The sequence below is a fragment of the Phyllostomus discolor genome, chromosome 7, assembly GCF_004126475.2.
Source record: "Phyllostomus discolor isolate MPI-MPIP mPhyDis1 chromosome 7, mPhyDis1.pri.v3, whole genome shotgun sequence".
Classification (NCBI taxonomy): domain Eukaryota; kingdom Metazoa; phylum Chordata; class Mammalia; order Chiroptera; family Phyllostomidae; genus Phyllostomus; species Phyllostomus discolor.
The window spans coordinates 120243953-120316041 of record NC_040909.2 but is presented as its reverse complement, the minus strand read 5'-3'; the positions used below and the strand labels follow the sequence as shown (position 1 = coordinate 120316041).

Here is a 72089-nt window from a genome sequence, read left to right as displayed (position 1 = left end):
TGCCCATTGTGGGGGAACAAAATATGTTCCAGCACAGAACAGCCCAGCTTTTTCAAAACTGTGTTCTATAAAATTATTTGAAATGTTAAGAAAGTGGTTCTGAGACAAATTAGGCAAACATTCTAGTGGTCTCTCAGAGAGCTACAATGTGAATTGTTATATATCACTCTTTGAAATTTTGTTATAAATATTATATGTTTAAATGTATTTAGCCTGACATATCCCAAACTAATAATAATCATTTTTATACATAATGTTTATTATCATTTGTCTTAAAATGTTTTGGAAAATGCAATAGAAGAATCTGATCATCAGTCATTCATGCATCAAATATTTATTGAGTATCTTCTGCAACCCAGGCACTCCTTAGGTGCTGAGTTTATATAAATGAAGGGTGCATAGAAATATAGTTCTCACAGTATAAAGGGGAGGAAGATATTATAACACTTCATCATGCACTGTCCTTGGATAGAGGCAAGTAAAAGAGGGCCATTAGTATTTATCTTTCTCTTTCTGGCTTAGTTGATTTAGCTCAATGACCATAGACTCAACCATGTTGCAAATGAAATGGTTTCCTTCTTTCTTGTGGCTGAATAAAATTCCAGGGTGTGCGTGTATCACATTGTCTTTGTCCATTGATATATTGACAGACATTTAAGTTGTTTCTATATCTTAGCTATTGTAAATAATAGTACAGTAAATATGGTATGCATATATCTTTCAAAGAGATTGATTTGAATTGCATCAGATATATACCCAGGGTTGGGTTGTTGGATCCTGTGATAGTTCTATGTGTAATATTTTGAGGAACCACCATGTTGCCTTTCCACAGTGGTTGTACCATTTTACATTCACACCAGCAGTGCATAAGGGTTCCTTTTTCTCTACATTCTCACCAGCATTTCTTATCTCTTTGATGATAGCCATCTGAACAGGTGTGAGGTGATATTCTATTGTGTTGATTTGCATTTTCTAGATGATTAGTGGTGGTGAACACCTTCTCATGTAGCTGTTGGCCATGTGTATGTCTTTTATGGAAAATCATCTATTTAGGTTTTTGTCCATTTTTAAGTTGAATTATTTATTTTCCTAGTGAGTTGTATGATGAGTTCTTTGTATAATTTAGATATTAACCCCTTGTCTGATAACATGGCTTGAAAATATTGTCTCTCATTCTCTCGGTTGCCTTTTTCAATCGATTTTCTTTGTTGTGTAGAAGCTCTTTAGTTTAATGTAGTCCCACTTGTTTTAGTTTTTGTGCCCTATGCTTTTGTGGTCTTATTCACAAAATCATTGTCAAGACCAATGTCAAGGATATTTTTCCCTAACTTTTCTCATAGGATTTTTATAATTTCAGGACTAACATTTAAGTCTTTCATTCATTTTGAGTTAATTTTTGTGAGTGATGTCAGATAGGGGTCCAGTTTCATTATTTTGGATATGGAAATCCAGTTTTCCTTATACCATTTATTTAAGAGACTGTCATTACCCCATTGTGTGTTCTTGGCATTATTGTCAAGAAATAGTTAATTAAAGATTTAATTTTTTAGACAGGGAAGGGAGGGAGGGAGAGAGAGAGAGAGAGAGAGAGAGAGAGAGAGACATCAATGTGCAGTTGCTGGGGGTCATGGTCTGCAACCCAGGTATGTGGCCTGACTGGGAATCGAACCCGTGACACTTTGGTTCGCAGCCCGCGTTCAATCCACTGATCTACGTCAGCCAGGGACACTTTGTAATATCTTTTGAAATCAGGAGATGTGTTGCTTTCAGCTTTGTTCTTCTTTCTCAGATTTATTTGGCTATCCAGGGTGTTTTGTAGTTACAAACAAAATTTAGAATAGCTTTCTTCTTTTCTGCAAAGAAAGACATTCAAATTTTGATTAGGAATTGCATTGATCTATAGATCTCTTTGGGTAATATGGGCATTTTCACAACATTGATTCTTCCAATGAAAAACCTCAGTTTATCTGTTCACTTACTATTGACCCCTTTAATCTCTTTTATCAGTGTCTTGCACTTATCAATGTACAAGTCTTTTACCTCCTTGTTTCAGCATTTTAATGATGAAATGCTATTATATGTGGATTGCTTTAATTTTTCCATTAGACAGTTTATTTTTAATGTATACAAATGCAACTGATTCTGTATATAGATATTGTATCATACAACTTTATTAAATTTATCAGCTCTAAATTTTTTGGTGAAGTCTTTAGAATTTCTACAGCATAGAACAAAAGTAGGTGTATAGTTGAGAGTACACAAACCAGAGTTTATTGTATTATTATCATTGCATTACTTTTTCATGCACACTATAAAATTACTTTTGCCCCACACAGTATATAAAGTTTATATCATCTGCAGACAAACATAGCTTTCTTCCTTTCAAATATAGATCTATTTTTATTTATTTATTTATTGCCTAATTTCAATGGCAGGACTTGAATACTATGTTAAATAAAAATGAAAAGAGTGGGTATCCTTATATTGTTTCTGATCTTAGCGGAATGTCGTTTAACATTCTACCGCTGAGTATGATGTTAGCTATGAATTTGTCTTAGGTAGTCTTTATTATGCTTGTCCTTCTATACCCAATTTGGTGAGTATTTTTATCATGAAAGGATTTTGTATTTTGTCAAATGCTTTCTCTCCATCTACTGATATGATCATGTAATTTTTATCTTTTATTTTACTAATGTGATGTATCACAGGTACTGATTTGCATAGGTTGAACCATGCTTTATTCCAAGATAAACACAACTTGATCCTTTTAGTGTGCTGATGAGTTCAGCTAATATTTTGTTGAGGGTCTTTGCATTTATATTTTCCAGATATACGGGTCTGTAATTTTCTTTCCATACAGTGCTTTTATCTCGCTCTGGTGTCATGGCAACAATGGCCTCATAAAATACCTTTGGAAATGTATTTCCCATTCATTTTTTTTTGAGTTTTAAAATATTGGTATTACTTATTTTCTAAGTGTTTGGTAAAATTCACCAGTAAAACCATCTGTTCTTGGGCTTTTCTGTTTTAGGAAGTTATTACTTACTGATTCTATCTTTTTATTCATTATTGGTCTAGTCACAATTTCTGTTACTTCATGATTAAGTTTGTATTGTGTGTTTTTAGGAATTCATCCTTTTTGTAGGTATTCTAGTTTATTGATTTATCATTATATATAGTAGTTTTTCACAATCCTTTATATTTCTGTAATAACAGTTGTAAGTCTCTTCTCTCACTTCTGATTTTGGATCTTCTCAAAAAAGCAACTCTTAATTTCACTTACTTTTTTTTATGGTTTTACCAGAATCTTATTTATTGTCTGATAGTTATTTTCTTTATTCTATTAACACTGGACTTAATTTGTTCTTATTTTTTAGTTCCTTAATGTATAAAATAGAGCTTTTTAATTTGAATCTCTCACTTTTAATGCAGGTAGTTAATGCTGTATTTTTTCTTAGATATGCTTTTATGGTATTTCATAGATTTTTATATTTTTTACTCCCATTTTTGTTTCAAGATATTTCTTGATTTTTCTCCCCCCCCACTGGTTTTTTAGGAACATCTTGTTTTATCTTCACATATTTGTAATTTTTCCAGCTTTCCTCTTTTTATTGATTTCTACTTTTGTAGTTGTAAGAGAGTTGGTATGATTTCAATCTTCCTAAATATGCTAAGCTTTGTTTTGTGATCTATTATGTAATCAATCCTGGAGAATGTTTTGTCTACTTGAGGAGAAAATTTATTTTGCCATTCTTGAATGGAATATTCTATATATGCCTATTAAGTACATTTGGCCCAAATGCCATTCAACTCCATTATTTCCCTGATGATTTTTTAAATCAATTATTTACTTTGAATTGCAGTTGACATACATTATTATTTTAGTTTCAAGTGTATATCCCAATGATTGATTAGACATTACATAACTTACTAAGTTATCATTCTGATGGATCCTGTACCTATCTGCCACCACCCATAGTTTTTAGAATATTATTGACTATATTCCCTGCGTTCTACTTTACATCCCCATGATTATTCTGTGACAACCAATTTGCACTTCTTAATTCCTTCACCTTTTTCATTTATCCTCCTAACCCCTCTCCCATCTGGCAATTGTGAAAATGTTCTCTGTATCTATGAGTCAGTTGCTATTCTGCTTGTTCATTTATTTTGCTTTTCAGATTCAGTTGTTGATAGATATGGACTTATTACCATTTTTATAGTTAATACTTTTATCTTTAAGAAGGACAAAAGATAAAGACCTTTTATCATTTCATATATAGTAATACTGGTTTGATGGTGATGAACTCCTTTAGTTTGTTTTTTTTTTTCTTGTCTGGGAATCTATATGTCCTTTAATTCTAAATGATAGCTTTGCTGGGTATGTCCTTGCTTTTCATCACTTTGAATATTCCTTGCTAATCTCTTCTGGCCTGCAAAGTTTCTGTTGAGAAATATGTTGGCATTCTTATGGGAGCTCCCTTTTAAGAAACTAACTACTTTTCTCTTGCTGCTTTTAAGATCCTCTTTTTGTCTTTAACCTTTTTCAGTTTACTTATAATTTGTCTTGGGATGAGCCTCTTTGGGTTTATCTTATTTGAGACATCTTGTATTTTTTGGACTTATGCACCTATACTCTTAACCAAGGTAGAGAAGTTTCTTGTCATTTTACTTTCAAATAGGTTTTTAATTTCTTGCTCTTTCTTCTCCTTCTTGCATCCCCATGAAGCAAATGTTGGTGTGCTTGAAGTTGTCCCAGAGGCTCCTTATACTATCCACATTTTTGGATTCTTTTTCTCCTTTTGCTGCCCTGATAGAATGTTTTTTGCTTCCTTATATTCTTTGATTTGATGTTTGCCTTCATCTGCTCCATCTTTGAAAGTTTGTTTTTTCTTTTACTGAAGTAAACACATATCAGAGAAAGAATTTTTTTGAAAGTATAGCTATCTTAATAACTATCTTTCAAAATTCTAACAATGGTTTTCCCTACATCTTATAATTACATGGTTTGCTGTTGGTTTTTTGTTTTAAATCTTATTCATTTCCACTTTTCTGTTTTCTTGTATATTTTTTCAAGCAATGTAGGTTACTTTTACAATTAAGGAAAATAGTAAAGCTCTTTATTTTGAGAAACAAAACAAGAATCCTTATACAATAGCTAAAAGCTATTACATCTGATTCAAATACTGACACATTTGAGAATATTTAAGCCATTTCATCACAGCATTGATTCCTGAGAGGCAAAAAAAGACAGCAAAATAAAAAAAGTAAAATTAAGACCTGATCATACTGCAAACAACATATATTGGATCCTTGTGGTAAACACACAATTCATGTAAACAATGAACTGAAAGGGGCAAAAATGGAGGAAACACTTATATTTGTTATCAAAAAAATTTTGTCTTTAGGGACGACTGTGTAGGTGTGTGTGTGTGTACACACACATATAATTGTTTTGAGATTTAGCTGCCAAAACCTAAACACAATTTCATCTATAATGACACAGGAAATGGGTAAAATCAATGAAATATAATACCAAAAAAATTGTTAGATTTATAGAACAAGGGAGAGATAATTGCTCTATAGATAAGCAAAACTATAAATGTTGTTTTGTTCAATTGAATTGCAGGTTTTGGAGTATTTTCTTTTTGTTTTTCTGTGTTTCATAGAAGAAAACCCTAACAATTTGACATTAGAGACTCACTGACTTAAAACCATATTTTGCTGTTATACCATCTATACACTTTTGGGAAATGTACTACATCATAAAAATCAACTTCCTCTAAGGTGATATTATCATCATAAGACCTGCCTTACAAGGTTGAAGTGAAAATTAGAATATATATATACTAAAATTCTTAGAATTATTTTTGTTATAATAAGTTCTCTATTGACTTTATCTTTAGATACTCTCATGTTCATGCTAATAAAATTATACATTTTAAAATGTAATGCTTGTGAATTCAGAAAACATCTTTAAAAATTTTCAATAATCACAGAAATTGAGCTTATGGATAACAGAGAATTTGGTATTTGTAATTTTTCACAACCACCTCAGAAATGCTTGAGAAAGTCTCACATATTAAGTAAACACATATTTTAAAAACACAATTCAATTCAAACTGTAATAAGATATCTTCTGCTTTTCAATTAAAGACAAACACTGTACAAATACAAAAAAAAATATTATGGGCAGACACACCAACAGTTAAGGAAAAAAATCCCACATATTTGCATTGTGATGTATTATCTATCTAATCTATTTCTAACATGAACTTCTATGCTAATATTCTTTTTTGACTGCCATTATAAATATATAATAGTTTTTAAGAGCAAATTTTAATGAGCTTTTCTTATTTCAGATATATCTTCCATTGCTACTTGAAGAGTTGAATCCAAATAATATCAGACAAAAATTCAAGACACGTTTTATATAAAATATAATTTTATGCAGTTGAGCTTAGTTATTTCATTGGGTGCTAAAGCGAGACTGTCTGCTTTGCACTTTGGCTCTAACATGTATTAGTTGTGTTACCTTGCTTAAATCTCTAGGATTCTGTTCTTTCATTTATTTAAATATGAATCATTTCCATTGGTCTAATGTGTTATTTAAAGCCACAGTTTCCTTACTGACATTCTGTCTGGATGATCTATCCATGACTGTCAATGGGGCATTCTGGTCCTCCATTATGATTCTATTACTGTCAGTTCATCCCTGTAGGTCTGCTGGTAATTGCTTTATATATTTTGGTGCTACCAGGTAGAGTGCATATATGTTAATGAGAGTTATGACTTCTTGATGAGTTACCTCTTTTATCATTATAAGATGCCCACTTTGTCTCTCTTTAGCTTTTTTATTTCAAACTCTATTTTGTCTTATATAAGTATAGCTATACCTGCTTTTCTCTGGATGCCATTTGTCAGAGCATCATCTTTCACTCTTTCACTTAGAGAATTATGTTTGTCTTTTACCTGAGTTGAATCTCCAGAATGCAACATATAGTTGGGTCATGTTTTTTAATCCATCCCACTGCTCTGCCTTTTGATTGGTGAGTTTAGTCCATTTACCTTCAGATGATTAGTGATGTATGAAGTGATACCACAACTATTTTATATTTTGTTTTCTGGTTATTCTGTATTTCAGTTGTTTCTTTTTCCTTGTGTTTATGTCTTTTGTTTTAGTGTGGTGGTTTTCTATGATTTTTTACCATTTCTATTTTTTTTAATTATGTCTCTCAGGTCAGATTTTTGTTTTATGGTTACCATTAAGTTTATATAAAAAAATAATTCATTCAATAGTCTTTTTTTTTCTAATTGCATCTTATTTTCCTTCACCTGTGCAAGTTCAGTCCTTCCCCCACCCTTTTGTCATAAAAAGGGATAAAAAGTTCCCTTTTCATTTGTTTCTAAATTACAGAAGCTACAGTCTTTTTAAATGCCCTTTCCCCTTTAAACTTTGTTATAATTAAGTGTGTAATAACCTATTCTGAAATACAGTTGCAATTCCCTGCTTCCATTCATGTGTCATCAAACAGTTTTTATCCACTTATCTTTTTCTTTCAGGTAAAGTGTTCCTTTCAGTATTTCTTATAATGCAGGCCTTGTGGCAGTACATTCCCTCAGGTTTTATTTGTCAGGAAAAGCCTTTCACATCTTTCCTTCACATCTAGTGTATAACTTTGCTGGACATATTATTTCTGGTCAGAGACTTCTTTAAATATCTGGAATATTTGATTCTCCTCTCTCCTACCTTGTAAGGTTTATGCTGAAAAAGCTGATGATAATATAATGGGGTTTTCTTTATAAGTTATAGTCTCCTTATTCTTTTCTGGTTACCTTGAGAATTCTTTATCATTATTTTTTGACAGTTTTAATATACAATTAAAATCTGGAAAAGATCTGGAAGATTTTGTTTCTATGAATTTATCTATTTGGTCCAAGTTGTCCAGTTTGTTGGCATATAATTGTTCATAATATTTTTTTACAATCCTTTGTATTTCTTTCATGTTAGTTGTTATTTCTCCTCTTTCATTTCTGACTTTATTTATTTGAGTCCTCTGTCTTTTTTTTTTCTTGAAGAGTTTGGTTAAAGGTTTATCAATCTTGTTTATCTTTTGAAAGAACCAACTATTGGATGCATTGATCTTTTAAATCATTTTTAGATGCTATTTTGGTTATTTCTGCTCTGATCCTTATTATTTCCTTTTTTCTACTTGGGGATTTGTTTGTTGTTCTTTTTCAAGTTGCTTTAAGTGTAATGTTAAACTGAGATTTTTCTTTTTTGAGGTAGATCTGCAATGCTATGAATTTCCCTGATAGGATGGCTTTCCCTATGTCCCACGGATTTTGGTTATTGTGTTCTCATTTTCATTTGTTTCAAGGTGTCTTGATTTCTTTCCTGATCTTGCTGTTGACACATTCACTGTCTAATAACATTTAGCTTCCAAGTCTTTGTGGGTTCTCAGTGCTTGTCTTGTGATTTCTAGTTTCATAGCATTGTGGTCAGAGAAGGTGCTTGATGTGTTGCCAATCTTCTTAAATTATTGAGACTTGTTTTGTGTCCCAACATGTGGTCTGTCCTTGAAAATGTTCCATGTGCACTTGAAAAGTATGTACATTCTGCTGCTTTGGATTGAATTGTTCTGAAGATATCAGTTAAATCCATATGATCTGGTGTGTCATTTGAGGCCTCTGCTCCTGTTGATTTCCTGTCTGAAAGATCTATGCATTGAAGTCAATCAGTGTTAAAATCACCACTGTTTGTGTCAGTCTCTCCCTTTATGTCCATCAAGTTTCGCTTTACATATTTAGGTACTCTTATTTTGGGTGAATAATTGTTTACTAGGGTTATATTGTTTTCTTGGATTGTCTTCTTTATCACTATGTAGTGTCCTTCTTTGTCTCTTGCTATAGACTTGTTTTTAAAATCTATTTTGTCAGATATAAATATTGCTACCCCAGCTTTTTTTCTCTTTCATTTGCATGAAATATATTTCTCTATCCCTATACTTTCAATTTGTGTGTATCTTTAAATCTTAGGTGGTTCTCTTGGATGCAGCATATATAAGGGTCTTGCTTTTTTATCCATTCAGCTACCCTATGTCTTTTGGTTGGAGCATTTAAGCCATTTACATGTAAGATGATTATTTTTTTAAAGATTCAATTTATTTATTTTCAGAGAGATTGGGAGTGAGGGAGAAAAAGAGGGAGAAAAACATCAATGTGTTATTGCCTCTTGCACACCCCCTACTGGGCACCTGGCCCCACAACCCAGGTATGTGCCCTGACTCAGAATCAAACTGGCAACCCTTTGGTTCACAGGCTGGCATTCAATCCACTGAGCCCCAGTAACCAGAGCTTTTTGTGTAAGATGATTATTGGTGGATACATATTTAGTGTCATTTTTTGTTAGACTATTTTATTCTTTTTTTTCTATTTTTCTTCTTCTTAAGCAAGCACTTTAACATTTGATGCAGTAATGGTCTGGTGTTAATAAACTCCTTTAGATTTTTTTTTGTCTGGAAAGCTCCTTATTTCTCCAGTTTTAAATGATAGCCTTGCTGGGTAAAGTAGCCTTGGTTATAGGTCCTTATTTTTCATCATCTTAAACATTTCATGCCATTCCTTTCTGGCTGGAATTGTTTCTGTTGACAAATCAGAGGACAGTCTAATTGGTACTCCCTTGTATGTAACCACCTGCTTTTATGTTTTAGCTTTTAGGATTCTCTCCCTGTTTTTAAGCCTTGCCATCTTAATTATATGTCTCAGTGTAGGCTTCTTTAGATCCAGCTTATTTGGGACTCTCTGAGCTTCCTGGACTTGTGTGTCTTTTTCATTCACCAGATTGTGGACATTTTCAGTAATTATTCAGATATGTTCTAGATTGCTTGCTTGCTCTCTTCTCCTTCTCTTATTCCCATCATGTGCATGTTGTTATGCTTGATGTTGCCCAAAATGTTTAAATTCTCCTCATTTTTTTAATTCTTTTTTCTTTTTGCTGCTCTAGCTGGGTGGGTGTTGTTTTTTTTTTCTACCTTGTCATCCAAATCATGGATGTGATCCTCTGCTTCATCTTACCTACTGTTTATTCCTTCCAGTGTATTATTCACTTTAGATATTACATTTTTATTTCTGATTGGTCCTTTTTAATGGTTGCTATGTCTTTTTTCATGCTGTTGAGTATCCTTATAATTATCTCTCTAAAATCTCTATCTGATAAATTGCGTGCCTCTATTTCATCTAGTTCTTCTTCTAGGAAATCCTCTTGTTCTTTCATTTGGGGTCTGTTCATTTGTCTTCCCCTTTTGCCTGCTTCTGTGTATTTGTTTCTGTGTATTAGGTAGATCTGCAAATACTCTGGTTCAGACCTTGGTCAGGCACTGCTTGTGACTGGCCCTGGGCAGCCTGTTTGGAGTTATGAGTGATCCACAGCATGTGGCTCCCTCTATTGGACCTGTTTGTAGAAAGAACCAGGCTGTACACTAAGGCTGGCTTTTACCAGCACCAGGCTGGTAGACTGTCAGCTAAAGTCTCAGAGTTCCCAGGGTTCTGCCTCTTCCTCCAGGCTTTCTGTTAGGCTTAAAGAGTGAAAGTTTCCAGCTGTACTCCCCGGGAGTAAGTCTTAAGCACCCCAGGGGTGGGCCAAGAGTTATTCATGTGGGCAGAGCTATCACTTCACCTCAGGCAGATGTTGCTTGGAGGGAAGTGTTCAGGCTGAGAAAGATGGCCTCTGCAGTAGGGGGGATGACTCAGCATAGGGTCTGGTGGCTCTTCCTTCTACCCAGAGCTACCAAACCCAGATACTCCTCCAGCATCTCTAGTCCACTCTGCCACCCCTCTACTGGAGCCCAGGGTAAGTGGCTACAAACAGATTTTTGTGTTTTCCCTTTATGAGGCTCTCTGTGTCTCCAGCCATCTCACCCTGGAAGGCAGAAACCCTGCTGCTTTTCATAGCTGGATGTCTTCTGTGTTCCTTCCCTGGCTCCGGTGCTGTAAGCTGGGGAAGACTGCTTGGGGTTTAGAACCCCACACTTCTCAGGAGGAACACCTGCCTGCTGAAGTATTGCTCTAGCACTTCTGTGGCCACCTGTGGGAGCCCAGCCAGCCCTTTCTGGCCTCCTCTGCACTCTCTACCAGCCATGTTTTCGGGGGAGTGGTTCCTTCTGTCTTTGGTTATCAGGCTTCTCTGCAGCTAGTGTTCAATTGGTTATTCAGGATGATTTCTCTACCACTTAATTCCAGATTGGTCCTGGGAGGAGGTTAGTGTAGCTTCCATTTACTCCTCCGCCATCTTGGGTCTTCTCTGTAATCTAAGTCACAATCTTCCATGTCTTTGAGTTTGGTTTCTGGATACTTTTAATTCTCTTTCTGAGCTACCTTGTTACCTCAATCATAGTACCTGATGGATTTTTCTTCTTCCACTTAGGCATTTGAGGTATTGAACTTTTCTTCCCTTCTTTCTTTCTTCCCTCTCGCCCTCCCTACCCCTACCATTCTCTCCTACACTTTCTCTCCTTCCCATTCTCTCCTTCCCCTGTTTCATATTGTTTTCCTTGTAGTAATTCAGCAGGTTGATAAGTAGTCTTTGTTTTCCAGTAGATGGTGCTATAGAGCAAGTTTTCATTTCTCTCACTGGCTCACTGGAAAGTCCTACTCAGTGACTCTGAGTTCCCAGAGCTCCACAGGGATCTCAGTGGGCTGGAATTGTCCCAGCCCCCTAAAATTTCTCATATTCCTAAAGGAAGTAGGCATCCCCTCTGTGACTAGGTTGCCTCTGTCTCAGTGTACCATCTCATGGTGGGATCAGGAGTTCTTGGCCCAGCCTCCTTGTAATCAGAGCTGCACTGTACTATCTGAGGTATACTAGCTGTTTCTACTGGATTCTGCCATGATAGGTGGGAATAGGGTGAGTGGGTGGGGCTGATTTGAAGCATCTGCAGGGACTAGACACATAATTGTACATTTCTATAATACTTCTCTACCCTACACTGGGTTTAGTCACAATGGGTGCTGGCTATTTAGACCAGATTGCTGCTTGTGTACCTCTGGCCTTTCAGGATGCTGAGCATGGCTGCAGCCTGACACCTTCGTTGCTAGCTCATCAACTGAGGCCGAAGTGAGTCCCGGCTGAGTCTGCAACTCTGGTCTCTGTCACCCCCAGTGCTGCCTCCCCTGCTTGCTCACATATGCCACCTTTAGATGTCCTATGTGTGGGTCTCTCAGACATGTTTGTATTTTGAACAGGGGATTCTTTGATGAATTTTAATGACTGACTTATTGTAACTTTAAGGGGTAAAAACAAGAGGTCTCCTTGTCCTGTCATCATGCTGAAAACTTTTAATATTTATGTATGTGTGTGTGTCTACTTAATGCTCTAATAGAAATAGCATTTGGGGACAAAGGGCTTGGTTATAGGATTTTTTTCTGTATGTAATTTTATTTAACTTTTCTATAATTGTTTTTCAGTTTTTATACCATGGGGGATATTAATCCTAATGTTTTCTATTACATCATTAGGCAATATGTTGCTTGTATTTCAGTGTGTGTATTCATATTTGTGAATGTAATTGCTGAAATTCATTAATCTACAAAGGTTATAAAATTCACTCTATGAATGCTTTGTAAAAATGTTACACTTTCAATTTATCACTCAGTATAAAAGGGAAATTTACAAAAAAAATTAACATCTGATCCTAACTTAAATTAATATCTGGCTTACATATATACAATTTTTTAAATAAGAGCAATTATTATACTACTTCCATTTTATATTAAATAAGAACTTTGTGTTCCCAGAATTTGTTCTAGTTCTTAGATATATAATTTCCAATAAACTCCTGCATAATAATAACCAGCGTAGCAACCCAAAATTCACAGTATCTATTGGCAAGGATATATTAATAGAGAAAGATCCTATCTTGAGGTATGTGAAAAACTAGGAGTACATAGTATTATACATAACAGGTATCTTAATGTGGGGAAGAAAAAAATATATATAAACACTATTTCCTTACCACATACTACCAGTTAACATGGGAGTATGTGGTAAGGAAATAGACTAAAGAAGGATATATCAGGGCAATGGAGTCTGAATTCTTTTTGTTTCTTGATTATCCTTTTAATGACTATTTCTAGAATAGATTCAACAGGATACTTTCACTGATATTCTAGTGGTATGTTGTATTAGATTAATTTCTCTGTATTCATATTAACATACCTACCTGTTTTCCTTTCAGTCAGATAATTTTGATTTTTTTTAAAAAAACTATTTTTTCTTTTTCTCCTTTTTAAGTGATTATGGTGTTCTACTCCAGAACCTTCCATTCAACTCTGTTTGTGGGCAAAACAAACAGTAATATAGTATTATAGTAGTTAATTCCATCCCACTATGATTCAGGAAGCAGTTTATATGCTCAGTGCCTGCACTGCATTCAACTATAAGCAATGTTATTTCCTCCTTAGGCATTACAGGGTACATTTTAGGAATGTCATCCTATAAATAGGCACTGTTATCTTTTTTTCTGACAGCATTTTTTAACCCATACCTTACTGTCTATATATAGCCAAAAGTTTTTTCCATATGAGCTTGCATCACTGTACTGTAATTAACATAACAGCATGTTTTCACTTTATAGTCACTTTCCTTTACTCCCACTTTTATTTTGAATGTACCTCAAAGGACAAATATATTTTATAATTTTAAGGGTGTGTGATGTCTAACTTTGACTCCTGGGATCACATACTAACTGACCATAAAGAAATTTAAGGAGTTATTTCTTTTAGTTTTAGTTTTTCTAAATTAATAAAATGAGCAACACAAAAGAAGGATTAGAAAGAAAAATCACTCTCTTGTATAAGCCGCAGAAGAAAATTGCATTCAGCCAGTTTCAAAGTACTTTTCATATAAATCATGTTCACATATCTTCGAAACGCCTACTCTTATTTTTCTCCCACATTGTTCTGTAGTTATTAATATTAGTTATGAACGGTGGTAAAAAGTTGTATTTCAAAATCTTACTGAATAATGTATTGGAAGAAATTGGGTATTTCGTCAGGAATAAAAGCTACTTGTTTTTATAGCATACTGACTAAAGAAGAGAAGTTTTGTCTTGTCAGTTCAAGACCACAGAGATATAAGATTTATCAGAGTTGGGAATCTACCAAATGTGTTTTTTAATGAGATGCAGTGCAGCAAGACAAAGTAAGATACATCTGTTCCAGATCCTAAGTGAGGACTGTGTGTGAGACTAGTTTCCAAAAGGTGTTGAGGATTTATCAATCAAAATCCACTGAGACTATCATTAAGTTAGCAAAACCATTGTATTCCCTGGGCCCGTTGTGAAGCAGAGATTGAGCTGGGGCTAGGTATGTGAGAAGTTTATGTGCTAATACAGATGAAAGGGAGATGATTAGAAAGATATGGAAGGCAAAGTCTTTGGACTTGGCTGCAGACCTGACACCTGTCAAAGGAAAAGAGATGTAGGATTGGGAATGTAGAGGCTCGGATCATTATGCAAATAGGACAAATTCTCAGCAACCTAGTGGGAGCTCCAGAGCAAAGACTGCCCGTTAGAGGAGTTCTGCATCAGGCAAGAGTGTCCAAGCTCTAATGTGTCTCACAGGCTCAATAACTGATCTACTGGCCCACCTCACTGGTGATTTTTTCCTTGACTGAAGGTCTGAGCACCATACCTCCATGTGTAGCAAAGTCCATTCTTTGTCCCCTAAACATTTTGGCAGCAGCTCTTCCAAGGTTCCAATAGGTGGCTCTTTCTGAAGGAAAACAGTGAGATGAGGATTATTGTTTATCAATGCAGTGAGACCTGGTTTGTTACTAGTACTCACCACCTCTCTTCTCCACTAACCATTTTAAGTGCTCTTTGCCCTTAGTTATTGCTTCCATTGGTCTTGGTGACTTACCTGGTGGTGCTACTCAAATCCTCATTTCTAAGGGGACCAAGTTCCTGAAAAATCATTCTTTCCTCAGATTGTGGTTACTGCATTTGCCCCTTGTTATTCATAGTTGAGAAGGGAACACTAGTAAGTCCCCAAGGGCATCACCTGAGTTCTACACATAGCCTTTCTTTCGTGAATTGTTTAACAGTTGTCCTACCTCCTCATGCTGATCAGGATCCATTTTTCCTGCTTACTTGGTGATTCCTATTCTGGTATAGATCCCTTGGGGGGAAAAAAAATCAAAAGTGTGCGCCTAGGTGACACCCATGGCTTATAACTCAATGGAGGCCTTTTATGTTGCTTGGTAAGAGAAGGACCACTAACCTTGCAGGTCCCAGAGACAAAAGGATGGGAAACATGTCTCCCTTTGAGTCATGGAGGATAATTGGTAAGTGAGGCAGTCATTCTTCCATCTCCGGGTCTCAGACCCGTGCATTGTTCCTACTAGGGACACAGGCCATATAGTTTTCAGGTTCAGTAGGACACCTCATCTTGGACGCTACTGCCACCAAGAAGGCATTGCAGCTGGCCATTCAAATGTTGTCTCAGGTTACTTGCTTCTGGGTGGTACAATATATAATAAATCCAGTGGATTCCATGATCTTAAGCCTATCCCTATGGTTCATTTGCTATAAAGTGGGCTCCATATTGTGTTTTTGTAGAATTCTATGCCTTTGGATCAGGTAACTGTGAGTTCCAGAATAGAGGTACTGGCTAGGATCTGCCAGTCAAGTCTCTTTGGTTTCCACTTTCACTCGAAAGCCCTTGGCTTCTGGTGTTTATGTGTTGCCAACTGCCATCTATTGCTTTGGCACAGTCCCCAGGGCTAGCAATGAGTCAAACTCATTAACAGCCTCTCTGATCACCAGCACTGGCCTGCAGGGCAGAGCCACCATGGAACTTCTTGTAACATTTTTCCTCTCATCGACATGTGCACGACAGATTCAGCGAGCAGCGGTGCCTGCATCTTCCTGTGCAGCATGATCTTCTGGTGAGTGTTTTGGCCTCACACAGCACAACCATTCTAGAATGCCCCCTTTACTGAGCCTTTTAATCCCTTCTTTTACAATTTGTGATGGCAATTCTGGCATTTCAATGTCATTCAGGGTTGGCTACACTTTCTCCCACTTTCTAGAAACCACTACTAGTAAATAGTTTGTACTATAGGCCCTGGAGTCCTTGTCAGAATACTAAATTCTGTCTCAGGTGTGTGAGCCCAGGCCCAAATGTTGCTGGTTAGGTTACATTAGTAGTTAACTGTAATTACCCACCTGGCAGCCAGGAGAAAAAAAGGCAAATTCTGATGGGGCTCCCATTGAATTTGGGGGAAGAGGCCTCTGGAGTGTTCTTGGAGAGTGGTTTTCTTAGGCTCGAGAGGGTGCCATCTTCCAATAGAGGGGTCTCCTCTTTAAGCCGAGAGAGTTCAGAGGAGTCTAGAGAGCCAGAATTCTTGGGGACATGCACCTTGGTGTCCCCATCCCATGTTTTAGAGCCCGTGTTCTCCAAAGTATCCGATAAAACAGACTTGCCTAAGTTGAGTGGTTGTCTTTGAAGCTCTGTGCTTCTGATTATTAAGTGCTGATACTGGCTAAACTTTTATCTGCACTCCTACTGTTATCGATGACAGCCACTTGGGAAGCTACTAAACAGGCTCTAGTAAGTCTAAAGCCACTACTGTTAATTTTCCACTTTTTAAAAATTAACAAAATTAACAAAATTTCTTTTTAGAGCACAGTAAAATTTAACAGAAGGTACAGAGTATTCTGCTGTACTTCCTGTTCCCCAAATGCACAGCCTCCCCCACATCCTGCCCCCATGTGGTACATTTGTTATTATTGATGAACCTACATGACCCAAAGCCCATAGTCTGTATTAGGGTTAACCTTTGGTATTGTACATTACATGGACTTTGGCAAATGTATAACAACATGTATCAAACATAGTCTCATTCAGCGTAGTTGAGCTGCCCTAAAAGGCCTCTGTGCTCTGACTATTCACCCCTCCTTCCTGTCTAACCCTTGGTAAACACTGATTTTGTTACTGTCTCCATAGTTGTGTCTTTTAAAATTGTCCTATAGTTGCAATCATATAGTATATAGCATTTTCAGATTGGCTTCTTTCACATAGTAACATTCATGTAAGATTCCTCCATATATTTTCATTGCTTGAATAATATTCCAATATCTGGATATACCACAGTTTATCCATGCACCTGCTGAAGGATATCTTGATTGTTTTCAATGAGCAACTCTAACTAAATTGCTATGAACAGCTGAGTGCAGGTTTTTATGTGGACACAAGTTTTCAATTCATTTTGGAATGTAAACAAAGCACAGTTGTAGTCCATGATAAGATACATGTTTCAGATGCACAACCTTATAATTTGACACCTGTATACACTAAACAAGGTCAACCTTCCAAAATCTAGTTACCATTCATTACCATGCAATTGGTCCCCTTTATGTCTTCTGGTAATCACCAACCTGTTTTGTGTATCAGTAAGTTTGGGGTTTTTTTCTGTTCACTTTTTAAATTAGATCTCACATATGATTGAAATCATACAGTATTTGTCTTTGTCTTTCTGACTTATTTCACTTACCATTATACCCTCAAGGTCCATCCATGTTGATGCAAATGGCAAAATTTAATTATTTTTATGGCTGAGTGATGAGTAATGTTGCATATTTTGTGTGCATACATATAGAATATATAAAAATACATAGCATATACAATATGTACATAATGTATATATACATATATACGTTACTTTTTTTATCCATTCATCAGTACTCTGAGGTTGTTACTATAATTTGGCTATTGTAAACAATATTGAAATATAGGGGTGCATATATCACTTTGAATGGGCATTTTTTCATTCTCCAGATAAATATCCAGAATTGGAATACATGGACCACATGATAATTCTATTCTTAATTGTTGGAGGAATTACCATAGTGTTTTACACTGTGGCCACACTAATCTACAATCCTAATAGTGCACGAGAGTTCCTCTTCTCCATATCCTCTCCAGCACTATTTTTTTTTTTCAGAATAACCATTCTAACAGGGGTGGGTATGAGGTGATATCTCATTGTGGTTTTTATTTGCATTTTCCTGATCCTTAGTGATGTGGGACATCTTTTCATGAGCCTGTTGCCCATCTGTATTTCCTCTTTGGAAAAACATCTATTCAGATCCTCTGTTCCCTTTTCAGTGGGGTTGTTTTGTTGTTGGATTATATGAATCTTTTATATCGTTTGAATATTAACCCCTTATTGGATGTATGGTATGTGCATACCTTCTTCCATTCTGTATGCTGCCTTTTCATTTCAATGATGGTTTCCTTTGCTGTGCAGAAGCTTTTTAGTTTTTCTGTAGTACCATTTCTTTATTTTTGGTTTTGCTTTTCTTGCATTTGGAGTGAGTTCCACAAAAGCATCATTAAGACCAATGTCAAGGAGCTACCTCCTATGGTTTCTTCCAGGAATTTTATAGTCTCGTGTATTACATTTAAGTCTTTAATCCATTTTGAGTTAATTTTTATATGTGATGTAACAACAGTCTAGTTTCATTCTTTTGCATGTGGATATTTAATTTTTCCAGCATCATTTATTGAAAAGTCTGTCCTTTCTCCACTGTGTGTTTTTGGCTCATAAATTAATTGTCTAGTCACATGAGGATCTATTTTAGGGCTCTCAATTCTCTTCCATTGGTCTGGGTGTCTACTTTTGTTCCAATATCACATGGTTTGGTAACTATAGATTTGTAGTGGAATTTCAAGTCAAGGTGCATGATATCTCCAGATTTGTTCATTCTCTGATTTGTGTTTTCCATTTTAAAGAGCCTTCTCTGAGCTCCTCATTACCCCCTCCATCAGACATCAGCACTACTAAAAAACAACCAGTAAATTCTGTTTGCCTAGTATACGTGATTCTTTCTATTTTTAAAAATGCTAAATCACTGAAATGATCAGGGTAGTCTCTACATCAAAACATGTTCTCAAGTCCCTAAATCACTACCACTGAGAATTATAGCAACTGAGGCATCACTTTGTGCTATGGATTATCAATGCCTCATTAACCTCTGCATTGTCGTCCTTATTGGCAGTAAAGCAGTGAGTGATACAGTCCTTAAATCCTACTGGGACTGCTTTGTTAGACCTTCCAAAGAGTAAATGCTGCTAACAGAATTATGCACAAAAGATGTCTATTGTGGGTTATGCCTGTGAAAGCTAAAGGAGGGGATGAAGCAGAAATGGTCAAGGAGAACCTCAGATTATGATACAAAGATGTCTTGGCCAACCCCATAGAGATCTCCAAAGCCAAGATTAACTGATGAAGGTCTGTGGTAGGCAGAAATGGTCAAGTCCTAGAACTCCTGATGTGTTTAACTATTGGCTGAGGGTGTCAGGAAAGAGCACAGCTTTAAATGGAAAACCACACAAGCAAGGGGGTACATGCCATAAACCTTTTAAGGTGTTGGGAGTGCTAAATTTCCTGGCTTTGTCACTGAGTGAACTCAGATGGGAGGCCAATAGGCATGTGATGTGGTGGCTGTTGACCTCACTAGTAGCTGGAGGTGGTCAGCAGTTGCACTCCTTAAAGCTAACCAGCAAGTATTTTCTGATGGGATGTCTGAGCAGAGTGTACCTCCTTGGCTGGGACATCCAAGGTCATGAATAAAATAGTTGAAACAAATTAATTGCATCATATACACAACAATGAAATTGTTTGGTATATATTTTACATTTTTGTTAATTACTACAGAATTTGCAATTAAGGTTAGGAAAATCCATTAAAAGTATAATTTTATTATTGTGACTGTTTTGTACTTATTTAGCTACATAAATAAATCACTAAGCACAAGAATAATTACCATTTTTAATGTATTTAAGGAAATACCTGTGGTAGTTGATTACATATGGCAGAAACAGCAAAATCGGCCCTGGACATTTCAATGCACTCTTCTGATTCCCTAGAATCATTTTATATGTGTTTAGAGCAATCATGCTATATTTAAAAAAAAATTCTATATTCTGTACTAGCTTGAAACTGATTATAAACTGAACTAGAGAGCTTATAGCTTTAAATGATACTAAATATAACTGAAGGTCAACATTGACTTTAATGATTTTTTTAGTTCATTTTAGCAAGCAATCTTCCAGCATTTTATAGAATAGGCAGAGTGCTACAACTGAAGAGTTAGAATGCAATCATAGTAAAGAGAGTGGTTTCATTTATGTCCAGCAAGAAAAGTACTTACTGCTATAGGACATCAGCCGGAGACCAAAGGTATCCAGAGGACATAGGCTTAACAAAGGAGGTGAGGTTTGAGAAGAGACAGGATAAACATATCATATTTCACTGACAGAAATAAAGATAGAAAACAGGTTTTGAGGAGATGACAAGGACGAGATAGCAAATAAATTACAAATGGAAAATTTGTAGTAAATACAAAAAAATCCCAGTTGTCTTGGTTTCTAAAAGATTTGATGTATAAAATAAAGCTTACAGGGTAGAGCATTGAGTGACTTGCTAATCTTTCTAACAGGGCATGTTTGAAGTCATGTCCTCGTCACAAAAAGACAATACAAATATTTTTAAATATTTTAAAAGATAAAGAATTGCATGCTCTTAAGTTTTAGCACTTACAGGGTGAACGGTTCAGCCCTATGCAGCCGTAATAGATAAGTTTTGGACACATAAAAATACCACTGTGTCCCTTCCCCTGGCCAGTCTAGAGTCATTCGACCAGAACACATGCTGGATGTTGGAACTAAATCAGAGTATAAACCTGGGGGTAGGTAACAAAGCTAAGAGTATTCATGTAAAGTTGGAATGCGATAGAACAGGGAAAGAAACTTATGTTTTCACTAGGAAAAAACCCCAATTAACACACAACTAAGAACCACTAGAAAGTATTAAATTGAGAGAGTACAGGAAGATTACTAATAAAATATTTAGCAGTTTTACTACATATATTGTCTATTATCACTTATTGGATTTAAAATGTTTCCATAAAAACTTAATTTCTGCTACATTGAAATTAATTAGAAATAATGAAAGGGCTAGAGTTTTTGAACGTGGGAGGTTGGTAGTACAAAATTGAGAGATGTGTTCATAAGTTCAAACATGTGTTACTGGTAAGGTCAGTCTTCAAATTGTAGAATTTTGAAATTCTTTAACACTGCTCCAAAGAAACTATCTTACTTCTTTATAAAGAGAGTTAGTATTACTTCATTTATTTCATGATTGAGTAGTAGGGGCAAATTAAAAGGCTTATTTCAAACAAGTCACCACTGACCACGTCCTTACATTGTAAAGGAATTATTTTAAAAATTTTATGTTTAATTGCTCTGAAATTTCAACTATTTTAAGATGAATAGAAAGTCCCAACAGGTTCATCAATTTTAGTTCAACATAGGAAATAGATTAAAGCAAATACAATGACATGATGACATTTTACCTACAGCATTCTTTTTAAAGATTTTATTTATTTTTTTAGAGGGAAGAGGGGAGAGAGAGAGAGAGAAACATCAGTGTGCAGTTGCTGGGGGTCATGGCCTGCAACCTAGGCATGTGCCCTGACTGGGAATCAAACCTGCGATGCTTTGAATAAAGAAGTCACGTACAGTAAAACTGAGCTGGGCCATGAGAGTCATACAATTATAAACAGTAAGACAAGGGAAGACACCACTGAGCCTTGACCCTGTGTCCTGACTTCAGCGGTGACCCACTATGACTGGGCTGTCCTGTAACAGCTCTGTGACCCCACCATCTGAGACCATGCTGCTGTTGAGCATGACCCACTGGGCCCAGGCTACCTCTGCACCATCATTCTTGGCCCATGGCACAGTGGCATCCTGCCCCCTGCATATCTCCAGGGCCCAAGTCATAGCAATAAAGGCCAGAGACACAGAACCTAGTTCCATGGGCTATCTGCACATACCTACAACCTGAGACACTGGTGCCACTGCTGAAGCTACTTTGTGTCCCAGATGCCTTGGTTGTTTTGCATTGTCTTGATCTCAGGACTTGAATTCCATGGCTGCTCTGACAGCCGTGCAGCAGACCTGACATCAAGAAGAATCTCCTCAACAAGAAATTTCCTCCATACATGAAAAGGAGGACCCCAGCAACTCAAGCCAACAGCCCTAGCCATAACTGCCACCTTAGACACTTGTAGCTTTCCTTGGTCACGATAAATCCCCTTAGTCCTCAGCAACAACTTCAAATAAAGGATCTGAGAGACTATGCCACTTCACCCTTCTCAGAAGCAGAGGCAATAGACCCTTGCAGTCACCTGCAGTAAAAACCCACCTGCACTGAAGCCAGTCTGAAAAGGTAAGAAGATTGGGCTATTTCCTCAGTAAGGCAGACATCAGCAAAAGCCACTAGAAATGGGAAAAGGCAAGAGCACGACATCAGAAAAGAAACACAATAATTTTTTCAGTGACCTGACCCCAGAGAATGGAGAGCTACACATTACCTGAAAGGGGAGTCGGTGGAATTTCAAGGAACCTCAATTAGATTCAAGAAACACAACAAATTCAGGAAAACAACACATGAAAATGTAAGGATTTCAACAAAGAGATAGGAATCATAAAATAGAACCAAACTGAAATATCTTGCTCTTTGTTCTTCTTGAAACCTGACAAGATTTCAAAAAATCAAATATGTTTATATGGAGAAATTTGGCAAAATTAGCATTCTAATGGAATTTTCTAAGCCTCAGTAGCTTTCCAGGCCTTCCTAATTATAATCAGAAACATAAACAAAACCCATAGCTGTGAGACTAAACAAACCAGAGGAAAATGAAACAATAGGGGAAGAAAAACTTAAATCACAAGCAGCTGAAAGGGTTTCCTTGCCTAGGCAACCACCCCTACTCCAATTTCCTTAAAGATGCTTTATCGAGGACAAAGATCTTAAAGTCTTAGCCATCTGAATGAAGAAACTTAACTTATTCCAAATATTATAAATTAATATTTTTGATTGTACCTGCCTCATAGCTAAAAAAGAAAAGAATGGAAGAAAAGAAATTAATGAAATTATCAGAAAGAAGGGGAAAGGTCAAGTGAAGGAACACGTATATAAAGGACCCGTGGACAAGGACAACGAGAGAAGGATGGTGGGCAGGGCTGGGGAGAGGGACAGAGGAAAAGTTTCTAAAAAATTGTCAGGTGTCTCATGTCTGTCTGTCTATTTGTATGTAGGTCTACCTCTGGAGGAAATTAATACAATAGTTTATATAAAAAGAACACTAGCTTTAAAAATTTGGAGCTTATATAAGTTAAAAAGCTAATAAACCATCCAAATGCTTTGTGGTATCACATGATCAGTAAAATATTTAATATTAAAACCAATGTTTAATTGAAACAGCCATGTCTTTAAAAGTTATCATTTAATATATTTTTACTTTATCTGGGTTTACAAAAAATAAGTTTGTCTTTGTTTCAGGGTTTATCAACAGAAAAAGAACTTGATAATTGACCCTAATGGCTCATAAAACTTTTTATAGTAATCTAAATAGTATTGAGAATTAAATGTAAATAAATATTGTATGTTGAATTAAAAATAGTTTCTAAAAATCTTTTGATACGTTGAAACTCTGGAGTTTTCCAAGTTACATTAAAGGATGAAAAAGGATTTAGTATCTATTAAAGGAAACCAAAGTTTTGCTATCTTGAAGTGGCTTTTGAGGATATTGATTTTAAGTTATTAAGGAACAGACTCAGAAAGAAACTTTGACCCTCCCCACTTTTCTGCCCAAGAGATGAATACAGAAAAAGCTGATTCATGAAGAGATCTTACGATAGTAGCCTTAGTCTAATTTGAATGAAGTATGGTAAAACTTCATTCAAAGCTTTGAGGCATTGGGGTAGGTGCCTGTTCTCTAGACACCCCCACCCCCAGCAGTGTCCTACCATTTATAAATTGCCTAGCAAGAATGTTCGTGCCAGGTATGTCCCCCACTTTTCTCATCTGCCTGTATATCCCCACACTCACTTCTGATATTGAATACTGCCCTCCTGGATTCTATCATTGTCCCAGAACATCTAATATGCCCAAGTTGCCTCACTCTTTGAAATTTGTAGGCTTATGTGAATTCCCCATGAAGATGTATTAAAAATTTGACTTTCTCCTAGTAATCTGTCTGTGTTAATTTGGTTATTATTCTAGCTAGAAGAACTTAGAATGTAGAAGGAAAAGTATTAATTATTGTTTTTAGCTCTCCCGCTATATTTCTCCAAATAATCTAAAATCCTAAAATGTTAATTGCCAAATAAATGTAAGTATATCTACATTTGACTTAATACAGAAAAAACTAAAGATAAATTTGGATCTGTTAATGAATGTATTGTACTTTTGTGGACAAAAAAGTGGCAACACACTAAACCTGACAAGTTCAGGGGAGATGGTAGCCTTACAAACTAGAGTAAAGTAATCCCATAGGATGGTCTGAAATTAAAACTTTCAATCTAAAAGCAGTTCATGGCAGATAGTCAAGTCCTAGGCAGGTATTTTTCCTATCAAAGGTCAATCTTTACCTTAACTGAGCTGTTTATTATCTTTTCATATCTATGATAACGTACCTTTGGAATGTCAGGATAATTTCCTTTTTGAGACCACAAATCCTTTCATTGTTATTGTGTTCAGTGTTGACTGTTAATTATCCTATACCAACCTATGTAAAAAATATGTGTATATTCATTTTACTTTTTGTCCAATCCCAGAGATTTGAGCTTTGCTTTTCCCCCCCACCTCTGTAATGTATTACCAATGAATTTCATGTAATGCCCTTCTGCCTCCTTCTTTGACTGTAATATATAAAATAAGGTGAAAAATTAGAGCATTATCTTAATCTGTTGAGATTTTGCTTCTCAGTAACTGATTTCCTGATTTTGAACTATATTACAAAGTCATAGTAATCAAAACTGTAAGACACTGGCATAAAAACAGGTACATAGACCAATGGTACAGAAGCAAGAGCCCAAAAATAAATCCAGACATAACTAATCTTCAACAGATGCAATGAACACATTTTTTTTTTTAGAAAAACATAGTTTCTCTAATAACCATCAAGGAAAAATATAGAGGTACCTCAAAAATTAAAATAGAACTACTACATGTCCCAGTAGTACTAATTCTGAGAATTCAAAGAAAGTGAAATCGTTACCTCTAAGAGATATTTGTGCTCCAATGTTCATTGAAATATTATTTACAATGGAGAAGATACGGAAACAACCTAAGTGACCATCAGCAGATGAATGCATTAAAAAATATGGTAAATATATACAACAACATATTTTTCAGCCATAATAAAAAAAGTCTCTAACATGGATGGACATGGAACACACTATACTAAGTGAAATAACTCAGACAGACAAAGACAAATACTGCATGATTTCACTATGTAGAATAAAAAAAAAGAACTAATGGAAGCAAAAAGAGTAGATTGGTGGTTGCCAGGGACTGGTGGAAATGAGACATTATTAAAAAAGTACAAACTTTCAATTATAAGGCTCCCTCATAGAAAAATCTGGGAATCTAACTTATAGCACGATGACTACAGTTAACAATATCGTATTGTATACTTGTGAGTTGCTATGTGAGTAGAGCTCACATGTTTTCACCATACCAACAGCAGCAACAACAACAAAGTGGTAATTAGGTGAGGTGAAGAAAATGTTAACTAACCTCATTCCCTATATGCCTACACTAACTTATCTTTGTATACTTTGCTTAAACAATGTTGTATGTCAACTATATCTCTAGTAACAAACTATAGAAATGATCCCTGAAAATATAGTCTTAACTATATCTTAATAAAGTGAAATGCAAAGGCTAAATCCCATGAAACATGAGTAATTATTTATAACTCTCTTCGAAGTTCCAAAATGCTCTTCCAATGGTTTCTCTATTATGGTGGCTGTTTTCAGAACACCCAATGAAATGATTTTCACGCTTATGCTGAGACATGAGTGGGGAGGAGAACTCAGAGGACAATCATTCACTAAGTGCCTACTCTAATAATATTACTAACAGTTAACAGTTATCATGTGCCAGTTACATTACTAGAATACTTTTGTTTAATATTCACAATATGCTTACCCTTTTGCCATTGGTAAAACTGACATTTTGGAAATTAGAAACTCTTCAAGGTGAATTCAGAGTCCCATTCTAATGCTCATTTTTTTTTTAAAGCTTATATACACTATATCATCACTATGGACCAAATACAATGTTAGGCTGTTAGGCACCTTCATGAACATTAATTTGATCCTTACAATAAGTACTTCTGAAAAATTGTTTTTTGCAGAAGAGTAAGTGGGTATTAGGGTAGGCTATGCATCCAGAGATGTATGGGGCTGAGGTTCACAGCTGTATTGTATTAATTACTAAGACTCAAATTCTTGTTCAAAAAATAGAGGAAGAAAACCTAATCTTACAAAATATGTCATTGGTTTGCATTTGATTAGGTACTTATTTCCCTTTCCTAATTTTGTCTGTGCTATTGAGTTATTTATTACAGACCAAAAGTGGCAAATAAATTCATTTATTCAGCCATAATACTCAGACTAAGAGTGGTAGTCAAGGAAAAATTTGCAAAGAAACCAGAGTTCATTTTTGAAGGATAGAGAGAAATATGCCAGATGAGACCATTTCAGGCAGATGCAGGAACACGGACAAGGAAAGGCATCTGTCAAACAATGAGGCTGAGAACTAAGCGATGGCGAGATGGTTCTAGAACCTTCTATTTCAAGCTAAGAATGTTAGGCTGCATAATAAGTATTCAGCTATAAAAGGTTTTTGAGCAGAATGTTACCCAATTGAATGCAGGTTTCAAGTAGAGGACATTCATGGCAATGTAGAGAAGAAATGGAAACAAACACTTGGGAACAATAATTCAAGCAAGAAGTGAGATGTCAGGCCATATGACTGCAGTGAAGTTGAAGTAAATGGGATGGATTAAAGGACAACTTTGTGATGGAGATTTGGCATATGTAAAGTCAGGGAAGAGAAGTCAAAATGATTTTTTAATTTTCTGGCTTGAGCAACTGGGATGACTGCGATATAATTCATTCCTTATGGAAAAAGAGGAAGATTTCACTAACAAGTATAGTATACAAATGTATCCCTTCTCATAAATGTGATTCATTACAGAATCACAAAAACACGTAAAAAAAGTGAAGCATGATTCTTTCAACTACTGTCTAAAAATCATTATATAATGTTTCTCTGAATAAACTGATAAAAAATCTTGTATTTGTGGAGGTATTGCCATCAGGTATAAAAAATGGCCTGACCTTACTTAACCTTTATGCTATGAAATTGTCTTAAAATTTGATCTCTAGCTACTTGATAACCTCAATTCATACTTAAAAAGTCTATACCAGACAATAGACTATCATTTCTATATTCTCAACTCCATTAGTTCTTAGTTGCATAACCTGTTTTAAATGTATCTGTGATGTTTAATGAATATCGTCAAGGATCATTAGGCCATATTTGCATTAAAATTCACTTGAGGATTCATCGAGAGTATTCTTGCTCAGATATACTCTAAATGTTCGTGAAATGCTTTAACTTAGAACACAGGCTTACACTTAAATGTAAAAGGGCCAGAACAGTTAACATAAATGAATAGAGAAGATAGAATGATAGGAATTGGACAACTGTCATTAAGGCTCAAAAGTCAGTGTTTGTATGTGAGAGAAACCCTCATGCAGTTCCAAACAAAACTGGTCTGTTGGCAGAGTTAAGCCAGAGGTATTCTAGAAGATCTTACATGCAGGCTTTGGAATCCCAGGATTACAGATTTCCAGAGTTTTAGAAGTGATTTTTTTCTCTTTGAAGATATTTTAACTACAATTTTCCTGAAGCCTTTTAGAAAGAGTAAATTATCTCATTAGTACCAAAGAAGAAATGAAAGTTATTGGAATAAGTTATCTATCCATAAAACTCTTCAGAAACTTATTTTCTACATTTACCAAAGTGGCTTTTAAAACACAGTAAAAAGCCATACAAATTATACTATGATGGTTGTGTACCACACACAAAAAAAATAATACAAGTGGAAAACTAGGAGGGTTATTTTAGAGATGGAAAGGCGATAGAATTATTGTATAATCAAATCATACTCCTCATGCCCTTTTAATATAATGTCTATTTTCCTTTTCTACTTGAGTTTGAGTAAGTCTGTTGAACTCCCAGGTAAAAATGTAAGCAATGTGATAAGGCTTTATAAACTCCAAGAAATTGTTCTATTGTATCAATAAAAGAGATAAGCTCTAGATATTTTGCAGCCTGGAAATCCAGTTTCAGGGGTGTCACTGAATATGTCTTCTAACAGGAGACACTACATAACAGTTAACATAGACACGTATATTAAGGCTGAGATTCTTAGGGTAAAAGCACATTTGTTATTAATTGAAAGGTGAATTCACCCTGGAAAAAAAAGGAATCACATAAGGGCATTGCAAGACACAAGAAGAACTGATCACCCAGGCTTTATAGCCTCTACAACAACATTGAAATGGGTTCTTTTTTTTTTTTTTTTTTTTTTAGGGTTGCAGTAAGTTAAATGCTTATAGAACACAGAAGTAGAAATTATTGTTAGGATTTTTCTAAAATTAAAAACAAATTGACTACCAAATTTTAACTAGTTGAGCTGATTAAATTATGTGTGACTAAGAAGGTTATATTTTAATATTAATTGAAAACACAAAAACAATAGATTGGGAGAGCGTATTCTCCTGTGTGTTGTCTTAGAGATCTGCAAATGGTTTCTGACCTTAGCAGAGTAAGTCAGTGAAAAAAGCCAAAGGAAGAATTGCGACTGGAGGTAAGTGGTCAAATAATAATAACCTGGAGAAAAATCAGGGTCTGATAGAATTGCAACCTAAAATTGTTTCCTTCCTGAGAAGTGTGCATTAACATTTATTCATTAAGTATTGATTGAATAAGTGTCATAATCAAGCACTATACAAGGCACTGAAGAAATGATGCAAACAAAACATGCAATTTCTAGATTCAAGATTATAATTCCAAAGTGAAAATGCATATTCAATAAGTGAGAGAATGAAGAAGGTTTCATTAATTGTGTAAAAGTCTTTAATTTTCTCTCAGTTTAACTCTAGGTGATGTGAATCAGGTCAGTGATAAAAAATAAATTATTTTTAAGAAAAAAGCCCTGGCTGGTATAGCTCAGTGGACTGAGTGCCACCTGTGAACCAGAGTCCCTGATTCAGTTCCCAGTAAGGGCACATGTCTGGGTTGTGGGCTAGGTTCGCAATAGGGGTGCAACCACATATTGATGTTTCTCTCCCTCTTTTTCTCCCTCCCTTCCTCTCTCTCTAATAAATAAATAAATACAATATTTTTTAAAAAACACAAAATTTTAGTAAAAGGAAATCAAGGAAGAAAACATCTATTGTCTATGAATCAAAATACTTTTTGCTGACTAAAGAGTATAATTTTTCATATACATTTATTTTAGGATGAATCAGGACTATAGTAGCATTTACATGTGACAACTAGAATACTGGTTACTGTTTTATTAAATATTAATAATGTACATATTATATCCTATAATGCACCTTGTTTATGAATAAATAAAATTTAACTTATATCCCTGGAATTATCGCCCCATATATGTTAAGATATGTAAGTATTTTATAATTAAAAGCTTAGAAAGCAGAGGTTATCTAGAGAGCTTAAAATGTTCTCATGCTATATCTATGAAGTTAACGTAGATTGCTTTTCATTTTTGTATTATACACTAGGCAAATATTAATGAAGTTAATCAAAGTGAAATTACAGCTTTCTCTGGTCAGTAAATTCAAAATTTTTGTGAAAAGTTGATAGAGAATGACATCTTGAATTTTACTGAACTCTCACAGAAATAGTACAAATCTACACCTTTCTATGTGTATTAACCAGAGGGCTCAAAAAATTTACCCTAAAATTCCTAAGCACCAAATTCCTAAGCACCACTTAAAATTCCTAAGCACCAAAAGCCGAAATGATTGTGTACATGGATTTAGTGCACCAATAAGGTAAGGGAAAGCCATTTACATAAAAGGAGCATAACTAATCTTTGTCACAAGAATGGAGAGAGATCCAAAGTATCCTCCTGAAGAAGATAACTCTGGGAAATGGACATTTATAAAAGTTTATTATTACAAATAAAATGCTTTCTGCAAGTAATATTGTTTGCTAGCAAAATAGGGAGCCAGAAAAGTAAACATGAAAAAAGAGTATAAATAGGAGACTGAAAAATTTTACATTTCATACAGAGGTCTGCATACCAAAATGATTTAAGTGAAAATAGTAAAGAAAAAGTAACGTTGATTAATGTGAATTAATCAAATATGTATAAAAATTTTATATGAACAAAATAATTCATGAAGAAATAATATTTTCCTGCTCTGGAAGAAATATAAAAAGGAAAGTTGATGCATATGACTAGAAAAACAGGATAATTATTTTGGAGTAGAGACAAAAAAATCATAGGATGCACTGAAGATTACTATGTAATTACTTAGTCAAATCTAAAATATAATTTGCATTATTGAAAGTGACATAAAATAGCCTTCTTTACAAATCTTTTTTATATAAGAACACATACTATATTTGAATAGGAATTCATGTTTGATGAGGAAGACAAACTGGACTCAGATCTTCGCTAAATATCAGACTCAGCTTGAAAGAGATTTGGGAGATAAAAACATCTCTACAAACAACAATGCTCATACGTGAAGACCAAATACACTGCATAGGCTGATATGTGGACTGAATTTTAAGTAAAACAGAACATTTTGTTGGTTGCCTTTGCTTCTAGGATGGGCTCTGGGCAAAATTATTTGTTGAATAAAAATATTTTCGTTTGTCATTCCCTCTACCCCCCATTTCTTTGGGAGTGATTATACTAATGTTGTCCCAGCTTCTGAAGAACTGTACTATGGCATCTTTATATATCTTCTCTCTTTTTATTAATCCATGCTCACGCAGTAACACTGCCTAACAGCTGTATTCCTGAAAACCTCTATTAGCTGCAGTTTGAGTAAAAATTTTATGAGCCTATTGCATGCTTCATATTATGCTAAGCATAATGGGTTATGTTGCACTGCCTTAATCTGGAAATACCACAAGTGGGAAAAGTGATCTACAGCTCAATTTCTACAGAATTTTAAGAGATAGTAATATTAAATGATGGTATCTTAGTATTTATTTAACATTGCTGTTCTTTTCTCATTGGCTAAGATTTTATTGTGTAGTACTTTATATAATACTGATAACAATCTTGTATATGAAATACAGCTGTATCACAATTTTATATAGGAGACTTGGGTTTGGAAATATAATTTGTCCAGGGTTACATAGGTATTAGGTTGTAAAGCTGGCTTTTGAAATACACAGACTGAGCCTGGAGTTTTAAGTTTAACTACTATACACACTGCCTCTAAGCTAGATAAATGTGATATAGGAGATAAGAAAAAGTCCAGAGCACACAAATTATAAAATCCTTGAATACTCTTAGATATTGTCTTCAACATCCCAGCAACCAGCACATAATATTGTGTAGTTATGGTGCTATTCATTATCCAAAAAAAAAAAAAAAATGTAGGTGGTTAGTAAAGACTTTTAAAGTTTAAATAAAATAATTTGTGTACTAAATAGTTTTAAAAATCAATGTGGAAAATGTAAGCCTCATATTCTGAAAAGGAATAAGAACCAACACTGTTAGCTGCAAATGTATTCACACATTTCAATATGACAACAGAACGTAGCTCTTGAATGACCTAAAAAGTGGCAAGTATTGAGGCGTCCAAGTTTCTCTTCTTTTCTGTCTGTTTTTATTTTCTTTCAAGAATTGTCAGAACACTAAGGACCAGCTCTTGGACCTCAAAGAATTAGAATTAAGGAGGAAAGACTTATATACATTGCTAATTAATAATCTAGAATTTGAAACAAAAAGGAAAAAGATAGCTATGGAAAGAACAGAACATGTTTCTTCCTCTTAGAAGGCAGAACACTGGAAAAGTGCTAAATTCACTTTTATAACAAGAAGAATATGGACAGTCTGCAAAATTATCCCTTACATTGAATCTATGAAAGAGTAAAAGTTGCAGGGCAAACAACTAGACTGACATCTAAGGGAAAACAAGTGCCGCCAAAGGCAGGATGGGGCCATGTGCTCACTAAAATCAGACCATAGGAGGAAGAGACACAAGACAGTAAGACGCATTTAGATAAAATGCCCAATGAATTAGCAAAGGCTGAGTGAAAGTGCACAACCCTGAGAGTCACCAATAAATAGCAAGTTCAAATGTAAGCACAGCATCATCCATGGGTCTCCAGCAGGAACTCACAAGAAAATTCAGGACAAAATTAGAGATCAGGAAAACATCTTTGTTGGTAAGTTAGCTTAGGGAAAACAAGCAGCACAAAAAAGGAAAAGAAACAGATCCTCACTCAGACCTTTCTCTACAAAGGAATGAATGCATTAAGTTACTGCAGGAAGGGTATAAAAGCCTATGAACCCCCAGGACACAGGTATAAAGACCAACTTAAGCTGAAGGAAGGGGAAAGAAACACTTTCCACCCCCAGAGATGGGATAAAAAAGTGGTCCTGATTTCAGGATCCTATTTCAATATTATGAGAGATCCCTTAACAGTGGATAAGAGGAAGTATCACTGAGAAAGCCCAATTCCTGAGACACAGTGAAGCAGAGCCAACAAGAAACAGGACAGAGGAGAAATCCTACCCTCTTCCCCACAGGAACAGGCTAGCATGCACAAGTAGCCTGCAAAGAGCAGTTTCCAACTGAAGAAGGGACAAAAATATGGAGAGATATTCTCTGTGGAAAGGGCAAACAGATTATGCTTAAAGAAAAAGATAGAGCAGGAACATTGAGAAAAATTTTCCAGCAAACCTGCTCCATCCAAAGAAAAAGGTAATTCAAGAGCCATTTGAAGAAGGTAGTTACAGTGATAACAAATCCAAACCCACCCCAACCCTTGACTCAAATACTCAATGGTTTAGCAGAATGAGGCATGCCTATGTACATATTATTTACCTTAGTTGCTACTATCATAGACATGAGTCCAGAATTCGATAAAAATTTGAGACAAAAAAATCAACTGATTATTAAACAAACACTTTGACACAGGCAGTGAATTCAAAGAAATGTTAAAGACTCTAGTAGAAAAGTGAATAATACCCATGGACAGCAGAAAGATGGAAACCATAAAAAGAATGGAATGGAAATAGGAAAAATAAAAGCCACTGAGGCAGAAATGAAGAATGCCTTCCACAGATTTGATAGGGGACTTGACAGAGCCAAGAAAATAATCCATGGGATTGGAATCAACACCAAGTATCCAAAATGAAAAAAACAAAATAAAAGAGTAAAAAAAAAATTGAAAGAGCACCCAGGAGTTGTGTGCAATATCCAACCCTGTAATATATGAGTGATTAGAAGCTCAGAATCAGAAGAGAAAGAAAACGGTGCTGGAAAAGTGAATAGATAATGGCCAAGAACATTCTAAAAGTTATAAAAGACATCAAACGACATATCCAAGTCCAAGAAGCTCAAAGAAGAAGAAAAAATTAAAGCCACAGTATGATTCTAGTGCATTCCTATTAGAATGGCAACAAATGAAACAAAACAAAACAAAAAACATAATGTTAAGTGTCCTTGGGTGCACACAGGAATTTTGTAAACCTCAAACATTGCAGTGGGAATGGAAAGTAACAGCAACAACTTTGGATGGTTTGTTTGTTATAAGGGTAAGCCTACATTTACCATAAAATCCAGGAATCCTTATTTTATGAATTCACCTAACTGCAATTAAAAATAAACAAAAACAAACAACAGCAACAATGACAAAAACTCTGCTTCCCTAAACCTATGTAGACTCCACAGCAACTATGTTCATACCTCTCCATACCTGGAAACAAACAAAATATCCCACAACTAGTAAAAAAATAAATAAATGATGTTAAATTAATGCAATAAAATACTATTCAACTATTAGGAACACACTTATAAATCTCAGGTGCATTATGCTAATTAAACGAGGTCAGACTCAAAAGATTACATACTAGAGGATTCCATGTAAATGACATTCTGGAAAAGACAAAAGTAAGGACAGAGAACTGATCAGACATTGTACATCAGAAGTGAAGGAACACCTAGTACATCCCTGGAACCCTAGATGAAATGCAAGTGAAAATATGGTAGAAGGTGACTTCGTTCCAGATCAACGAATCACAACTTTTAACACAATTTATATTTCCCTCACATGAAACATCTCTCCTGACTGCTTTAGAAGCAAACTCATTTCACATTGTGATATAACTAGTCTCTGGCTTCATCGCTGGAGTCATACTGAATAGGCTTAAGAGTAATCATTTTAACAGATGCAATGACTTTTCAGCAAACCAAAGTGTATGTGTGAGGAGGGTGTGCTGAGTGCTTTGGGGGAGATTTATCTTTGTAACTGCACTTTCCTTTGCCGAACCTTAAAAATATTTTGCAAATACTAGCACACACAGACTAATAAAAAGCATACTCCAGGAATATTTAGGAGTTCGTGAAAGCGAGCACAGCATTAAAATAGCCTCCATAAATAAAGCCCTGGGAAAATTCATAAATACCTAATATTGTGTAAATAACTTAGTAGCTTAGTCTTTTATTACATTTAACATCAGGTCACAAAAATCTCCTTTTCTGTAAATGAAAAATATCAATATTTTATAATGACTCAAATATATGCATAAACCCTACCAGTCAAGGTTACACGTTTATAGAATCTGAATTTAGAGTTACTGTTCACTATACACTTATTACTATAACTAAAATATAAAAAGTACATAAGAAACATTCATATGGAAATCCAGAAAAGGCAAACCTACAATGACAAAAACTAGATTAGTAGTTGCCTGGGGCCAAGAGTGGAGTGGATAGGGAAAGGAGAGTGAATGAGAGCCTATGGGTTTCTATTTCAAAATTGTAATAGTAGTGAATATACTAAAACCCACTGGATTGTACACTATATGTGGGCAAAATTTTATGCTATATAGATATCTCAATAAAGCTCTTTTTAAAAGTATATAAAGAAAATTTAATGAAATCTGGCCCAGCTGGGTGATGGGACCCTGGTCCAGCTGCAGCCACAGCTTGAAGATCCTTTTTGCCGCTACTTCTCAAGAGGGATCCTCTCTGTCTTCCAGATTATTTTCCCTTCAAGATATGAATCTGGTTTCATAGAAAAAGTTCCTAACAGAGACCATGACTATCCATACCTTCCCTCGACCAGAGCTGGCCCTTTGAGAACATGAGTCAGCAGCTATTCTCATTGCCATTGGGCTCTGGGCAGTTTGCTTTTAACACTTGGCAGGCAGCTTCCAAAACTGCCAGTTCAAATGGATGCCACACCAGGTAACAGCATGCCCTCAGCCTGAGCTGGGCCCTCTTGGGTTCCCCACCTCAAATCGAGGGATAGCATCCTAGCTGGCCACGGTGCCCTTGAAGGCCAGAAGGTCATGGCCATGGCCACATTCACATTCCCTTTTCCACTTGTCCCTGGCTAGCCCTGGCTTTGGTCCCCATAATCCCTTTTGGGAGAGCCCACAGTGGTCCTAGGCTGGACAGAGGGGACAGGGAGAGACAGTCAGTGGTCACTTTGCCTAGCTTCACCCTGCTTGCCTATAGGCCTCTAACCTTGTCATCTAAAGGTTCAACAGTGGAAGGGCATTTTATAATAGGAAATTTTCAAAACAAATGGACATATTTCTTAAAAGGTGATCGTTTTTGTAGTGGAAGTACACAATAAATTCAAACAAAATGTTCATATTTTCCTACTAAACTTTTGCAAGGAAATCATAATACTTAAACTCTAAATTTGCATAAAAATCATTTTAAGCTTATCAATGTAAAACAAAGAGTCAGTAATAAAATAACAAAAAAAGCATATACAATAATGTCACAGAGGGTCCAGAAACTACAGAGAGAAACAAATCCTATCACAGATTGACTAAAAACTTTAATTATTAAAAACTATAACTGAACTAGAGGAGGATATAAGACTATAAATTTGGACAAAGATAAAATATTAAATATCTAGTATACTTATGAAATGTGTAAAGTGCATGAAATGGCAAAAATGTACCTTAGAAAACAGCAAAGTTCTTACATTAATGCAGAAAAACATAGTCAAGCTTAAATAATTATGAATTTCTGTATAAGGCCATAGGGAAATTTAAAAAGTAAAAAATTGGGAAAATATTGCCAATACATTAACAAAAATCATGGGACAGAAGATGGGAGATAAGTTCAGTCTTTTCCTCTCTACTGTTGAAGTATTTTCCCAGTGTTAGACACTTCCTGAGAACCAACACATGACATCAGTTTTTCATTTAAAAATCAATATCCATGTTGACTTAAAAATTTTCAGTAGTGTTTTGGTGTAGGTTAGGGCTAATTTCTCAAGGGTGCTATTAAAGATAATGAATGATAACAGGTGTAATTGAAATATTGACATTTGGTGACAACAATGTCTAATCTTTTAAATATTCAGTTTTTGCCCAAATTTTTGAATGGTCATCATTCATATTTCTGCACCAAGTATAAAAAAAGTCTAATGAAGTGAATAGCACAATAATTCTTTAAAACTGCTGAGAAAGCTTGTATAGTAGGAAGTAACTTCATAGAAATTAATTTCCATGTGTTTACTTTTTTTTAGAGAGGGAAGGGAAGGAGAAAGAGGAAGAGAGAGAAACATCGATGTGTGGTTGCTGGGGGCCATGGCCTGCAACCCAGGCATGTGCCCTGACTGGGAATCGAACCTGCGACACTTTGGTTCACAGCCCAAGCTCAATCCACTGAGCTACACCAGCCAGGTGTTTTTTTTTACTTTTTAAAAACTATTGCTTTGTGTGTCTATATATATGTGAAGAAAGATAAATGATAGAAATTGATAGAATAGAGTGTATATTAGCCAGCCGTTATTTTGCTGTTTCCTTTTTTCATTGTTTTATTTGATACCAACCATTGCTGTAAAAGTATCAGCTTATCATATTTAGAACTGTTAAGGAAGTTATTAATATTCCATGACATACCATGGGGAAGTATATTTGAAGCTTTTTAAAATTATGCATCTTTGAGTCAACATCAGAAGAGTTTACGCTTTTCATACTCATCTAAAATCTAAAGAAGGCTTATGTGCCTGAATGAAGATCATATTATTAAGTTCAGGAAATGATTTCTCCTCAGTCACAGCAGTAGAATTAGATGAGAATGCATTAGGAAAGCATTCTGAGACCTCTCAGCCCCAACAGTAATCCAATCAGTGAACAGTATGCAAATGACCTAACAGGAACACAATCAGGGCTACAAGAGCAAGTAATTTCCATTTCTATTACTGCTTAATGAGATTGTGCTGTAATTTTACGGCAGTGGAAACCTCCAGAAAGAGCTTCTCTTCTCCTTTTGCTTTATTGTAACTACTTCCTCTAGTTAGACTAAGTGAAAAATTATTGCCTTATCTGCTCCAAGGACTACAAAGTATTTCTAAAATAAGTTTTTTCCCTTATGTGTGTTTCGAAGACTGCTAAAATAAGAATTACAAAGAAAAATGTGTCCATAATAACCTTGATTGTATTCACTCTTACCAGTGGGTTATTGAATGTTCTAGATTCTGTAAGACCTTCTTGATCTATATCCTATCATCCAGCCCATCAATTCTTTTTAAGACTAAGATACCTCCTAGAGAAAGCTACTCCTTAGTCATCGAAATTCAGGGAGTAGAAAAGTTGTTTTAGGTGGTTGTTGTTATGACTAGTACAGGGCACAATTAGGAAAATCACCAAACATTTGAAATGAAAGGCAACTTAGAAATCACCATCTACCCACTAGACTTCTCCTTCATTCCACAATTGAGATACAAGGAGGTTAAAATGATCTACCCCATGATTCCCAGAGAGCTGTTGATGGAGCTACATCTCATGCCTCCTGATTTGGGTTTAATTAGGTTTGTATTTCTATTTTTTTTTCCCTAATTTCACATTCTTTCCTTCCTTGTATAGTGACCTCATAGTATCAATGATTACTGTTTATTACTTAATAGATATGAATGACTCTATATGAATTTTGCCTAGTGCTTTTTCTACCTTTAATCCTTAAATCAGCCTGTGAAAGTTATAGTAACACCCTTTTATAGATGATGATATGGTGGTCTGGAAAGTGTATGTGACTCTCCTAAAGTCACACAGTAGGTAATGAGATCAGAAAAATAAACACATGTCTGCATGGCCCAAGGCTTAAGCTTTTAGGAACAACTGGAAACTGGTGCCAGGAATATTCTGTACTTAGGTCACCCTATCTCCTGGATCCAGAAATTTCACTTCCCTATACAAATCACCTAAAGGTAACTTTTCAAAACTCTTTTATTAACTAGTTTACCCTAAGGAGTGATAAATAATGGTAACAGTGTATTAACTTTCTGGGAATATTTGATTTTTATCAAAGGAACAATGTTATAAGCCAAACAAAATAGTAGTATTGACAATTTACTCTTCAATGATTTAGGGTCAAGAGAAACTTCTGGCGTCCTTGATTTATCACCTCCTGTGAAGTGTGGTAATAAGAGATCAGATTTTAGAAATAAAGATTATTTCTACCTCTGACTCCATACTCATTGAATAAAGGATTTGAGGAAGTTCATTTTATATTTTTAACCCACTTTTCTTGCCTATATTTTGAAAGTAATAATTTTCCCAATGTATAGAATTATTAAATTATATTTAAAAACCATCTCCTACCTTTTGTGATAGCATGGATGAAACTGGAAAATATTATGCTAAGTGAAATAAGTGCCAGTTGGTGAAAGACAAATACCATATGATTTCACCAATAAGAGGAATGTAATAAAGAAAATAAACTAATGAACAAAATAGAACCACAGGCATGTAAACACGGAACAGACTGAAAGTGACCAGAGGGGAGGAGAGAGAAGGGTAACAGTGGAAAGAAGGGGAAGGGACTTGACAAAGAGCACGTGTGAATGAGTCATGGGCATGGACAACGGTGTGGGAACTGACTGTGGGAGTAGGAGATGAGATGGGTGGAGGAGGGCAAAGGGGGAATATTGGGACAAATGTAATAGAATAACAATAAAAAATGGTTAAAAACATTTTTATTTAGTGAATGGGGAGATTAAGAGTATTATGAATAACAATTTTTTAAACTTAAAAGGCTTGTCTTTTAGTAATTCATAGACATTTAGATTTGGAAAAAGCAGACAATTTCTGTAGTCTAGCGATGATAAATTTTTTCTGAAACAAAACAAAAGAAAACCCTGAAGCTCTAAGGGGATTTGATGATGCAGTGGGAACAGAGGACAGATAGTGGGCTGGGAATGATTCTCCCATCTCTGTCTGTATTTCCCTCAGATAAGCTCTCTCTCCATATTTTATTCTTATATAAGAATTAACTTTGTAAGGAAGGAGACTATAACTAAAAATAACTTGAAATCCATTGCTTTTATATATATTCTTTACAAGTAAGCAAAATTCCTTAATAATTTTCTACACTCTGTAATATACCATAATATATATAGAATACATGTTTCAACAAAACTCTTCAAAATGGTGTGCTGTCAGTTTTTAAACAGCATTTATGGGTATTGAAACCTATTCCCTTCAATACTGTTTAAAATGTGTTAAATTCAGTAAATGATTTAGTAAATTACCAATATGAACGTATACTTTTTTTTTCTGGCAGTAATATATTTTTTTCTCTCCTACCTAAAGGAGAAAACCCTAAAAAAAATTTAATATCTACACATGATTTTCATCTACATAGCCATTTTCTGATTTCTACCTGAAATGCTTATTGTATCTTAATCTTTATTCATTTATTTTAAAATAACTCTGTTTACAAGCTCTGTATACTTCTAATTATAAATACCATATTAAAATTCATGATTCATATTGTTTTTGTTCCCAAATATGTTACTGGCACAATTTACATTAAATCTACTGAATCTAAATTCCTTAGTTGTCATTGACCATATTTAGTTTTAATTGAACCAGTATTTTACTGTATTAAATTGGGTTTTAAATTGGGTTTTAATAATGTACTAAGAACACAACAAAATCTTTAAATCAATTGTAGGTTATTCAAATACTTCATGAAATATTAATTATGAATGTGTTATTAAAACCTTTAAGTGAAATAATGAAGAACTAATTTGTTATATGTTAGAGAATTCATGATAAACAAGTTTTATTAGAAAAAGTTATACAAAATACTGATTTTGTGTTTATTTCTTTCTTCTTGGTTGCTTTTATAAAATATGTAATATGCTGAGCAACATGAAAACCTTAGATTGTTTTAAACTGATTAGCGAATGTATGTGTTAACAATTCTGCTGGGAAAGACTCACAGGAATGAGGAACAAGGTAGAGAAAGCATGTGGGTATTATGTTTCATCTTAAGATTCATAAAAATATACCACCTCCTCCTTTGTGTCTCAGAATCACAGTCTAGTTATGGAGAAATATATGTTCATAAAAGCTTCTAGGGAGTGAAATAAGTAATGTAAGGGTATGCAGAATCAAAATAAATACCAGTTCAGGCATACCTTAGGCCATTTTTAAATTCACTAATTAGCATAAATAAGGTATCAGTCTATGGAGTATAAGAGTTGCCCATCAATCCACATCACGCAGAAGAATGTTATCTGTGCCCCAAAGCCCCTTTCCTTAGCTGCTTCCTTTAATGGTAACATCAGCTACAATACATCCTTCAGCATGATCACAATGGCTTTTATTAAAATCCTGCTAATCCCAACAAGTGTTTACTTCAAGGTTGGAATCACATTTCTTCTTTTCATACCAACTACAATACATGACATATGAACATGTTCCTTCTCTTCTATTTGCCTGAGAGGTAGGATTTTAAGCATGTGCAAGACTACTTTCAGAACATCTTTACAGAACCTTACTGTCTCTCATCTCTCCCTCAGATTGCCAGTGAGCCCTTTTAGGCTACTTTTAAAATATGGCTCAAATATCCTTATTTTGCTTTTCATAATTTTTAAAGATATAAACTAAAATTATAAGAAAGGTGGCCAATTAAGAACTCATCTTGAAATTTAAAAATCCAAAATTAGTAAATAAACTCACTGGAGATACAACTCTTTAGATACCTGTAATGGAAATAAACAAATAACTATTTTCTAAGTTTCATATTATTCATAGCATTTGGCACTTTCAGATGCCATTTTTCCTCTCGCAAACATTAACAATCATTTGGTAGGGAATAATTCTTTCAAAAATTAAGCAATTGAGAAACACAAAAGGAGATGGATATTAGAGACATTTATAAAAATGTTTAGGCCCTGACTGGTATGGCTCAGTGGATTGAGTGCTGGCCTGTGAACCAAAGGGTCACCTGTTCAGCCCCAGTCTAGGGCATATGCCTGGGTTCCAGGCCAGGTCTCCAGTAGGGGGCGCATGAGTGGCAACCACACATTGATTTTTTTCTCCCTCTCTTTCTCCCTCCCTTCCTCTCTCTCTAAAAATAAAATCTTTTTAAAAACATGTTTAGGAAAAGTACCATGGCGTTTTTTTTCCAGAACTGTGCCTGTATTCTACACACACATGTTATTAAATTCTCATTTCAAAATATTTAAAAATGATCTTTAGAAAACAGTTAACATTCTCTGTACATAAACATCTTAAAAATCTCTTCTCCCCGACTGAGATAACAAGATAAGCATAGTTGGAATCCTAATATGATTGCACTTTTATGCTTTCCTTTTTGTCCACAGTTCATAAATTGCTGTATTATCTGTCACAGTTCTGATTACATTTGTGAAAGAAATAAGATGCTTTTAGAATGAAAAAGAAGATATGCATCCTCAGTTCTTTAAACATATGACATTTGATACGGTTAATGGCATTATAATATAACAATGTTGTCTTCTCTCTATAAAAGCGACACCGCTGAAATATGCTCAGTAGAGTGCAGACTATAAATTGCTTTCCTGGAGCAATGCGATGTAGGTCATCCCTCACCTGTGCTCTTTGCTCAGCCCTCTGTAACAAGCACAGCGCACTTGCTATAATTTTTGTTTTATTTTAGGTGTACCCTTTGTGATTTATGTAGATCTATAAAGATGGTGTCTCTGTGTAGCAGGTTACAAAATGTATATTAGCTGTGGAATTCCACTTCTAAATAAAATCTTTCTTAGAGGCAATGCATGTAAAGCTCATAAAATCTGGGCTGGCTACAATTTTAGAGGAGATGAAATTCTCCCTCACTCTTCCTATATATCCCCAGAGAGCATTCAGCCCCAAACCCTATGAATCACTATTTAAAAGCCCATAATTTAATACCTCATTAAAAATATTCAGGGATCAAAGGACCAGACTGTGAAATGCTTAAGATTAAGAATTGCATTATTGCCATAATAGCAAATATTTTTGAGTAATTATTACTTGTGAACCATCTTTTAGTGCTATAGCTTCATTATCCCAAATATTCCTTATTCACAACATCTGAAGATAAGCAATACTTCTGGATACTATTCTTAATCCACTTTATAGGAAGGAAACTGAGGTACATTGTGTTTAAGGAAACTTCTGTATACAAATGCTAGGAAACGCTAAAGGCAGGATTTAGACTGAGGTCATCTAAATCAAAAGCCTATTTATATAGTAGATATATATTTTATCTCTGATATCAATTTTATTTCTAAAACTACTCCCTTTCCTACCCATATGTATGTGATTCTATTGGGAATAAAAGTGGAGACCCACCACCCTACCAAAAACCAGGCATTGTACCTAGGGTAGCAATTCAAAATAATTCTCCTTTGTGTAAAGTGGTGGTCCAGGATGAGATATATAAGTAGGAACAACCTCTTTTTCAGAGAATTGTAATGGATCCAGGGAAAGGTGTCTTTCTCGCAAATTTCAAGTACTTGTAAACCTGGATCTACTTGGAAGGGATGGATTTGGCAGGTGTCTCTCTCACCATGTGGACAGTGAACAATAAACCAAAGTAAAGAGAATATGATGAATAGTCACCTGAATTTTTCAGGTGTGAAGAAAAAAGTACATTCTTTACATTTTTACTTGTAGGCTAATTTGAGCTAATTTTTTCTATTCCCTTTTCCCACCATTAAATGTATTGGGATGCCATTGAATAATGAAATTATATAGGTTCCAAGTGTACAATTCTATGATACATCATATATATATTGTGTTGTGTGTTGGCTTTTTTATTTCTTGGATGTTTTTGGTCCCGATTGCTTTGTAACACCTCTATTGTTTGTCTTTCAATCCTCATTTATTTTTTATATTAAATTAACTCCAAACAGATGTCAATGAATATTCTTTGTAGGAAAAATTATTTTTAGAGTCATATTTTGTTAATTGAGTCTCAAGTCTATGGCCTCTATTCCTATATATTTCCTATACAGATATTCTAATTTCTTTTCTCACAGTCAAGATTTAGTAGTATAATTTCACTTACTGGTATTGACGATTGTTGATTTTCTCAAGTCTGATGAAAGAGAAAGGCAAAAGTAGGAGGGAAAACCCTAATATTCTATGACATATTTCCCACTTGGAGTAAATATTTCGCACAGAGGACAGTACCACAGGGAGCTGTTCCATGCCAGTTGACTGGTCACTAGTAACAGATATTGTAGGATGGATAAAATAGATCTTCCACTCCTTTGAGATTTTTTTAAATTTCAAAGAAAAACTTTAATAAGCCCGATTCCCTTAGTTCTATACACTAGGTTCCTGACAACCGAGCCGGTTTGTGTTACCAGTCTTCTTTCCTTCCATTTTACTGCCTCAGTTTTCCAGAACTGGCAAAACTCTCCTTGTTTCCTATAGTAGCACACATACTATTCTCTCTTTCATGCAATTTGAACTTCCTCACTCACCCATTTTATCTTGAGGAAACTTTTCTTCACGATTCAAGATATATCTTAAAAGTCATTTCTTTAATGTATATTTGAAAACCTTACTGCCATTACCACCACTGTTTAGCCAAAGACCTGCCATGTAGTACTCACCACTCAATAACTGGAGAAACTAGAGGAAAATAAAAAAGAACCAATGACAAAACATTCAACCTAATGACAATGTGTAAGAGTGCTTGGATTTTAGACCTGGCTGGCGTAGCTCAGTGGATTGAGTGCGGGCTGCGAACCAAAGTGTCCCAGGTTCGATTCCCAGCCAGGGCACATGCCTGGGTTGCAGACCATGACCCCCACCAACCGCACATTGATGTTTCTCTATCTCCCTCCCTTCCCTTTCTAAAAAGAAATAAAAATCTTTTTTTTAAAAGAGTGCTTGCATTTTTATACAGCTACCACATTGTAGTAGGGTATTTGTGTTTCACTACTTACTTTTTTAACCAGTTTTCATTTATTCATTAATCCAACAGTTAGATGCCAAATATTGTGCTATAATAAAAAATATAACACTCCTTCCTTTAAGCACTACAGTTGTATTAAACAAAACAGCTATATAACAAAATTTTAGCATAATTGCTATAAAAGAATAATTTGCAGAGGGCTATAGTAGTAGGAAGAAGGGCACATACAGTCTTAGATAAGACCCTTTAAATGATTTTTGCCATACCCTCACAAATATTCATAGCTAATTTTATTAATGATCCTTGTCAAAAATCTTTTATAATTTACAATGAAATTTCTCATACATATTTTTAACTAAAATCATTGTTTTTTGAACACATTATATAAAGTATTAAATCATTAAATATAATCTTTTATATAATGTTTCTTTACTTGGTCACTTATAAATACACTAAGTAAAATACCAAATCAACCAAATTAATTATAAGACCAAGGAGACACATACTGACGAGCCCTTCACACCTTTACTTTCTGCTGCACACAAATGGTTTCTGGTACTTCTGCAAGGAAGTCCATATATAGCTATCAGTTTCAGGGCAGTAGTTTAATTATCATAAATACTTTACTATTAATCATTTTCCTAGTAATTTGTTTTTCCATTAAAATAGTCATGCTCATTAATCATAATTGCAATCTAAAGGTTTTAAAAATGAAATATATATCTATCTTCATATAAAATCTACTTTTCTTCTATTACAACTATACTAAGAAAACTGTGTGAGGCAACTTGAAACAACTAGTTTCTTTAAATTTTGTCTCAATATTAATAATGTCTTTGGGTGTATCCATCATCATAATGGATTTTGTCACAGCATGATTAAGTGAAGAAGTAATTTTCACTCTTGTAAAATGGCTTTGGTTATGAAAGTATCCTACCTACTTCTATCTGGTTCCTTTTGCCAAGGTTTTGCTATTATAGAGCACCTAGTTTTCACAATGCTAAAAGGTATAGAGGGCTAGGTTATCACGGAGGACTATTAAAACAGGTAAGCTTTACTATCTGGTTCCTTATTTTAGACACCCCTTACTGTCTGTAAAACATTTCTATATGAGTCTGCAGTTTCAATTTAAGGATGCATTGGGCATAAACAGATTTGGATAATGATCAGTTATTCTATTCATACATTGAGTACCCACTAAAAGCTAAAAATTAATGCTGAACAAAGCACACAAAGATAGAGCTTAGAGTATAATAAGCAATACTGTTTATGAGGTATTATGAACAAAATCCTAGCAAATTGTACAAATGCAATTAAATGCTCTAGGTGAAAGAACTGTGTGAACAAAGAGGAAGGAACTACAACTTGTTCTGCCATAACTTCTATAAGGCTTTATTTCTACTGAAACTTGAAAGGCCAGAAGATGACAAAAACTACAAGAAAGAAACTCTAACAGTGATGAAATTGTACTTGAAAAGGCCTTGGTTTGGAAAAAGTTCAGGTTTCTTGAACACACAAAGAAAAGTAATAGATTATTTATCCTATGTTTAAAAAAACAGTAAAATTTGATATTTTATTATCACTATGTATATTTTGCAGAAAGTATTCTGTAAAATGAACATTGGCCCTGGCTGGTGTGGCTCAGTGGATTGAGTGCTGGCCTGTGAATCAAGAGATTGCCGGTTTGATTTCTGGTTAGGGCACATGCCTGCGTGGGGGCATTTGAGAGTCAACCATGTATTTCTCAGTTTCGCTCCCTCTCTTTCTCCTTCTCTTCCCCGTCCTCTAAGAGTAAATAAATAAAAAGATCATATTTTAAAGATCACAGGCAATAAAGGCACTCTTCCTATGAACTTCATTTAATTACTAATCATTGAGTTAGTATGTATTGTTTCACTATAGAAATCCTTTATACAAGTTTATATATGTCAGTAAAGAGTTCGCTTCCTTTTCCCGTGCCCCGAAATGCAGTCAGACTCTGGTAATGACTTCCGAAACAGCGGGTGTTCGAGCGGAGAGGAAAGCAGCACTTGGCGATGTTGAGAGTTCATTCACAAGCATATGTCATTCTTATGCTGTCTGCATTTATTATCTTGCCTGGAATACTGTTTATTAAATTAAAATATGTTTAAAGGGATATTCAGAAATAATTCTCTTTTCTCAAATTTTTTTTAAGATTTTACTTATTTATTCTGAGAGAGGGGAGAGAGAGAGAGAGAGGTATCAATGTGCGGTTGCTGGGGGTTATGGCCTGCAACCCAGGCATGTGCCCTGACTGGGAATCGAACCTACAATGCTTTGGTTCACAGCCCGCGCTCAAACCACTGAGCTCCACCAGCCAGGGCTTCTCTTTTCTCAGATTTTTAAAAATGTTATAGGTCATAACAATATTGGGAGCTTTTCAGTTAAAATACAAAGTTGCAAAATATGTGATAAACCTGTGAGCAAACTTAATACAGAATTTGTAACAATAGTTATTTTACTTTCGGCAGCCAGACTGACCTTCTGGCTGTAGGTCTCTCTCATTGGGAAGGCTTCCCAGAGTCCTTACAATGAAGTGTGGACGGCGCCTCCTAGGATCCATCAATCCCCAGCATTTCGGACCTTGTTTCTGCTCTGTTTCATGCTCATTGAACTCTGCTGGGCTGGTCTCCAGTTCAGCTGAATGCTAGCTGAACTCCCTCAGCTAGCATTCAGCTGAACTGACTCAGACCTTCCTCAGACCTTCCCGGGTCACCTCAGCCTGCCTGGTTCGTCCCCCAAATATCCACATGGCTCACCCTCTCAACCTGCATGTTAATTCTCAAGCGGCGGCTTGTCACGTGAGTATTTCTTGAGCGGCATCAATAAACTGGCAGCCTCCATTGCCACGGACTGCACCCTTGCCACCCTCTATTTTCCCTATTGTGCCTGATTTTTCCCATAATACTTTTCATCTTACATATGTACGAGTATATATTAATGTATTTATTGTCTTTACTATGCTCTATGAGAATAGAAATTTTGTGTATTTCCCTGCTTTGATTCCCAATGTCTAGAAAAATTTCATGATTCTAAATCACAGTGACATGTTTAATCAAAGAATTTGGGAATTTACTTAGTGTTTCATTGGGCAATTTTAAGTAATTTACAAATAATTGAGGAAAACAAACATTTGAGATTATGATATTCACAAAAAAGCAGATTAAAGGAAATTCTCCAGTTTTTTTAAATAGACTATTATAGTTGATTTCTTTTGAAATGTATATACAAATATACTCAACTAGGTTTAATTCATATGTTTTGGTATTTTTATAATCACACTTTTCTAATTTATTTTATAAAATTACAATTAAAAAATTAGAAGACCAAATTCATTCATGAAGGTGAGTAGGAACATAGCTATTAATGTAATAGGCTAGTTTTTGAGCGACATCAGGAGAAAAGAGCTAACACTGTTTCCCCCCTCTTTTCCAGGCTCATTGATTACCTGGCCTAGGCCTGGGAAGTTTTCCCTTGATAAATGGAGAAATGGAGGGTCAAAAGTTAAGGATTCGTTTTATCAACATTGGAGTTCTATGTGAGATTGAAGGGAGACATCTCTCTTTTCCTTTTGTTTTTAATGCTTCATGTTGCTTGACCCTGTTAGCATTATTTAAGAACCATTTCTCCTAAATCTCATGCTTATTCTACTATATATAATGTTTCAGGTCTAGCGGTCAAAGTATAAAGTTCAAGTTGTTTAATAATATTCATTGCTGTGTAGATCCACAACTGGGCTCAGCAGTCCAAAACAAAGTAGAGGAGTAGATAACAGTGAGAGAAAGTTCTCTGGTAGCAGTCTCCAGAGCTGTCGTTAACGAGCACATCTCTGCCCAGGGGACCAGCTTTCTAGGCAATTTCCTAATCAAACAGATTCAGACGTTAGAAGTAAAGAAGGCAAGATGCTAAAAATTACTGAACAACAGAGAGAATATAATTGTAGAACAGTAACTGTGGCCTTAGAATAAGACAGAAGCAAAGTTACTGGGTCCACATTTTTTGTCTACAATAATATGCCAGATATTAGCTTTGCCATAATAATTTTGATTAGTAAAATGGAAGGATAAGAATCTGGAAGGTTGTAGTGAAGACTGGATAAGATTAAATAGCTGACCGTGTAAGTGGTGAGCACTGCCTGTTTTTCATCCTTCTTTTGTTCATAAACACATAGTACAATCTCAATTAATACTGGGGAGATAAATGCCATGATTTCAGATATGTTCACTAAACTTCATTTTTAAAAGAAAATCATCTACACACCTTATAGCAAAATTGTGCAAAAAAAGTGTACAATTAGTTGCACTTTCTGACTTGATAAATTTTATCAATGTAATTGCCTCCGCCCACCACCAGCACTGGGTTGGTTGGTGTTGGTGCTTACCATCTTGTCAATAAGAAAACACAATGCAGGAATGAGAGAGAGTTTAAAATGACATCATTTTTTAAAATGAGAAGCTAGGGGGCTGATTTAGATAAAATTAAGTCACATGAATGCCCATGCTTTTCAATAATCCTTTGACATATGAACTATATGAAACAAAATTACTCTTGGTGTACTAAAATGTGTCTTTAGCTATAAAGAAGACAACTGTGCATTTAATTCAACAATTTGAAAAATGAAGGAAGTTAATGATGAAACTAAGAACATGACTGGTTTTCAGTTTTATTATATAAAAAAATTCAGGACCCTTAGGAAATATGATTGATCATTTGGGCCACTCAAAATTGAATGGATTTTTGGATTGAGAAAATATAGAAGGATAAAATATTACATATTGGGGAAAATTTTTATTCGTTGAGTTGCTATTACAATAATACTTTGAAAATATCACTGTGTGACCATATTTCTTTCCTTTCAGTATGGATATAAACAGTTGCAGAGTAGTTTTGTCTTTAATAAAATTAATCCCTGAAGCACATTTGGCACATAGATAATGATAATACTGAAAAACTACCCAATGTCATTTGATATAAAGTAACTCTAGTCTCCCATGTGTGAAATAAAAGAGAAAAATAAATGTTGGTTCCAGGAAAGACATGTTATTAATGCTTCTGTAAAAATATTAACTTTCTTTTTAAAAATGTATTTTTCAATTATATTTGACATGCACTATTAGTTTCGGTGTACAAGATAGTGATAAGACATTTATTTATATACCTAGTGAAGTTATCCTGAGAAGTCTAGTATTCAGCTGACTGCATACACAGTTATTACAATGTTATTGACTATATCCCCTATGCTGTACTCTACATCCCCATGACTATTGCAATAATGGGTGATTTGTACTTCTTAACCCCTTTTATATTTTTACCCATCATTCTAAACCTCTCCTATCAGTTCTCTGTATCTATAAGTTATTTATGTTTCGTGTTTTTTTAAGATTCCAAATACAAAAAATAATTAACATCAGTAAAATGTCCAAATTACCCAGAGCAATCTACAGATTCAATGCAACCCCTACCAAAATGCCAATGGCATTTTTCACAGAAATAGAACTAATCCCAAACTTTGTGTGGGACCACAAAAGACCTGAAATTGTCAAAGCAATCTTGATAAAGAAGAATTAAGTTGGAGATGTCACTCTACCTGATATCAAATGATACTACAAAGCCATGGTACTGCCATAAATACAGACACATAGATCAATAAAACAGAATATAGAGAGCCCAGAATTAAACCCACTTCTATATAGTCAACTGAATTGTGACAAAGGAAGTAAAAATATACTATTGGGTAAAGACAATCTCTTCAATAAATGGTACTGAGGCAACTAGACAGATATATGCCACCCCCCAAAAAAGGAAACAGACCACTTTTTTATACCATATACCAAACAAACTCAAAAAGGACTAAAGACTTAACTGTAAGACCTGAAACCATAAAACTCTTGGAAGAAAACAGACAGGAAGCCCTTTGATATCACTCTTAGCAACATTTTGGGGGGATATGTCTATGAAGCAAGAGAAACAAAAAAACAATAAAGCCAATGGAACTATATCCAAATAAAATACTAACTATTCAAACACACCCATCTGAAAGTGCATGGTTTGTGGTGACAGCCTGTGACACTGGCTTGCTTTCAGTTAAGGCTTCCCCACCGAAAAAAGAAATTCAAAAGGAAAAATATGTAATTCTATTTTTAAAGATTTAATTTGTAGTTCTCTCTATTAACAATGAAATCTAGTGGAACATTTTAATTCTTGGTAATATGAAATTAGTGGCTTTAATTCCTGGAAAATTTGAGCAGACATATATGATGAATTTCAAAAAATTGAGTACTGCATCCAGATTTTGTGGACTGAGATGTCTTGGTTTCACCACTTTTCGTGAGACAGAAAGTGCCGGGAGAGCTAATGGATGCCTGATGAGACACACACTCTCTCCCACTCCAGGCGTCTCAGTTCACTCCCTCTCCGGGATCTTGATGGGCCCGAATCTCACAAAATAACTCTAAGCTTTAATTTAAATTCCATTTCTAGTTTACAGGTCTCACCCTAATTTACAAAGCAAGCTGATAATCACCAGAATTACTTAAAATCCAAAATGAGTTGCATTAGTGTCTGAACAAAACTACTTATCTCAATATCTACATATAATTGACATAAATATAATTCTATAAACATTTTGATTATTTTACACATAGTTGACTTTTTCCTTTGAATAGTATATCACTTTATTTGATTATCATGATGATTTCATACATAAGCACACACACATACATATAATACTTAGTTATTCCTTCCAAAATTTCCTAATCTCAGTAAATGGTATGACTAACCAACTGTTCAAGCAAAGGAAAACACAAACCAAAAATTAGACATTATTTTTAAATCCTCATATTTTCTAATCTCTCGCACGTGATTACCATTAGTTTGTCCTATTATTTCTACCCTCCAAGTAGGTTTCAAATCCTTTCATTTTTTATCTTAATTGTCAACCTACCATCCAAATCATCACTGCTTTTCTGCTCTGTATATAATATTCTTCACACCATGCTTCCTACTTCTCTCTCTACACAGGAGACAGTATCATGTGTGGTAAGGTTATATTGCTTCACTACTTACATATACTCAATGAGTACCCTGAATTTAACGCCCAGACTCTGGAACTGATCTCCTTGGTTCCATATAATTTGGTTCCTATTTCACTTCTTTCCCCACTCACTATTGCGCCCTCCCTCTGCTGTCCTTGTTTCCAGGTTTGCAACTTCTATGCCTGTGACTAACTTTGACTAGACTGATCTTCCACAGGCTATGGGAATGGATGATTTCTTCTCATCCCCAAGAATCATGATGTTCACCTGCCATCTCCTTGAAGAGGTTTGCCCTGACTACTCTAACTAAAAGAACCCCCATAGTCTCTAGTAATTGTCTATCACATCATCCTGTTTTTTACCTTAGAATTTCATTTTACCCCTCAAATCACTTTATTGTATATATTTGCCCCCAAAAATGTTTCTTGGAGCTGTAATGGAGGCAGGAACAAAAGAACAACAAAAAAATCTCTCATTCACCAGAAATTAGAATAATGTTTTTTGAATGTCAATAAAACTTAATATTTGTTGATTGAATAGTAAAGTATCATTTTATTAGTATTGTAAAATTCAAATATATGAAACCAAAAAATGTGTCCTTTTCTTGAATGAAATATTTTGCTCACTGACATCATTAGTCATTCTCTGTTCACTTGTTTATTTATATCATTTATTATAAATATCAAATGTTTATGGTGTTTCTTCGTTGGCACTCCCTGACTTCCAACCCATGGGCAATCAATCACAAACTTCAGTGGGCTCGAACGAGTTAATGCCTCATAAGATTCTTCTCTTCTCTCCTAGAACCCCCACTTCAGGCCCTTACGTACACATCTTAACCAGTGGTCAAGTCTCTTAGTTGATCAACTCTTTTTATTTTTACTTGTAAATTGTGCTTCAACATTTTAAATAAATCTTCCAGGGTACCATGTTCTCCTTATCATTCTCCTACTCAAAATCTTCTGTTAGTCCTCTGCAGTTTATTGGCTAAAGTAAAAACTCCTTTGGCATTCAAGCTCTGTAGAAATGTGGCTCAGAGTATATTTCTAAGTCATTTTCTTCCTTTCACTATGTGTACATTGTCGTGTGTGTGTGTGTGTGTGTGTGTATAGAAAAACTACATATTCCTGAGGCTACATGCTTAATATGTATTCTTCCTATTTAAATTGTACCTGTCTCTTAGAAAATACTTTCAATCCTTCTGTAGCAAGCCCAGTCTACAGTCTGGATTCTTCAATAAATCACCTGTAAATAACCCCAACATTTCTAAGTCATATTTGCATCTATTCACTTTCCAAAACACTTGTTCTAGAGACAGATTTAAGAAGCATTATAATGCAGTAGCAAAAAAGAGCAGTTACTTTTGGATTTCAGTCTTGAATAAAATCCAAGTGCTAACACTTTCATACTGTCTTGGAAAAGTGAACAAGGAATTTAACATGTCTGAGCATTGGAATTATCTACTCACAAAGCTAGACTAATAGGGATTATGTAACAGGATGGTTTTGAGGATTAAACAAAGAATACATACTTATATTCACCTACTGTGACCCAAAATATGTAGTTATTCTATCTCTAATTCTTTCACTGGGGAGTGACATTTTTTTTTCAAGTCTCAACTCAGTTCTCATCTGTTCCAAAGTGGCTTCCATGGTCATGACAGACATGTTTGTTTTCCTCTTCAAGTGTATGAAATAATGGTTTTTCTGCCGTTTAGAATGATTTTGTCTTTTACTCGCTTAATACTCGTTTTATGTTTTAGTTTATTTAGATAACATGCTAGCATTTACTAGACATGGGCTACATTTCAACACTGCTAGACATTTTCATCTGCATTAGAAATGTGGACGATATTGTTTCATTGACGAAAAACACTGAACATAACATAAATCATCCAGGGTCCCACAGCGTCTCAAAGGCTGAGGATTCAAACTCATGTCTGTAAATTTCATGCTCATGGTTGTTATAAATGATTGCAATTTATGTTTTGTTTTGTGCCTTGTTGTGTCAAAATGACAGCAAATTTTTTGTAAAGAAGTAATACTTTATACAGGTTTTTAAATCATATTTGTTCAGTTTTACAGTCTAAAATGCTTTGGTGCTCCTTTAACTGAATGTGCACATACCCTTACTGTTCATTGTCTCTATGCAGTTTGTAAAAGGTGAAATTTCACATGTGTATACATGTGTATATATACATGTGTATGTGTGCATATACACATATTTTATGAAGTGTTTGTGAACATGTATATAAATTTTATGTATACAAATTTGTCTATGTAATTTATTTTAAAATTAAATTACTATTAAGGCCATTCTTCTCAACATTTCCTTCCAATTATTTAAAACACCATTGCTAGTACATACATCACCAAACTCTCCCTCTGATATACATGCATTTCAGAAAGTTGTGTTTAATTGTCTTAGCCTGAAGTTGCACTCTTTAATTTCTGGGGAGATCATAAAGTCTCAGGATCCTGCCCTCCATTCTTTCCTTCCTTCCTTCATTTGCTGCTTTATTTTTCTGGGGAAAAAAATAACCTAATTACAACTAAACACTATTGGAAAGAACAGCTAAAACTGCAGGGTCCTAATAGTGAACCATAACTTAGTCTTGTCTTTACAGTCACAGGAAGTGAATCCATTTCTCTCTGGCCAAGGAAATAATTTTTAAAAAATTCAAGGAATGGTTCTCTGTACTCAGGTTACACAGCATTAAAAAATGCATTCTCTAGTGTTTCAAGTTTGAATGTCATTAGAGTGAGAAATGAAGTAACTAAGAAATAGACTCTTTTCCATAGGATCTTCTTTTTCACAATAGCAAAATATCACAAATGTGTAAGCTCTTTATGCATTAAGGAAATCACTGCTAATAGTGAAATGTACAATTACTTATACTTGTTAAATACTGCAAATAATGAAGAACACAGACAAGTAATGGTGCTTATGTTAACAGGAACCCTAAATTCAAACATTTAGCTATTAAATATTTGTGTGATTAGTGATCTGATAGGCATTTTTAAGTATCTTTTAAATTTTGAGCCTAATTTTTGCTGTCTTTATAACCAGAAATATTCATGTTCAGAGGCAGCACCAAGAATAACCAAAGCAATGGCCATGTAGTTTACAAAACAACAGTATCCCTCTTAACATCCCCCGAACCACCAGAGAGCAGCCCTGGTTATAGTAGGACACTAACTTATTTTATAACTAGAAATTGTCTGCATTCCACACAAACAAGAATTTTACTTGCAGTTTTGAGTAACTGCCTTGAGGAACTTTTGTAATCAACCTGCTGGCTAAAAGCTCTGCAACAGAAAGCCTGTTGAAAATAAGATTAAAAGAAGCTTTTATCCATGAAAGGTATGGCAAGAGGTCAAGGATTTCCCTTGGTTTTCAAAAAGGTCAGTCACAGAGTAGGTAAATAACGAAAGTGAACAGAATTGGTTATCGCTGGTGCGGAATACAGCGCAACAGGACGGCTGTCAGTGTGGGAGGAACATCCTGCGGCTTTATAGGCTCTTCAGGACCTTTTCCGAAGGCCGGAGGCCTCTTTCCCAGAACACCGGCAAACCGCAGCGTTTGTAAGCGTATGTGAATAAATAGAATGGAGATACTAATTTGGATAATGCTGAACTTACAATTTATTTGTGGTCAACAAACTATTATTCTAAAATTTCATAAACACAAAGATGTAATGCTACGTAGCAGACATTTTGATTTTTTTTTTTTCATTTTTCCCCCACTGCCTCATACCTTTCGTTCTGGCAGAGCTTCGATATTTTTTAGATGTTTGTCTTCCATCTGCCACAATTGCCCAGCTCCAGATTAGTCTCTAGACAGACCACTGATTTTTCAGACCTGACTGTAAATTATAATCACCTGGATACTTTTTAAAAAAAAAATGGTTTTGAGAGAGAAAGAGATTGAACCTACAACTTTGGCCTATCAGGACAATACTCTGACTGAGGGAGCTGGCCAGTCCTCACCTGGATATTTTTCAAAATTAATAATGCCTGGGCTGTAGCCTGAGATACTGTGATTTAATTATTTTGAGCTGGGTGACAAGAATTTACAACTGAGAAACCTCCAAGTGGTTCTAAAATGAGGGAATGACTGACAATCAGACTGGAGAGTTGTCATGGAAATGTTATTTTTTTGCCTGTGATCGTCTTTGGTATGGGTGCATGACCAATTTCTAACCAAGGAGATATGAGAACAAATTCACTTGAAGGTCTCTTAGGGAAATCTTTCTTACTTTTTTTTTTTTTAATAAAAAGGAATTTGCAGGAACAGAAAGTTCATTTGCAACTCCTCGACACTGTGATCAAGAAGTGAACGTGTGTAAGAGAAGCCATCACAAAGCCAACACGGCGACATGGAATAATGAAAAGTTGGGGTTCTTGAGGGCATTGTTAAGTCATTAATGAAGCAACTGTCAAATTGCTATATGCTTAACCTTATTGTGGGAGTTAAGTCATTTATTGGAAGCAGCACTCTTGCTGATCTAAGCTTTGAAGAAACCAGTTTTGTTGGCTCCTTAAAAGAATAAAACTTACATCTTTACATCACTCAGGAAGTATTTATTAAGCACCTATTATCTGTCAAGAACTGTTTTAATTGCTGGGGTTTACATTGGAGAACAAAATAAAACAGAGAACCATGTTACCATAAAATGTACTTTTTAGTGGGGGAAATATGAATATAATAAATAATTAAAATATATTTCATAGGGTTAAGTAATAAAGAGGAAAAAGAAGTAATCAGAAAAGGGCATGGGGAATGCTAAATGGTTAGAGTTTTGGGTAAAGTACCATGAAAAGCCTCACTAGGAAGGTGATTTTTTGAATAAGGCCTAAAGGAAACAAAGGACTTAGTGGATGTGGAGACAAAGCAAGAGAACAGCCACACTGACAAGTTCCAGGTACAGCAAGGGGCGGGGATGTTGGAGCTGAAAGAGTGAGAAGAGAAGAGATGAAGCTCTATAGGTAAGAGGAGCCCAGATCTGTGTTGAGCCCTACAAACCAGAATAAGGACTTTGACCTTTACCTTCTCCAACCTGGGAAGCCAGGGAAAGTTGTTCATTAGAAGGTATGCTCTCACTTGTGTTTTTCAGCAGGATCACTCTAGATGCACTTTGATGAATGGATGGGGGTAAAGGAGTAGGGGGGAGTGAGAAAGAGGTATATTAGTTAAGAGCTACTGTAATAATCTGATTTTGGTAATTTTGCTGAATATTGGTAAGGTTGTTACACTTAGGGGGTGGTGAGACAATTTCTGAATAAAATTTGGGAATTAAAGACAACATATTTTGGCATTTCATTAAATTTATATATAATTTTTAGGTAACAAATTTCCTAGGAACATCAATTATGAATCCATCTATTTTCCTCCCTCTTTCCTCTCAATTACAACACTCCAAACTACAGCCCTACAGCCCTACAGTAAGGCTTTCATGAGCAGTGTGATCCTACTCTCGTCACTTTCTCAGCTAACAGACCTGATCAAATTCCTATGAAAAGAGGAGACAGTAACCAAAGGGCAAATGCCCTCTTGGTAATATAATCCTATAGTGTGGAACTCTGGCAAGTATCTCATGGAAAATAGTTAGAAAAGCATGTGGTTTCCTAACAATAAGTCCTCTCATTTAAAAACAAAGCAAAACAGTTCTATCCTAAGACATTTTTTTCTGTTCCCCTGTAGTCTTCTACTGCAGAAAAAGTGTCACCATTCCATACACAAAGTTCACAGTAAGGTATTAGTTGCATTTTATAAAAGAATTTAAAATTCAATATTTAGCTTTTTTAAAATCTTCATCTGAACATTTGTTCATTGATTTTAAAGAGTTTGGAAAGTTTAGAGGGAGACAGAGAGAGAGAAAAGGAGAGAGGGAGAGAGGGGAAGGGTAGGAGAGAGAGAAAGCACGAAAGAGTGAGAGAGAAGCATTGATGTGAGAAAGATCCATCAGTTTCTTCCCATATGCACCCCCACCTGGGGATTGATCATGCTACCTAGGTATGTACCTGACTAGGAATCAAACCTCAAACCAGCAACCCTTTGGTGTATGGGATGTTGCTCCAACTAAGTAAGCCACCCAGCCAGGCCTAGTTTTAGGGGGTAAAAAATTTCCATCTCTTTCATGGAAGAGTAAGACTTCACACTTATAATTCCCAGCTAGAATAAAGCTTTATCTTGGACTTGGCAAGAGTGATTTTTAGGTGAAAAAGAATACTGCATTAAAATATACATGAGATTATGATTTAAAATGTAGAGTACCCATAGCCTCAACAACAGAATTCTAATTAATAGGTATTGAAATTTAACTGGAACTCCAGGTGATATTTAATTACATAAAGAACCACATCTTTAGAGGCCTAAATATATTTTTGACTCTATACATTTTCAAAGACTGGGTACTCATTATATCCTAAAAAGAAATAGTAACCTCCCAAGGCACATTTTGTAAAGTGCAAATTGGCTTTTAACCTTGAATTGGTTGTTTACTTTAGTCTCTCTTTTTTTTTAGTAGATAAGTGAGATTTTTGCCTACAAAAGTGAAATTAAAACATAGAGGGCAAAACCTGATCCTCTATGAAACTCTCTGGAGGCTTTTAATCAGCTACTGTGAAATGACATTATTCTCACTTTTTTTTTAGCAGTGGAAAATAATTTTTTGTATATCACTCAGAAACTTCAATAGACAATGGAAGTCTTTTATTTATGGACAGTCTTTGTCTTAGGAAACTGAATGACCTTACTTTGTACATTAATTGGCAAGAATGAGTAATGGTACAACAAGCTGTTCTGAAAGGGATTCAAAAAGGTTAGGTCTTTGACAGGTTACAGGACACCAGGAACTCTAGGAATATAGCACAAATGAATTTATTTACCTATTAATACTCGAGTAATGGGATGGTTGATTGATTCACTCAAAATTCTGAGTATGTAATTTGCTCTAGGTTAAATTTTATTTAGGAATATAGAGGAATGATAATGAGTGAAGTAGTGTATTTTTATGCAGTTTTTTAAACTCATACTTCCACATTTAGATCAAATGCATCAAAACTTACGTGATTCGGTAAAAGCAGTAATAATAGGAAAGTGCTTAATGCTTATATTAAAAAAGAAGTTCTCAATAACCAAAACTTATGCCTCAAGGAACTAAAAAAATCAAACTAAACCAAAGTCAGCAGAATGAAGGAAATAATAAAGTTAGAGATGAGAGAAATAAAGAATGAATAGAAAAACAATGGATAAAGTCAACAATTTCAAGTGGCAAAGCACGGGGCCAGGTGAGAGTCAGTATGGCGACCCAAAGCCAGACTAAGTTGTCCAGGAATCTGCTGCACAGGGAATTCATGCAAAGGAGACTGAACTCAGAAATCAAGAAACAACTAGAATAGGAGGAAAAGGAAATCATTACTGAAGAGCACTGGTCCTCGGATTTGCCAGAGCCCAAAGAGAAAGAGATTCACAGAAGAGCAGAGTCTCTTGTTTTGTGCTGATCTTATCTATGGAAGAAAGTTAATCAGAGAATTTAATCCTGAGGTTGAGAAATTATTGCTTCAGATGAATGCTAAAAATGAAGGAAGACTTGAAGATGAAATAGTGGAGCCTGATATGTCAGATGAAGAAATAAATGACTAGAAGACATGAGACCTTGGTGGGGGCAACTGGAAGAAAGTCTGAAAAAAAAAAAAAAAGAGTGTGCTGATTATAAAGAAGATGAAAATGAAGACATAAAACCAATTAAAGTAAAAAGATCTTCTAAAAGCCCCGAGATTAAAATGCATGTGGTTCAGGGATGCCTTGTGAGAGTTAACATATTTTGAAAGTCATTCTGATGATTTCTCTGTAATTATTAATATTTTAATGTTATTTGTAAACAAATTTATAATTTTTGGAAAATGCTGTTTTGAAACAACTGTGTGATAGATGCTGTACAACCTTTGCTTAGTGGTATTCATCAGGAGTGAATTTTTAGTCCTTGGTCTTCAAGTGTACAGTGGTTTGTTGTGGTTGCTTCCTAAAGATTTTTTGATCTCAGATTTTTAAAAAATTATGTCTCTTTATTCGCTATCCCTGAATTGACTAATAAATTAGTAGCAGTGTTTTAATTGTTTTTATGTTTACATTTTACATTAAATTATGAATTATGTCAAGCCAACTCATACATACATTTTGGAATTAAATGTTATGAAAAGTTATATGTAAATTGCTTACATCAAGAGCAAATGCCTCTCTTGCCTTACATGCCTCTCTTGCCTAAAGTATTTGCATGTTACCAAGTCATTGTCAGTTTGTGGAATTGTTTTTTTATTGTTTTGTTTTGTTTAAAGGCTTTAATCAATAAATAATGATAAATGTTTCTTTAAAAGATCTTATTTACTTATTTTTAGATAAAGAGGGAGGGAGAAAAACATCACTGTGTGGTTGCCTCTTGCATGCCCCCTACTGGGGACCTGGCCTGCAACCCAGGCATGCACCCTGACTGAGAATTGAACAGTCAGCCCTTTGGTCCACAGGTTGGTGCTCCATCCACTGAACCACACCATCCAAGGCTATGACAAATGTTCTTATAGGGGTATCCAAATTTTTGGCACCTTTGGGCCACACTGGAAGAAGAGGAGCTGTCTTGGGCCACATGTTAAAAGAAAACACTAAAGAAAACAAAAAAAAATCTCATGTTTTAAGTAAATTTACGATTTTGTGTCAGGCTTCATTCATAGCCATTTTGGGCTGCATGTGGTCCGCATGCTGCAGGATTGACACCCCTGACAAGAGTTAGTATTTTGAAAAGATCAACAAAGTCAACATACCCTTAGTTAGACTAAATAAGAAAACACAGACTCAAATAATTAAAATTAAAAATGAAAGTGAAACATTACAACTGATGTCACAGAAGTAAGCATAGTTATGAGGCTACTACGAACAGTTGTACACAAATTGGAGAGCCTAGAAGAAATGGACCAACCACCAGAAACTTACACCTTACTATAGATGAAGCATGAGGAAATAAAAAAAAATCCAAATAGACCTGCAATTAGGGAAGGAACTGAATAGTAGTTGAAAAACACGAAAGAAAGAAAAATGCTGGACTTGATGGTTTCACTGAAGAATTCTACCACACATTTAAGAAGAATTAACATCAATTCTTTTCAGACATCCAAAGAAAATTCTATTACATGATACAACATAGATGAGTCAAGAGAACATTATTCTAAGTGAAGTAAGCCAGTCACTCCCACACAATATGATTTCACTCATATTCTAAATCATAGTATCAATTTTAGAAGATTTGCCTCTTTTCAGTTTCTGCTACATATGGTACATTTAGATGACTGGGACCCAAATCAGAACTTACGTTAGACACTCTGGAGTATAACTAAGAAAATTCATCCTGTACCCCACCCTTGCCTGTATACGCATGTGATAACACTTGCTTTCTTCTGTTCTTTGGCAAGAAGAAATATATCAATTTTATCTACAGTTGCCTTTTATACTCTTACTTGAAAGATTAAATGCTTTCTATGCCTACTCTGAATTCTGCACTTCTATTAAAACACTGGTTTGGGTGGTAGGTCAACAAGGCACTATACTTCGGGGAGCCCATTAATTTTCTAAACGTAATATAAAATATTAAGTGAACATATTTGTTCCCTCTGGGGAAAAAATATACCTTCATTAGATTCTCAAACAGACTTGTAACATAAGGGGTAAACATCCTTTAAAAACTACTAATATATATTTTTTTCAAAATAAATCATTTCCCTTTATCCAAGCTATCCCACTGATAGACAGTCAACTGCAACCAGGATGGGAACTCAGAGTACTATTAGTGCTGTAAACCAGTAGTTCTGGTTGATAATGTTTGTGTCACTTAAAGTCAGACTTAGATGTCCTCTTCATTGTTTCACATTAATTCAAGTATGATGTTACTGTGACATTCAGCCTCTTTATTCCACTGATTTTCATACTTTCTCAAACTTTGATACTTGCATAATCCTTTGCAACAATATGTATGATAGAGAACCAACTGGAATTTAGGAGGGTTGCAGTGACAATTCTGAGATTGGGAAAGATTATTGAAAGTTCATTTAAAGAAGAGAAAGAAAAGAGTTGAAAAGAAAAATCTCTGTTCTCTAAATAGAGAAGAGAGAGGAGATGGTCAAATCTGGGTCTTTCTCTGCACTGTGGTTCTTGCTTTTCTATCTCCTATATGCTTTGCAGAATACCTGCCCCGGAAATAGGAAGCTCATGTGGGTAATGCTGATAACACTAAAGATGCAAGTGGATTTTCAACTCACAGTGAGTGTTTGAAGGAAAAACAGATGGCCATTTCTTAGGAACTAAGTGCATTCCTCCAGAGATAGTGTTAAACATATTTTAACATTCCACTGGAGCAGATAATGCAGATAATAAGGGTAATTACAACCCTTCAAAGACACAAGGCATAGGTCTAAGCCAACTTCCTTTACTTCAAATCGTAAAAATTATGAAATTCTAAGGGGAAATTTGGCAAAGTAATTATTTTATATGATGCAGTATTTACAATGGTGGCATGTGAGCTTGAATAGGTCGTCTGCTTCAATATTATGTTCAAATGTCAATTATACAATTAAGGGAGTGAAGTCAGGTGGCTTCTATTTCACAAGAAAACTGATTAGTTGAAAGAAAAGATGTCATTCTAGTTTCCAGACACAAAAATAAGTAAGTGCACAAGCATACACACATATATCAAATAAGCAGAGGTACTAAGTGATTTAATTTGATGTCATTTTAGAATATTTCAGCCCTTCATCATTGATGTCTAGCCCAACTGGCCTTTCAGATGACACTAGCATCAGCTATCATTTGACAGCAATGACACATAAGATGCCAAGTACAAACAGCCCGGCTGAGCCAAATCAACCCACGAAATTGCAGGAGCAACTAAAATTGGATGATGCTGAACCACTAGGTTGCAGAGTGATTGCTCTTACCGCAATAGATAATAGAAAGGCCCATCGTGACAAAATCGCTTGACCCTGCTCTACGTTTGCTTTTCACTCACCCGCGAGATGACTCAGTCAAGATGGCTAGACCCCATGAGGTCTGTCTGGGCGTCTCAGTCCCTCCTTCTACATTTAATCTCCTCGGGGGTAATACGGGCTTCCTTACAATAATGGCGGCAGCTTCAGGGTAGTCAGACTTCTTACGTGGTAGCTCAGGCATTCTAAGGGTACAAAATGTAAACAAATATAGCATCTTTAAGCTTGGAACTGACACAGAATTACTTCAACAGCAAATGTGTTAATTGAAATACAGTAGTAGAACAGGCTCAGATTCACTATAGGATGTAACTAAGCAAGGAAAATATGAGTAGGCATAGTTTATTTGATGGCACTCTTTGAAATCTGGCCACCACATTGGGCTCCTCTACATAGCACAAAAAGCAAAAACAACAAAAAAATTAACATTGATGTTGAGACCATTGGCAAGTAATAATTTGCTTATTAAGTCATTATGTTTTACATAGATATATAAACAGTTATTAATGTTTGAAGGTGACATAGTTCATTAAAGGTCACAGTAGTATTTATGGTAAAATAGCCAGAGAACTTGACTCAGTTTGATTTAAAAATGTTTCCGCGTTCTCGACAGGCACTGTGAATTGCTGTAAGTGGGAAAGTCCTTGAGCATTTCTTTGATCTACTGTAGGTCTTGTTGCTTGCTCAGTGGCTTGTCATAGAAGCACAATTTTGAGAACATAATATGCACATTACCAATTTAAGTGATTTTAGAATAAGTTACTGCATTATGTCATAACTATGTCTTTATGATAACACCAAGATTGTGATACAATCACTAACCTTCTGACTAGATACACTGGATGTATTATATCCAGTTATCTTTTCAGATCCTTGAAACAATCACGTGAAGATAACATAAAGCAGCATTTTCATGGCCCATAGAGCTAAATGGTGTCTTTTTTTGGATTAAAATGAATGATATATATGTATAAATAATCAATGAACGACAATATGTAAATGAGAGGTTTCTACTCAATTTGTAAAAGGAAGGAAGGAAAGAGGAAAATTGCAGTAAGCAATAGAGAGGGAGGAAAAGCTCAGTAGCTTTCCTTACAAGTAGGAAACCAGAAAACATAAGACAAACTTTCCAGATCTCTTAAAATGGTTTTCCTCAGTGTGTCTCATGGATAAGTCTGTTGACAGCCAGTTGAATAAGGGTAAATGAAGTCCTGGATTTACAGAAGGTCCTTTACTCTGCAGCAGCAAACTGCAGGGTGACTATGCTTGACATTTATATAATCTTGAATTCTGGTTGCTTTTTATTCACTATCCCGAATTAATTTCACATCTGGGTGTTTATCCAAAAAAAAAAAACCCAAACAGCATTATTTATAATAGCCAAGATATGGAAGCAATATAAGTGTTCATGAATAGAAAAATGAATAAAGCTAAAATATCACTCACTCATAAAAAAGAATAAAAATCTTACTACTTACAGCAACATGGATAGAACTAGAGGCCATTATGCTAAGTGAACTAAGTCAGAGAAATATAAACACATGATTTACCTTCTCTGTAGACTCTAAAACCATAAACAAACAGAACAGAAACAAACTCATAGATACAGAGAACCCTGTGATGTTTGCCAGATGGGAGGAGTTGGGAGGATTGGTGAAAAGGGGGAAGGCATTAAGACACACATGTTGCCAGTTAGAAAAACAGTCCTGGGATGTAAAGTGCAGCGTAGAGAATATAGTCAATAATATTACAGCAACTACATGTGATGTTAGATGGGTGCTGGACACATTAGGGTAATCACTTACTTATAGAAATGTCTAATCACTATGTTGTGCCTCTGAAGCTAATATAATATTGTATGTCAACTATAAGTAAAAAATTAAAAATATGTATATTAAAAAAAAGACTGTAGAAGGCCCCAGGTACTCTCACTGTGGGGTTTCCAGCATACCTCATAATGAGTGTATTAAAAGCTATCCGTATCCCACATTGAATATAAATGATACGTAATTGTGTGAGAGAAAATTGACTTGTGGTTGATGAGCTGGCATTGGTACATTTTGTAGACATTTAATTAGACATTTATTAATTCTGCATAATACATCTGGGGACGTTGCTTGGAGCCAGGCCCTATGTGAGATATAAAGGAAGGAACCATCAGTAAGAACAATAATAATCTGATACCAAAATTAATTTTTCATGGAAGAGCAGATGCTAAAACAAATTTAAAATGTAACATCATAAGTGCTGTCTGAGTGGTATGTATAGCATTTTCCAGAAGCATAGAAAAGTTAGAAAAGTATTTATTTGGGGACTTCTTGGTGGAAGATGTTCTTGAATATATTCTTGAAATATGTGCTACATCTGCACATTCCACCTTTTGATTGAGGAAGGGAAAAGATCAGTGTGGAAATGTCTTTATAAAGCCATGCTTTATCAAATTTTGACAAAACTTTTCCCTTTGGCATGTCAACTAATGTACTCATCTCTGATTGTTGCCATAATAAATCGCCACAAAATTAGTTGCTTAAACAACACCTATTATTATTTTGTAGGTAAGAAGTCCAATATGGCTCCCTGGCTAGAATTAGGAAGTTGGCAGGTCAGTAGTCCTTTCTGGAGTCTTTAGGGGAGGATCAGTGGCCTTGGTCATTCAGGCAGCTGGAAGAAGTCAATGATCTCCTATTGTGGGAATGAAAGTCTCTGTTCTTGCTGATGTTTCTGAGGGCCTTTCCTGCTTTGCAGACGCAAACCTCCATTCTTGGTCCATGGCTTCTTTCCTTCATCCTCAAAGCCAGCAAGTGTGGATTGAGTCCTTTGAACATCTTAGATCTCTTATTCTGTGTTATTGTTCAGATTCAATGCTTTACCTTGTTCCAGTTTTTAGGATATGTGAGATTAATTTGGCGCCGTAAGGGTTATCAAGCATTGTCTCCCCATCCTTAATCTTAGTCGAATGTTCAAAGTCTCTTTTGCCATTAAATGTAACATATCCACAGGCCACTTGGATTAGGCCTTGGGCACCTTAGGGGGTCATTATTTGACCTGTCACAGCTACCTTCTATTGACACCAAACATTTGACATGCAAACTCCACAAAGAACAATGACCCTTTTTAAATCAGCAGCAATTCTTGTTATGTTTTATAAATTTCATAGGAGGGGTGCTTTAAAGCATCCTCTCTGGGAAATGAGGATGTTGACACAAAAGTTAAAAAAAATAATTAAGTAGCATTGAAAGAGCCAAATTTTATGGACATATTTAAAGATTAAATACTGTGTTTTTGTTTACTTTATAAAATTGTCAAATAAAAGTCATTATTTATATTTGTCTTGCAATTTGACATATGCTCAAACTATTTTATCTTACCTGATGACCACCATAAATGCATGATGAATCTACCATAGATATGATTTATTCAATTATATAGATTAAATAAATCAGGTTCAGAGAAACTAGTGGTTTGGTCTCAGTTGGTGGGAGAGCACAGTAACAATCTATTAGCCCAATATCCTAGCCATATGAATGTGTGGAAATAAACACCTTAGGTTTTTACCACTTCCAAATAAACTCTGAGACCTTTTATGATTTTGGTTGTAGTTGCTCTGGTGGTTGTTTTGGAGGAAGGAGTGGGGACAGTATTTAGGGATAAAGTCTACTTTATATATTGTGTGAAGAACAGAAAAACATTCAAATATTCATTTAATAATACATTAGATTCTAATGAGAATCTAGCATCTTAAATATATAATAGAAGGTAGAATACATTACTGTTGTATTTGAGAGAAATGCCCATGATGAAAACGAAATGTTTTATATATAAGTAAATATGTAACTTGAGAGTCACTGAGTTAAATAAAAAAATCAAAGTCTTGAATTGTTTTACTTTATTATCAAATTGGTACATAGTGCATGAAATAGTGAAGCAAAGAACATCATTTAGATGGATACGTGGAAGAATTTAATTAAGGAAGCATGAAACATTTGGAGTGAAGTTCCCACCATTTTCCTTTCTATCTTCATCCAAAGAAGTCTAAATTTCTTAGGCCTTGTAACCTCAGAGAGTCACTGATAAAGATGAAAGAGGGACTCATGGGTGTTTCTTTAAGAGTCTTACAGGGATTTGGACTTGCGTTTTATAGAATAACAGGCCTAGCTTAAATGTCCTTTAATGTGTCTTTTAACCATAAGATACTAACAAAATATTTTTTTCCTAACCTATTGACAGAGAAGTCCTTAGACAGTTTCCTTTTCTTCTTTAATGTAATTAATTTTCTTTTTTTTGTTTGTTTCAGGTTTCTGTTTTTATTCTGAATATAGTAAGCACAAGAACTTGAAATATATCACAAAGGGTTTTTGTTTTTTCATCCATTATGAATTGGAAGACTCCTTCATAATGAGAATTTTTGTTTATTTATTCAGAATAGGGCTTTATAAGTGGTTTCAAATAGCAGTGATCCTGGAAATGACATATACAAAGAAAAACTTGTCTGAAAGGAAAGTAGACTATTTAGACTTTGTTCAAGTATAATCAAAGTGAAAATGCTTCTTCTATCTGGAACCATGAAAGTGAAAAAAATCCATTATTTGGTGAATACAAGATACAGCTTTTGATACCACACAGTCACAGTAAAATTGTTTCAGAGATGTGTTGGTGAAGTAATGGATTTTGAAACAATGTAATCACAGCAAAGGGAATTTCTGGTCCTTGGCATAATGCAATTTTATGAATAGCCTTATGCACTTTGATAAAATTATAAGTTGTAAGCGGAAATGGAGAATATTATATAAGTAGGGAGGATTTTAAATATCCTCCACAGATGACTAAAAAAGAATTATTATGATCAGCATTCCATACCTTTACCACTCAAACCATAGGCAGGTAGCTTTTTAAATGTATTTAACAGAATGTATAAACCCTATTTTGTTACTGGCAATGAATTTTATATTTTGGACATTAATTTGGACAATAAAGCTAATACACCTATTTGACCTTGAAAAACAAATTTTGACAAATGTATTTATTGGTAAAATATCTGTTCTCATATAACATAAATCTTCATTGTATAGAACACAACTTAAATTCTCTGCCAGCTATTTCTTTTCCAGATACTGCTTTCAGGAAGGTTTCACTTTCAAGTTTTTAAAACATTATTTAAGTTTTACGTTTTTAAAGCATGAAATTTTCTACAGCCAAAGATTTTCTATTTCCTATTACTTTTGGTGGTTAATGGAGCTATTACTATGATTTAATTTGCACAATTTCATTCAGTTAGAAATGTGAAACATTGTCCATGTCAGATTTCGTCGGCTAAACTGGGGATGACCCCACCACTTTAATGATATGTTTTTCTTTGTGTGCTACTAAATCATTCCACAATAAACTGCCAAGAAGGAAGACTTTTGAGATAGCTTTTACCTCTGCACTACATATGTTGCTTTATCATCTTGTCAGCTTCAGATATTTTATGCCAGGTTATTCAATAATGGAAGAAAATTGTTAAGCTTTTTGCAGGTTAGAATAATGATCAATTCATACTTTATAATTTCTTTTTCAGTGCAAATCAATATCAACTTGAGCTTTAAGTCAGGATCCGTAGATCAGTTTCATGTTAGACATCTCAGTGTGGATGAAATGTTGAATGTGCTAATTGCTGTCCCCAAATTAACCATAATACAGCAGGTTTTCTTAATCTCAGCACTACTGATTTTTGAACTGGATAATTCTTTCTTTGGGGGGGTGGCCTTTCTTTGTGCATTGTAGGGTGTTTAGATTTAGTCTCTCGTCGCTGGATGCCACGGCCCCCACCCCAGCTTTTACTGTGATACCAAAAGTCTTCAAGGTTTTGCTGAATGTCCTCCTGGTAGGTAGAGGGGATTGTCCCTAGTTGAGGAATACTATTACACAGAAAAAGATTCTTTTACTGTTATTTAGTAAAATTTAACTTTTAATAATTTAGGAATTTAGTTAGGATTTTACACTTTATACACAGATTCTAATAAGTTTGGAATTATAATGTTAGCAATTATGTTTTGAAAACACTTTCAGTGTAGCCTTTGCTATTATTCTGATTGAATTAGGAATTGACTCTGTTGGTTAGACAAAACTAAATTTGTTTATATTGGTATTTGATTAGTCATAGTACCACACAGATTGTCTAATACATGTAAGGAACTATAAACACACTGCTCCTGGGGTTCTCTTCTCTCTCTTTGAAGCACCTGACTTCATGTGAAGCACAAACTTTGTTTTATCTGAAATCCTGAACCTTTTATACAATACAGCTATGAAAAATAATTTCATTCTTAATTACCTGAGATCACTTTGGTCTGAGATATTTATCCTCTACTGTGTTTTTTTTTTAAGATTTTATTTTCTCATTTTTAGAGAAAGGGGAAGGGAGGGAGAAAGAGAGGGACAGAAACAAGAATGTCTGGTTGGTTGCCTCTTGAACACCCACTACTGGGAACCTGGTCTGCAACCCAGGCATGTGCCCTCAACTGGAATCCAATAGGAGACCCTTTGGTTCACAGGCCAGTGCTCAATATACTGAACCACACCAGCCAGGGTTACTCTTTTTTTTTAAAATAATTTTTATTATATATTTTTTAAATAAATTGCAATAGTGAAATTGATGAGAGTTGGTAGTTTAACTTTTTTTTTTTTAGAGAGGGAAGGGAGGGGAGAGGAGAGAGAGAGAGAGAGAGAGAGAGGGAGAAAGATATCAATGTGCGGTTGCTGGGGGTTCTGGCCTGCAACCCAGGCATGTACCCTGGCTGGGAATCGAACCTGGGACACTTTGGTTCCCAGCCCGCGCTCAATCCACTGAGCTATGCCAGCCAGGGCTGGTAGTTTAATTTTTTTAATATTAATTTTTTAAAATTGACTATAGAGGGAAGGAAAGGGAGGGAGAAAGAGGAGAGAAACATAGATGTGATCAGTTGCTTCTTGCACAGGCCCAATTGGGAACTGGATTCATATCCCAGTTATGTGCCATGACTGGGAATCAAACTGGCAACATTGTGGTTTGCAAGATACCGCCCAACCAAGTCACACCAGCCAGTGTGAGAGTTGGTACTTTTAAGCAATGAAATATTAGCATTCCTTTGCTGAGTACATAATCAATTAAAAATAACTGAAAGGTGCAAGGATAAGTATATATTTTAAACTTATGGACTTTGGTCTCAGAGGGGTTTTGTGAACTTCACCCCCCAAACAAGGGAATTAAAAGCAATATAAAAGAATGGGGCTACATCAAACTAAAAAGCTTCTTCACAACAAAGACACCATCAACAAAACAAGAAAGCAACCAACTGAATAGAAGATATTTGCAAATGATCCCTCCAATAAGGGGCTAGTACACAAAATATATAAAAAACTTATGCAACTGAACAACAAAAAAACAAACAACCTGATTAAAAATATAGACAAAGGGTCTGAATAAACACTTTTCCAAAGAAGACATACAGATGGTCAACAGGTAAACAAATCAATGCTCAACCTCACTAGTTGAAAGGGAATGCAAATCCAAACTACAATGATATACCAACTCGTACCTGTTAGAAAGGCTATTACCAATGAGACAAAAAAAAGAAGGAAGGAAGGAAGGGAGGGAGGAGTGTTAAGAGAATGTGAAGAAAAGGGGAAGTCTTGCACACTTTGGTTGGGAATGTAAATCGGTGAAACTGCTATGGGAAACAGTATGGAGGTACCTCAACAAATTAAGAAAAGAGACTCCATATGACCCAGCAACCCTCTTCTGTGTACCTGCCTGCAAAAAAAAGAAAACATATTTGTAAAGGTATATGTACCTCTAAATTTATTGTAGCATTATTCACAATGACCAAGACAATCTAAGTGTGCTGCCCCAGATGTCTGGATAAAGACGATGTGGGCCATCTAGACAATGGAATACTATTCAACTATAAGAGAAAAATGAAATACTGTCATTTGCTACAACACGGAAGGTTCTTGACAGTATTATGCTAAATGAAATATCAGATAGAAAAGGACAAACACCACAGCAGACAGATTTTACTCACATATGGGACATAAAAAGAAACAAACAAATGAAACATACATACAAACAAAAAAAAACCCCTGACTCATAGATACTCACAACTGGATGGCTACCACCAGATGGTAGGGCCATGGGGGAGAAAGAAGAGGGTAAAGGGGGTCAAATACGTGGTGACAGTAAGAAAGTAAACTGTGCGTGGTGGGTACACAATCGAGTGCACAGGTGTCAGGTTATGAAGCTGTACTCCTGAAATTTATATAATGTTATTAACCAAGATTACCCCAGCAAGTTTTTTATAATTTAAAGAGGTTTCATTCTTTTGATTGAAAATGAGAGAAGAGACTTTTCTCCCTTTTCTTAGAGCATCTACTTTAGCATATTTATAATTGTCAGTACTTTCTCCTTTTGAAGTATAAATAAAGTCTTCTGAAAACTGGATAGGACTTTTGTCAGCTTTAAGGAAGTCTTATCTGGCAACCTGGGAGCCCTCTCTTTGAAACTTAAACCTGGAGGAAGATAGCAGCCCTGTCTTTCAGATTCTGCTCCAGGGTAGGAGCCTTAACTTGCTCCAAGTTGAAAAACTATCTCCTGTCATAAAATACATGAGTCGTTTTTCCTCTGAATTCAGCCAATTAGTTAAAATATTGATCACTACAATTACTAAGTGTGTCTAGGACAAACTATGTATGACAAACGGTACTGTTAATTCTCTTACTTGAGGATTAGTTATATTTTTCTTGAGAATCTGTATGTAATGGTTATATCTGCCTGCCTATACAAAAGGTAAGATTTTTTGCAATGTCTTCGGGTACTGGTTGTTTCGCACATCACATTCTGGTGTGATGTTTATTCAATAATAATAATAGTGTTTTCTTTCATTACTACATTTGTGGAAAGGATTTGGGTTGGGAAAAGATTTCATTTTTAATTATATTTCCCCGACAAAGCAACAAAGGGAACTAAAAAGACTTGAGTTGAATATATATATTTTCTGGTTCTCCTTGATTGATCTCTGGCTATAGCAAGGTTCTGGGAGACCAGAATTGATTTGTATTAAAAACATTTTAATTTTAGTTTCATCCATGCTTTAATTTTTTTTTCCCCTGAAAACTGGGAAGGAAGAAGTGAGGCTTGTGTCTTCCATCACCACTGTGTAGCTGCATAGGTCCAGGTGATGAGACTCTGGTGTTGAAGTGAAGATTGTGGTAGAGAAACATACTGAAAGGACCTTCACTTTGTTAAATAGGCCCTCAATTGTGATTGCTGCCATAGTTTAAAATAAGATGTACTGGGGAAAAAAATATTGGCAGATATGCCCCGGAGAGTAACTCTCCTAACTGAATTCTCTGCCACCTCTGCTTTTCTGTTAAATTAGTCCAGAAATACAGTTATAAAAATAGTGCAATTGGGCCTGGAGACAGTGAGTTAAAAAGTGGAGCTTCGCTGATGTCAAGGGTCTTTAGGCAAAATACCTTAAGACGTTTTCTTTCTACTCTCCTTCTTTCTCTTTTCTCTCCCTCTCCTTTCTTTCCTCCTTCCTTTCTTTTATATGATATTATCTTTGTGGTTATTGAAACACCAGCCATAAATTAAAGTTCCTTAACTTGCAGCATGTGA

General features: G+C 35.2%; 1 long non-coding RNA gene and 2 pseudogenes across 1 annotated transcript; 1 reads left to right on the top strand and 2 right to left on the bottom strand.

Moving 5' to 3' along the window:
* Positions 1–18030: 18030 nt before the first annotated feature.
* Positions 18031–22583, bottom strand: LOC118501892. Its single transcript, XR_004904555.1, has 3 exons — positions 22573–22583; positions 21760–21762; positions 18031–18126 (listed from the first exon to the last, which is right to left on the bottom strand). It is a non-coding gene; the product is annotated as an uncharacterized LOC118501892 (long non-coding RNA).
* A 3109-nt stretch (positions 22584–25692) lies between these two features.
* On the bottom strand, positions 25693–25770 carry LOC114514924 (annotated as a pseudogene).
* Positions 25771–58726: 32956 nt separating this feature from the next.
* On the top strand, positions 58727–59254 carry LOC114514422 (annotated as a pseudogene).
* Positions 59255–72089: the final 12835 nt, after the last annotated feature.